General features: G+C 33.1%; 1 long non-coding RNA gene across 1 annotated transcript; it reads right to left on the reverse strand.

Moving 5' to 3' along the window:
- Window positions 1-34,471: 34,471 nt before the first annotated feature.
- On the reverse strand, window positions 34,472-57,415 carry LOC142322969 (uncharacterized). Its single transcript, XR_012755981.1, has 5 exons — window positions 57,237-57,415; window positions 44,675-44,800; window positions 40,009-40,099; window positions 39,116-39,206; window positions 34,472-34,865 (listed from the first exon to the last, which is right to left on the reverse strand). It is a non-coding gene; the product is annotated as an uncharacterized LOC142322969 (long non-coding RNA).
- Window positions 57,416-67,228: the final 9,813 nt, after the last annotated feature.

The raw sequence follows: 67,228 nt of genomic DNA on the forward strand, positions 1-67,228 counted from the left end.
AGAACGAATTTAATTTGTTACAAATTTACAAAGCCTGGAAACAATACAACCCTCAGATTACTCAGATTAAGGTTGTATTGTTTCAGGTCTGCAATTTAGTGTTAAAAGAAGCACAAAGCGTCGTCACACACAACATGGGTAGCGACGAAAACGCAATGGCCGCGATAGACCTCCAAAGCGGCGACACAAGCGTCGTCACACACAACGTGTGTTGCGAAGCACATGCAACGGCCGCGAAGGACCTCCAAAGCGGCGACACACGTCCTCGTCACATACAACATGTGTGGCGATGCAAACGCCGCGGCCATGGCCACCATCTCTGGTGTGGCTGTGATCACCACAATAGCGGCGGCCGCAGCGGTATTTGTTTTTTTTTGTTTTCATAGTCAATCTTAGCTTTTAGCATAATTCTCTAGTAGAAAAACAAAATAGAATTACCATGCAGATAACCAAAACAAAAAATTGCACTTCATATGAAATTCTCAACTGCACTGATTGTATAATATTCTAGAACGGAAAAACCAAGATGTGCTGCTATAAACAAGATATACATCAAACATCATGAAATCATCAAATTGTTTAATTTTATGTGTAAGTTAGTGTTAAATGGAAATATATATACTGTAAAATTGTGTAATTCGGCTAAATAGCTGACTCCTGCCAATTAAGATTTAATTAGTAAAAAATATATTCCAAAAAGGGATTTAAAGGAATCCCTTTTCTAAGGCTAACAGGCCCGTTAAAGAATTGATCTTGGTAATATTTCTCCTAGCACGGTCAACAGTTGCTAATGACAAGAGTTGCTGGAGCCAGAAGTTCTGCAACACCACCAGCAAGGACCACCACAGCGACGAGGCAAACGAAACGGCCGCGAAGAAACACCAAATCGGGGACACAAGCGTCGTCACACACAACGTGTATAGCGACGCAAACGCAACGGCCACGAAGACCCACCAAAGCGGCGCCACAGGCATCGTCACACACAACGTGTTGCGACGCAAACTCAACGGCCGCGAAGAACCACCAAAGCGGGGACACAAGGCCACGTCACATACGTGTGTTGCGATGTAAACGCCGCGGCCATGGCCACCATCGCCGCTGTGGCTGTGGTCTCCGGACTGTTGGGTCGATGACACCGTGGACCGTGTCCTTTACATATGTCCCCGGTACGAAGCTGAACGTACCGGAGTTGCTAGGGAACTGGAGAGAGTAAACTCTATTTTGGATCTACGAGTCAACTGGAGGACTCGTAGAGAGTGGACAATAGTTGCTGGCTTCATTCGCTTCCTCGCCCTGAGCAGGGCTGCCGAAGGGATCTAGTAGGTGATAGGAACATGGGTGGCTAGGGACCGCCTGGGCAGTTGACTGGCCGAAGGTAAGCGCTTAAGGCAGCGGTGCCTCGGTTAGATTGTATTAGTGGTATATATTTAATCATGCTGTCGGCGGTGTTGCGGCCGTTGTCGGCGGGCGGTATTATTCTTGCCCGGTGGGTGCGGTCGCGCTCCGACGGGGGCACTAATGAGCTAATGACACTGTCGGCGGGTATTCTCTGGGTACTGCTTTGGTGGTATGCAAGGGAGTCTAATTACAATGCAGATAACTAAAACAAAAAATTGTATTTCTTTAATAAAAAAGAACGAATTTAATTAGTTACAAATTTACAAAGCCTGGAAACAATACAACCCTAAGATTAAAAACCAACTTATAATACCCAAATATGTTCGTAAAAGAAACAATACACTTGTAACATATAAACTCAACTGCTTTGATTGTATAACATTCTACAATAGAAAAACCAAGATGTGCTGCTATAAACAAGATAAACATCATGAAATCAATATAAAATTGTTTAATTTTATGTGTAATTTAGTGTTAAATGGAAATACCTCCAATTTTATAAGTTAAGAACATACAAATAAAATATTAAGTTATGTATGTATATATGTCGCAACGTGTTGCGACGCAAACGAAACGGCCGCGAAGGCCCAACAAAGTGGGGACACAATCGTCGTCACACACAACGTCTGTAGCGACGCAAACGTAACGGCCGCGAAGACCCAGCAAAGTGGGGACACAATCGTCGTCACACACAACGTCTGTAGCGACGCAAACGAAACGGCCGCGAAGGATCACCAAAGCTGCGACGCCAGCGCCTTTACACGCAACCTGTGTTGCGACGCAAACTCAACGGCCGCGAAGAACCACCAAAGCGGGGACACAAGGGACACAACCCGGAATCGAAACTGTACCCATAATAATAGGTGGAGTTCTTATGAAATCAGACTATAATACTTAAATGCCTTTAGTTGTCTAATGCTGTGAATGTTTCCTGAACCATTTCATTTTTTCACATATTCTGAATTTACTGGAATAAGTCAGAAAAATGTACATGTTTTTGTACCACATTTTAATGTTAAGAATTTTATGTAGTATGGGAGAGTCTTATATATTTCTTCACATAAAGGAAATAATGTTTACAACTGCTTTATGATATGTTTCAATGTTCATTAATGATTTCATTGATTATTCAGTAGATGTTCGTAAAACAAACAGTACACAAACTCAAAAATATAACGGATAACAATAGTAAAGTTTTTAAGTGTAATGATTCAACTTAACCTCTCTAAGAATGACGATAATAAATACTGTAAGAAGATTATGTAATGGAGCAAAATAACCGATTTCTGCCAATTAAGAAGAAAGTAGAATATATAATAACAGTTCAAAAAGAACTGTTAGCTGAACAGTTCTGTTTAAGAATGAGGAGTTACTAGACCAAGAAGTACTGCACCACCACTAGCAAGGACCACCACAGCTGCGACGCAATCGCAACGGCCGCGAAGGACCATCAAAGCGGCGAGAAGCGTCGTTACACACAACGTGTGTGGCGATGCAAACGCCGCGGCCATGGCCACCATCGCCATCGCCATCGCCATTGTCATCGTCACAAAATTTACGACCGCGGCCCTAATTTTTTTTTGTTTTCAAAGTTTATCTTAGCTTTTAGTAAAGTTCTCTAGTAGAAAATTATAATGAAATAGAATTAACATGCAGATAATCAAAACAAACAATTTACAAAAATTAACCTGCATAAAAAAGAACGAATTTAATTTGTTACAAATTTACAAAGCCTGGAAACAATACAACCCTCAGATTACTCAGATTAAGGTTGTATTGTTTCAGGTCTACAATTTAGTGTTAAAAGAAGCACAAAGCGTCGTCACACACAACATGGGTAGCGAAGAAAACGCATTGGCCGCGATAGACCTCCAAAGCGGCGACACAAGCGTCGTCACACACAACGTGTGTTGCGAGGCACATGCAACGGCCGCGAAGGACCTCCAAAGCGGCGACACACGCCTCGTCACATACAACATGTGTGGCGATGCAAACGCCGCGGCCATGGCCACCATCTCTGGTGTGGCTGTGATCACCACAATAGCGGCGGCCGCAGCCGTATTTGTTTTTTTTTGTTTTCATACTCAATCTTAGCTTTTAGCATAATTCTCTAGTAGAAAAACAAAATAGAATTACCATGCAGATAACCAAAACAAAAAATTGCACTTCATATGAAATTCTCAACTGCACTGATTGTACAATATTCTAGAACGGAAAAACCAAGATGTGCTGCTATAAACAAGATATACATCAAACATCATGAAATCATTATCAAATTGTTTAATTTTATGTGTAAGTTAGTGTTAAATGGAAATATATATACTGTAAAATTGTGTAATTCGGCTAAATAGCTGACTCCTGCCAATTAAGATTTAATTAGTAAAAAATATATTCCAAAAGGGGATTTAAAGGAATCCCTTTTCTAAGGCTAACAGGCCCGTTAAAGAATTGATCTTGGTAATATTTCTCCTAGCACGGTCAACAGTTGCTAATGACAAGAGCTGCTGGACCCAGAAGTTCTGCACCACCACTAGCAAGGACCACCACAGCGGCGAGGCAAACGAAACGGCCGCGAAGAAACACCAAAGCGGGGACACAAGCGTCGTCACACACAACGTGTATAGCGACGCAAACGCAACGGCCACGAAGACCCACCAAAGCGGCGCCACAGGCATCGTCACACACAACGTGTTGCGACGCAAACTCAACGGCCGCGAAGAACCACCAAAGCGGGGACACAAGGCCACGTCACATACGTGTGTTGCGATGTAAACGCCGCGGCCATGGCCACCATCGCCGCTGTGGCTGTGGTCTCCGGACTGTTGGGTCGATGACACCGTGGACCGTTTCCTTTACATATGTCCCCGGTACGAAGCTGAACGTACCGGAGTTGCTAGGGAACTGGAGAGAGTAAACTCTATTTTGGATCTACGAGTCAACTGGGGGACTCGTAGAGAGTGGACAATAGTTGCTGGCTTCATTCGCTTCCTCGCCCTGAGCAGGGCCGCCGAAGGGATCTAGTGGGTGATAGGAACATGGGTGGCTAGGGACCGCCTGGGCAGTTGACTGGCCGAAGGTAGGCGCTTAAGGCAGCGGTGCCTCGGTTAGATTGTATTAGTGGTATATATTTAATCATGCTGTCGGCGGAGTTGCGGCCGTTGTCGGCGGGCGGTATTATTCTTGCCCGGTGGGTGCGGTCGCGCTCCGACGGGGGCACTAATGAGCTAATTACACTGTCTGCGGGTATTCTCTGGGTACTGCTTTGGTGGTATGCAAGAGAGTCTAATTACAATGCAGATAACTAAAACAAAAAATTGTATTTCTTTAATAAAAAAAAACGAATTTAATTAGTTACAAATTTACAAAGCCTGGAAACAATACAACCCTAAGATTAAAAACCAACTTATAATACCCAAATATGTTCGTAAAAGAAACAATACACTTGTAACATATAAACTCAACTGCTTTGATTGTATAACATTCTACAATAGAAAAACCAATATGCGCTGCTACTAAACAAGATAAACATCATGAAATCAATATAAAATTGTTTAATTTTATGTGTAATTTAGTGTTAAATGGAAATACCTCCAATTTTATAAGTTAAGAACATACAAATAAAATATTAAGTTATGTATGTATATATGTCGCAACGTGTTGCGACGCAAACGAAACGGCCGCGAAGGCCCAACAAAGTGGGGACACAATCGTCGTCACACACAACGTCTGTAGCGACGCAAACGTAACGGCCGCGAAGACCCAGCAAAGCGGCGACACAGGCATCGTCACACACAACTTGTTGCGACGCAAACGAAACGGCCGCGAAGGATCACCAAAGCAGCGACGCCAGCACCTTTACACGCAACCTGTGTTGCGACGCAAACTCAACGGCCGCGAAGAACCAACAAAGCGGGGACACAAGGGACACAACCCGGAGTCGAAACTGTACCCATAATAATAGGTGGAGTTCTTATTAAATCAGACTATAATACTTAAATGCCTTTAGTTGTCTAATGCTGTGAATGTTTCCTGAACCATTTCATTTTTTCACGTATTCTGAATGTATTGGGATAAGTCAGAAAAATGTACATGTCTTTGTGCCACATTTTAATATTAAGAATTTTATGTAGTATGGGAGTCTTATATATTTCTTCACATAAAGGAAATAATGTTTACAACTGCTTTATGATATGTTTCAATGTTCATTAATGATTTCATTGATTATTCAGTAGATGTTCGTAAAACAAACAGTACACAAACTCAAAAATATAACAGATAACAATAGTAAAGTTTTTAAGTGTAATGATTCAACTTAACCTCTCTAAGAATGACGATAATAAATACTGTAAGAAGATTATGTAATGGAGCAAAATAACAGATTTCTGCCAATTAAGAAGAAAGTAGAATATATAATAACAGTTCAAAAAGAACTGTTAGCTGAACAGTTCTGTTTAAGAATGAGGAGTTACTAGACCAAGAAGTACTGCACCACCACTAGCAAGGACCACCACAGCTGCGACGCAATCGCAACGGCCGCGAAGGACCATCAAAGCGGCGAGAAGCGTCGTTACACACAACGTGTGTGGCGATGCAAACGCCGCGGCCATGGCCACCATCGCCATCGCCATCGCCATTGTCATCGTCACAAAATTTACGACCGCGGCCCTAATTTTTTTTTGTTTTCAAAGTTTATCTTAGCTTTTAGTAAAGTTCTCTAGTAGAAAATTATAATGAAATAGAATTAACATGCAGATAATCAAAACAAACAATTTACAAAAATTAACCTGCATAAAAAAGAACGAATTTAATTTGTTACAAATTTACAAAGCCTGGAAACAATACAACCCTCAGATTACTCAGATTAAGGTTGTATTGTTTCAGGTCTGCAATTTAGTGTTAAAAGAAGCACAAAGCGTCGTCACACACAACATGGGTAGCGACGAAAACGCATTGGCCGCGATAGACCTCCAAAGCGGCGACAGAAGCGTCGTCACACACAACGTGTGTTGCGAGGCACATGCAACGGCCGCGAAGGACCTCCAAAGCGGCGACACACGTCCTCGTCACATACAACATACAAATAAAATATTAAGTTATGTATGTATATATGTCGCAACGTGTTGCGACGCAAACGAAACGGCCGCGAAGGCCCAACAAAGTGGGGACACAATCGTCGTCACACACAACGTCTGTAGCGACGCAAACGTAACGGCCGCGAAGACCCAGCAAAGCGGCGACACAGGCATCGTCACACACAACTTGTTGCGACGCAAACGAAACGGCCGCGAAGAACCAACAAAGCGGGGACACAAGGGACACAACCCGGAATCGAAACTGTACCCATAATAATAGGTGGAGTTCTTATGAAATCAGACTATAATACTTAAATGCCTTTAGTACACAAACAACGTCTGTAGCGACGCAAACGTAACGGTCGCGAAGACCCACCAACGCGGCGACACAGGCATCGTCACACACAACGTGTTTCGACGCAAACGAAACGGCCGCGAAGGATCACCAAAGCGGCGACGCCAGCGTCTTTACACGCAACCTGTGTTGCGACGCAAACTCAACGGCCGCGAAGAATTACCAAAGCGGGGACACAAGGGACACACCCCGAAATCGAAACTGTACCCATTATAATAGGTGGAGTTCTTATGAAATCAGACTATAATACTTAAATGCCTTTAGTTGTCTAATGTTGTGAATGTTTCCTGAACTATTTCATTTTTTCACATATCATACTGCAATGAATGCTCACGAAAGAGACCTTACCGAAATTTACAAAGAATTGCAGAGGATTAACGATGAGACTCCTGAAACAAACAACATAGGGACACAGACCGATGGACATTACCGGGAAGAGATGTCTGACATCTTGGACACAGATCTGACGGACGAGCAGCTGTTGGACAGCTGCTCGCAGAAATCCCGTGGTGGACTAGGAGTAGGGGAGAATTATCAAGTAATCTCACTCAGAGACGCATCTGGGATACAAAGAATGCCACAGTAATAACCACCTGTGTAATAAAACTAGTAGCTGCAAGACTTAAGAGTAGGCTGGGTAAATTGCAGAACCTATATCAGAACCGAAAATGAAAGATGCTACAGATGCTGGGGGACTGGACATGGCAGAAGGGACTGTAGGGACTGTAGAGGCCCTGATAGATCCAACCTACCTATGTTTCAACTGTGGGGGAAAGGACACACGATTAGAGACTGTCGTGAGGCTTCGAAGTGCTTAGACTGCAGAAGCCAGGAAGTCAAAGCTGTAAACAAGACATGATTAAGACGCTGCTATTAACAATAGGAGCGTGCACCTATTTGTTGTAATTAATATTCAAATGCAGTACTATTTAAACAAATAATGCATCTTTCCTATTTTTTAGCAAACTAATTTATCAGAATACAATTTTAGATAAATCTCATTTTTCAATTTATATGTACAATTGTATCTTACTGTATTTCTTTACCATAATTTTTTAATTCCTTTATTTTCTTCAAAATAATACTTAGTCCTTATCTGTAATTTCTTCGTATTTTACATATCAATTTAAATTATTTCTTAGATTGATATTATTTATTTGATTAAAATATTGTATATACTCCCGCGGTGAGTAAATAATATTTTAAACATTATTTTATACATTAAATATCAAACATTTAACATTATTTTTCAGATTTTTTTATTTCTAGTTAATGCTAAATTAGGTACTGAAAATTTTATATATATATATATATATATATATATATATATATATATATATATATATATATATATATATATATATATATATATATGTTACAAATTTTTTACAAAATTTTCATCAGGTATTAAAACACTTTAAATATATAATTTTTTAGTTTATTTTATCTCTCATTTTTAATTTTATTTCATTTCTATTCCTAATACTCTCAATAGTGGTAGCAATAACAAAAATGTTAATTAAAAAAGTTTTAGATAGTCCTTATCCTTAATTTCTTCATATTTTATATATCAATTTAAATTTTTTCTTCGATTGATATTTATTGGATTTAAATATTCCTGAAATGTATTTGAATAAATACATATATTTTATTATTTTGATTCAACAAAGGAAAATATTACAAAGTTTCTTTTTTTTATTTGTTTGTTGTAATTAAATGCAGAGCTAATTAAATAATTTATTTTTCCTATTTTTTAGCAAATTGATTTATCAGAATAAAATTTTAGTACAACTGAATAGCAGTTACTTAGTAACTGAATAGTGTAAACTAAAATCACAAAGATAAATTAAAATAAAATTTTAATAACCTTGTAACTTTGTTCAGTAGCCAACTGTAATTTTTCAGCAATCCAATTTTCCATTTCATCAGCATCTCGACTAAACTGTTGTAGAGTTTGTGATTCCCCGAGACGAGAATGTTTTTCAATGAGAGCTTCTTTGAGATGGCACCAACAGTCTAATACCTGTCGTTTGTCATCTGTTGTGATGCATAATGTTCAGTTGCATTATGCATTCTTCTCTTCCTAAAAATAAAATATATAACTTTTATAATTGGAAATTTCTTTCTTATTAACATTGCAATTGAATAATACATATTTTCAAAACTTGCTAGAACAAAAAACCAATAAAGTTGAAATTAGAAGTAATGTTTAGCAAGGAAAGACAACTTGAAATTGTTTCTTCTAATTAACATGATGAATATGATAATCACAGACAGCTTATGAGAAAGTTTTATTTAAATTACTGTATTATTTACAAACATTACATTCATAAAAAAATTAAAGGAAAGACCACAGGCTTTAAACTGAAATTTTACTTAACAAAAAAGAAGGCTGGCATCATATCTATTTCAAAAAATCAATTGAATCATTCCAAAGAATAGTTCTATCACTCTATACAGACTGCAAACCACTAGCGAGCCAGTGAATTATATGGTTTCTGTGTGGTGGTTTTTCATTACTATTCTATTCACCACATCGTAATAGCTAAATATAATAGTAAATAGATAAGATGAGAATACAAAAAAAATCCTTTCACGAGTGCCTTAGTTATCACATGTTTTATTAATGCTAAAAAAGTAAAACCTTGACAAATTTAATAAAGAATTATAAGTGAATATGGATGAGTGAAAAATTTACTGTCTAATAAGAAATCAATTTTAAGGTTGAGCAGCATGGGAACAAAAACTGGTAAATATAAAAAACTGGTCTTCCTGGGCAACTATAAATCACAATGCTAAGCAATTAATATAATATTTATCCTTCTGTGCTAAAAAATATAATACTTAATATATATTAGGTACAAATATTTACTAAATTGTATTCAAGGGTTATATTATATACTGCACAACCCTGAATATATATTATATTAATGCTATACTATAAAAATATAAGGATTCCTAACTTTCTCTACCCCTTCACAGTTAATGGAATTACCTAATACAAACTAAAGGCAAAGTAAAGGAAATAAGTTTAATAAATTTTTTTTATGCAAACAAGCTTAGAATATCATATTAAATAATAAAATGTATAAGGTAATAAGAGAAAATAGAACAGTTCACAAATTAATTAACAGTAATTCTGTTACTCAGATTTTAAAATGAAAAACCTTGTGAGCGTTAACAAAAGATATATTTACATAAAAAATACAAAGGTGCTATTTTTGTTATTTCTTTTATAGATAAAAGATGCTCCATATCAGATGATACATTGTCACTCATGTACTTTTTTATTTCTGAATATTTCAAGAAACCTTTATACTGCTGATCCAGACTGTTCATCATGTTCTCTTTCAACTTTCAGTTAAATTACTGTTTTCATAAACAAAATAATTTGTATATCTAAGAATAATATTAAATGTATGAAGTATTAATAATTTTACATTATTATAACTAAGCAGATACCTAATTAAAGTTTTTTGGGAGGGAGATGACACAAGTAAGATAAGGTTAACTAAGACATTCACATTATTAGCAACAGGAAAATCCATTTAATTAAAAATCTGTTCTCAAACAAGCCCTACCCCAATAAAGTATAGGTTTAAACCATCTCATTCTCATCAGATGGTTTCTCCATTGTACTAGTTTTCTTTTTCACAATTACCACTTTCTTACATCTCCAAAGTGCTAAATCATAAACAGCACAAATGCTAATAACTTGAGTGATAATTATACACATCAACTTAAAGAAAACAGAGTATGTTATTTAATAAACTTAATACTAATATTTTATACTCCCAGTTTTCAACTAATAAACATATTGACTACAATATCTACCTGAATACATCTTCACAAATGTGATAACATAATTTAATTAATGACATATTTAATTAATCAGAAGAAAATTAATGTAAAAAAAATATATATTTACATGGGGGCATTGATAGTTTTATCAAAATCTTTGAGCTTCATTATCTCCCTTTGAATCAACTAGTTCAGCTGCTAAGAAAGCTTCGAGCTGACATCCAGTTCTCAGCTTCTTCACAATCTCTGTAGAATAATTGAAGTTGAAGACGATCTAATTGCATTCGTTGAGCAATCCATGCTAATCAATTAGCTTATATGAACTTGAATTTCTCAGCTATATTCAACAAAACAATAAAAAAAGTATAACAATGGTGAAGTTAACATTTAAAAAATCTTGAACAGTAGTACAGTAAACATTTCTTCCATGATGATTTGATACTCATGGTCATATCTATGGCAGAATTATATATTTAAAGCTTTTAAGTACCTCATTCCTTGTGAGTGTATCAAACATACTAATAGCTAATAACATTCTCGGATTGTTAGGCCAGGATTTAATTAAACAAATCCAGAAAGATGATCACAAAAGTATAGAGGGATCTATGTTACAAAATATAACCAAAGTAGCCAGGCCTCAAACTGTTTGCATAACGTTCTTTAATCTATTTTTATTTTTTTTATTTAATGTAAGCATTAAATTTATTATTTTTCATTAGTTTTATATTTTGAGGTATGTATATTGGTCTCATTTCCTTTATTTTTCTTCTAATATATATAAATCATTTTCTTTTGGTTTTTAAATTTTATTATGCATTACTAATAGTTTTATGACTGTAAATCTTGATTTCTATGAGTCTGTACAGACTCAGCAGCATAATAAACCAATTAATTGATCTACTGCCTGTATTGTAAGGCAACTGCAAACACTCCATGACACTGACAGACAATATATTTCCATTAAAATTAAGGTAATTTATTTCATTAAAAAGTTCTATAACAGTTAACACTTCTATCAATTAATTAAATCATAAATATAGATTGATTTAAAATAAAACTTACTTTTCAAGTTCTTGATGAGCTTCAGTCATACTTTCCAAGATTTTCCTGAATTTAACTGTTGTAACTGAAGTAATTTTATTTGACTGAAGTAACTGTTGTCCAAACAATTCAAAAGCTTGAAATGTTCCAGATCTAGCATAGATTTCGGTTCTGTGTTCCTGATAAGGATAAATAAATATTTACATTTAGTACATGAGCATTATATTAGTTTCCAATTCTGTAAAAAATCCTGAGTTGTATGGTAAGATGATAAGTTTAATTTTATAGCATTAAATGGCAATAAAATTTTATATACTATAGAATAATGACACTATACATGCTCTTGTTAATTTGTAGTACATATAAATAAATATATACACACGTGATCAAGGTCCAAGCATTAACATAATCAGGCTTAGCCTTTTGTGAGGCATATAATCCTAAAATAAAATAAAATTATGCTACTTCCAAATAAACTAATATTTAACAGTAAATAATGAATAAGCTTAATATTTTTTTATTTTTTCCTTTTGTTTTCAATAAAGTCTTCTCTTCATCATAACTTCATCCCGTTTGCCTCTATAACAATGTTTCATCTGCAATATATATTGGTGGAACCTTTCTCCCAGTTCATTGCTGATGCCACCAGACTTTAAAGGGAAAAAGTCCCAATGAGAATGAAAAAAATAAATTTTCAATGACATTCTACAGCCTAAATTTTTGTAGTTCACTAAGAGTTCATTGATAAACCAATTGTTTTCAGCTTTTTGTTTCTAAGAAAACCAGTAATGATATCTTTCAAAAACTTACGTGCTGCTAGTTCTTTAAGTTTCAGTTTGCTTCAAATAAATTTTCACGAAATAATTTTCTTATTTGTGGCTCAATGAATATTCAGTCTTAATTTGGCTTCACTTAATCGTGAAAAAAATATCAGCTAAATATTTAAAGCAGTCTCCATCTTTAATGCTTTTACAAAATATTTCATCAGGCCTAATTTAATGTGTAGAAGTGGTAAAATAATATTAACATTTTCCTTTCCTGGAGGTAAACAGATTTCTATTTGGCCAGTCTAACTGCATAATGTTTATTTGTAGCCCGGTCTACCCCACAAACACGAAGAAATATATTTTGTAAAGCCGCTCTGGAGATCAAGAAGCCCTATTTTGTTTTCATATCAGTGATGTTTCACCATAAGTGTTAATCAGCTTAAAATTTTTGACACTTTCATATTCTATTTCACTCCACAGCATGTGCTATCAGTAAAGGCAGTGTTGTTGCCTTTCTTAAAGGCAACAACACTGCCTTTAAGAGCTTCTTTTTGATTTTAAACGCCATCATGAAAAACATCTAAAGTCCAGTTCAGAAGTAACATCATCGCAGGAACAAATTAAACCATCTCTTCTAGCATTTCAGTAAATTTTCATTTAGATTTCTATACATTGAAATTTACAAGTTCTGTCTGCTTTGACCAATACAAGTCATGAATTAGGTCACTCAGTTCTGCTTGTAGGATGAGGTGAGGTTTAATATTTGATTATTATGAAATTTAATATTTATTGAAAAATTGAGGATTCATCGATTGTGCCTTCTGGGGAATCAGATTTTGTGATCAGAATCAGTAAATTAACACCATGAAGTACCGGTCTCACAGCTGAATGAACATTTGGGTATGCGATACCTTTTATTGTTTGAATTGAAACTTAACATATGTTAAGCAAAAATAGCAGTCATGATAATGGGTAGTAGGTTCTTTCCAAATCATAGGTACGCCAAAAGGCAAATGCTCTTTTTTCTTTTTAGCCAATCAGTTAGTTAATTTAACTGAGGCATTTGATCATGCTACATATGGAGCCCAGGATTTATCTCAGTCTCCCAAGGAACAGTCAAAATAATATTTGTAACTTGTTTTCAGAGATTCAATACTAGTTTTTGTTGACTTAACAAAAAATATTTGGAGAACTTTTACAAGACAGATTTTTATTTATTGCAAAATTCAGTATGTTTTAATTAATGAAATTAATGATATGCTTTAATATTACAGAAATAATTATAAGGATAATTAAGTTATACTTAAGTTTATACTTATTACTCAAATATTTCATTGTTTCACCATGGAGTGCAATAAAAACAGAGAGAGAAACACACACACACACACACACACACACACACACACACACACACACACACACACACACACACACACACACACACACACACACACACACACACACACACACACATACACACACACATACACACACACATACACACATACACACACATACACACATACACACATACACACATACACACACACACACATACACACACACACACATACACACACATACACACATACACACACACACACACATACATACACACACACACACACACACACACACACACACACACACACACACACACACACAGACACACAGACACAGACACACACACACACACACACACACACACACACACACACACACACACACACACACACACACACACACACACACACACACACATTAAATTTTCAGATATGTTTCATCAAATCCATTACATATACACGTGTAAATAATGCCTGTAAATATACAATTACATACACATATTTTTATAAGTACATAAAATTTTATTTCACTAATTTATGAATCACAGGTGAATTATTAATAAATCAATATATTTAAATTTAAAAAAGAGATGAAGTCCAAATCGATGTGCCTTCCTTTGTAGATCCAAATATTTCATTTAAACTTTTATTTGGCTGTAACTGTGGAACCAATGAAAATAAGTACCACGTATGATATATCACTGAAAAGCACTCAATGAGGACTTATTACTGCAGTTAAGAAAGTCAAAAATCCAAATTTTTTGAATTTTTAGCTGTTTTGGACCCTTTTGTTTCAATCGACTGCAATCAAAGGAAAAGATGCAGAACTGATGTTACAACAGTCCTAAATCCAAAATTTAAACATCCTACGGTTAATCGTTTTTGAGTTATGCAAGATACTTACATACAAACGTCACGCCGAAACTCAAAATGGATTCAGGAATGGTCAAAATGGGCATTTCCGTTGAAATCTGATAACCGAAATTTTTCGCGATCACAATACTTCCTTTACTTCGTACAAGGAAGTAAAAATGAATTAATATATTTTCACAGATTCAAGTTTAATTAATTTACTCCAATTGCCAAACCTGTTTATATATTTCCCTTATAACTTACAGTTTTTAAAAAATGAACCTGAAATGTTCACCAGTCATTTTTTAAACGATTACTTTTCTTTCTTAATCTTAATTAAATATTAAAAAAAATAAATACCTTTAAAATACATGCAATCCAGGAACAACCATATTTTTTTAATCTAGATAACGGACGAATTAGAGCAATATTTCTATTCTTTATCGCCATTGCCAGAGAAATTAAAAAACCATGAATGCGTGAAACCAGTCAGAACTAAAAAATACTCCCATCATCAATTTCTTAACATCATAACACATATATTCTATCGGTGAATTCAGAATTTTTTCTTTTTCGCCATTAAACAACAACAGTAAGAACTGTCTATATTACTTTTAAAATGTGTGCACAATTTAAATTTTGGCTATTCGAGTCATCAGAAATCATTATATTAAAAAAAAGAATAATATATATGCGTGTATTATTTACAAATAAAGAAGAAAATTTCATAAAAATAAAAAAAAAATAATATAAACACATTTAAACTTAATTGTTAAAAGAATATTTATTTTTAATGTCAATAACAAATAAGAAAAAAATTATAAAAACAATTTCTTCTTATTTTTCTTTTTGAAAAATTGAAAATATTTATTTAAAAGTATTTTATTTTTATGTATAATTTTTTGGAAAGTTTATAAACATAATAAAAATTTAATACAAATTGTATTAGAATAATAGGATCTTATAAAAAAAAATTTCATTAATTTTATTACTGTATAACTAACATCTCAAAACAAATATTAAAAACAACGCACAAAATTAACAAAAAAAGTAAACTCAATTAGAAAAAAGTAGTGACATATGGCATATATTTACACAAAAAAGGTTAATTTGGTATTGTACCTCATAACTTATCGGGATGTTCTAGTGTTGAGCGCGTCTACCGAAAACAGCTGATTTAGAAATCGAGAGTTCCAGGGTTTAAGTCTTAGCGTTTTATTAATTACCTTCTCTTTATATTATAATTCTGTTATATCATAGAGTGACGTAGGTGTTTTAATAAGCAACTCGCTTTCACTGAAATTACATTTATTCTTTCCATTAATTGCTAAAATTACTTCTTTATTTTGTAATAGGTAGGCTAAAAATCCATTCTGTATATCACTTGAGTCCTCTAAAAAAGGACTCTGATTCCTTATAAAAATTAAGGATTCATAGGTAAATGCATATTATAAATGGAAGGAGGAAGGAAATATAATTTGAGGACTGATTTCACAGCTTCAAATAAGGGAAAATGTTGTTACTAAATTAACGTAGTGGTTTCTAAATCAGCCGATCAAAGGTTTAATCCTTGACAAGGGTTCGATATTTTTTCACCAGTAATTTTAAACATATTATCTTACTTACTAAAATATATGTCGCCAATTTGTGGCTGAATTATAAAAACTATAATTAAAACTAAACTTTATAAAACTAAATTATAAAAATTGTGGCTGAATAATAAAAATAATAAAAATAATAATAAAATATTATTATTATTTTCATGTTAGGCTTGTCACCCATTGACAAACAGCATGAAACCAGTTCCTGACAAGCTGTTGCTTCCCATTGGGCGATAGCGCGGCAGATAAAAAGCCGCAGTTCGTCGTATTGGTGATACCTTGTCGTCGAAAAATAATCACCTGTATTGCGGCTTTCTAAATATCACTCGTCACCCGCTGGCAACCAACAGCTTGTCAAAAACTGGAAACATGCTGCTTGTCACCCAATGGCGTCCTCGTCTAAGAGAGCCGAGGATAATGAGCCCAGTGTCTCAACTGGTGCCCAGCCACCCAACGGCGTGCCATGGTTCCATGGCACAACCACCCAGTGACAAGCCTCGAGGATGTAGTATCTGCCTTTTCAGACGAGTAAAGTAAATATGAATTTGATTTTAGTTACGCATTGCTATGAAACAGTATTTATAATAATTTATTGTAACTTTAATTTAAATTTTATGTACTTGGAATTATTATTTTTATTATATTTATATATACAGAGTGTTTCGAAAATGGTGGGCTGGCTATAATTTTTTGAATTCTACTTGTAAAACTAAACAAAAACCATCGTTAGAAAAAAATGGCAATTTCTCCTTCTTTTACCCCTGGCCACCATTTTGTTATTTTTATATAAAAAATTATATCTCACGTCCGCATTAAGGAATGACATTAATATTTTGTAAGCCTCTTGGTAATAAGGTTTTAAAATTACTAAATAATCAGGAATTAAATATCTTCGCATATTATAAGATAGCGGCCATTTTTATTTTTCATTCCGTTATATCTCCATAAATATTATTTTTATCTTGGATAAAATATTAAGCATTTTATTTTGAACTAAATGACAATTCAGTTTTAAAAATCGGTTAACAAATAGTGGAGTTATGAGAGAAAAATTATGTAATTTTGTATCTGTTTTCATTTCCTCCACTTTACGTTCAATTCGATGAAATATTAATGGTTTTTATTTATTGTTAATTCTAGTATGTGTCAAATTAACATTTGACATTTTTTTTTATACATTTATTATATTTTCTATGTTTTTACAATAATAAATTTTATTTATAATAAGTTATTGCATTTGTTAATGTCTGAATATCCTTGTCGAACCTCGAACTCGCGCCATGATTTACTCGCAATAACAGTGGGATCTACTCTACTATTCAGTTCGGGCTACATCTTTTCCGATTAGTTTATAACTTTTTTACAAAAAAACATGGTGCTCACTAGTTTCGACGTGTCGTCTGTGTGTACTTATCTCACATAATTCAAAAACGATTAGCCGTAGGATGTTGATATTTTGGATTTAGGACTGACCAAAAAAAGCCAAAAATTCAAAAAATTAGGATTTTGGACTTTTTCGTAACTGCAGTAATAAGCCCTTGTTGAGACTTTTCAAGAAACTATATTATAAATGGCACTGATTTTCAATGCTTCCAGAGTTATAGCCAAATAAAATTGTAATTAATGAAATAATTGTATCTTACAATGGTAATTCAAAGTGATACGCATCAGTCTTCATCTTCTTTTTTTTTAAATTTAAATATATTGATTTAATAATAATTATTATTAACCTCTGATTGTAAAACAAAATATACTCAACACGACAATGGTTGCATATTTAACCATATTTAGATAGAGAGAGAGAGAGAGAGAGATTAATCGAGAGAGAGTGATAGAGGGGGTGAGTGAGAGGGAGAGGGAGAGAGGGAGACATACATAGAGTGAGAGAGAGATATAAAGATATAGAGAGAGAGATTGATCGAGACAAAGAGAGAGTGCGTTAGGGAGGGGCAGTGACAGAGATAGACATAGATAGGGAGAGAGAGAAAGAGATAGAGGGAGAGGGAGACACACATAAGAGAGAGAGATATAGAGATAGATAGAGAGAGATTGATCGAGACAAAAAGAAAGTGTGATATAGGGGGAGAGAGCAATAGACTTAGATAGATAGAGAGAGAGAGAGAGAAAGAGATAGATAGCGAGATTGATCGAGAGAAAGAGAAAGTGTGATATAGAGGGAGAGAGCAATAGACATAGATAGAGAGAGAGAAAGAGATAGATAGAGAGATTGATCGAGAGAAAGAGAGAAATTGATTGAGAAGGGGAGTAAGAGAGATAGACATAGGTAGAGAGGGAGAGAGTGATAAAGAGATGGATAGAGAGAGAGAGAGAGTGAGAGAGAGAGTGATAAAGAGGGGGTGTGAGAGAGGAAGCGGGAGATAGACATACATAAAGAGAGAGGTTGAGAGAGAAAGAGATAGAGGGAGAGAGAGAGAAAGATAATGATAGAGAGAGATTGATCGAGACTAAGAGAAAGTGTGATATAGAGGGAGGGAGCGATAGACATAGATAGAGAGAGATTGATGGTGAGAGAGAGAGAGAGAGAGGGAGTCATACATAGAGAGAGAGTTATAGAGGCAGATAGAGAGAGATTGATCGAGAGAAAGAGAGAGAGTGATAGAGAGGGAGTGAGAGATGGACATAGATAGAAAGAGAAGGGAGAGTGAGAGATAAGCCCAATCTTTTTATAATTACCTAAAAGTTTTAGTAAATGTTTTAAGAACTAACGACCACTTTAAACCAATTCGATACTTTACCTATTAAGGAAAGTATAATTTTTTTTTTGTCTTTGAAACCCTATTTTTCCATCCCCTGTGCCAATAATTGATGATATTAAAAGATATTACTTAGATAAGTTTAGGCTGTTATCAAAAGAATAGAAGAAATTCTAAACGAATTCGTTATTTTACTTAATTAAAAATTTATAGCGATATTTTTTTTCGTAAACCCCACCCCATTTTCACCTCCATGGTCCGATTTTTCCATTAACGAAATGAACCAAGTTTTTGGGTCGTTATATTTTATGTATCAATTTGAAAGTGACTGGCACAAAATTCCGGTAGTTATCGTGTCCACAAGAAAGTGAAATATATAAACTTTTGAACTGACGGTGGTTTTGGTATCTGCGGGATGTGAAACGAGAAGATATGCAGAAATTTTCCGAAAGAAGAATCACGCACGGTACCCAATACAATAGGTAGTTTTCTTATGAAATCTACCTAACACTTTTCTTGTTTTTACGGATTTCTTTCATAAAAAGCTTAAAAATAATCTTAAAAAATATTTCCGTAAAAAATGAAAATTTTCTGTAATAGCTTATAGGGAGTTTAATTGTGATTTATTTTATACCACACAGTTGTGGCTTCTGACAGACATTTCGTGGTGAAGTGTATTTAAATATAAGTACAACAGGTGATTGATATTTCCCCTTTAAAGTGCATACTATGTATGTTGTTTCCAGTCAGAAGTGTACATTATTAATGTGTATAGAATTTACCGATAAATTATATTATTGCTTGTAACTCAGGAGCACTGTCTCAGTAAACTTTGTAAGCTAAGACAGCAGTTTAGTATAAAAATAATGTACATGACGTACTTAAAAAAATTTTGTAATTTCTTGAAAAAAATTTATTATATGTATATTAATTAATTTTTTTTTTTTAATTTATTAACATTTCTTGAGTTTTTTAAGATTTATTCAGATGAGTTGGTAGCTCAAATGTTGATGGTAGACGAAAAAACTGGGTGGGGCTGTGACGAAGCGAAAGACCGTTTGTTTAACCCGCAATGTTACAGACCTTGATGAAGTTACTCCAAGCAACAGACCGACGAATAGGAGAGCCACCATCGTATTTTTTTTTTATCAAAACTGAACGTCTATAATGGAAAATTTTAGTTTTTTCATTTGGTCAACTGTACAGATAAATTCGTCGGTCTGTATATCAGTGTGTATCGAATCGAAATAAAATCGAAACGCGTACTAAATTTAATTTTAACATAAAGCAGACACTAAATGGTGCATGATATTTATTTCGACTAATATTAGACGACAATTCTGTTCAACATCGGTCTGTGATATGAGAAGTAATAGACATAAGGCATAATAAGCAGAGGTAGAGGTGATCGCGCCGTCGGCACCGTTCACTGAGCGCACAGTGGCAGCTTTGAGACGCTTCCGAAACAGTCTAGCTCGCTCGGCACCGGACATCGAGGTACCTGTGCATAGCTGATAACCTCGCCTTTCCAAGGATATGTGAAATTTAAATTTCCGGCTGGCATTTACGCGGGCTCAGGGTGACATATTCAATTTTTATACTTTTTTACATGTTTACTTTAAGTTTTTACACATAAATATTGTCCAAAATACATATATTATTACTTAAATCCATCTATCTCGAAAAACTGTAAACAGAAACACACGTATCCCTAAGGAATCACGTCTAAGTCGTAAGCTACATGAATGGAAATGAGCGAGAGCAACAGTTTTGGCAGATCAGCCCTGTGTCTTCTCCTCGCCAATCAGCTCACCAGTGACGAAAACACAAAGTCGTATTGGCGAGCTGACGATGTAAGTTATAAAATAACACCGTACTTATATCTCGGAGACAAAAGTTAGAGGTTTATTAAGGCAGGAATTTTCACCAGAACATGTTGTCTTCCGCTGTTCCAGGTCAATATAAGAAAGGCACGAATATGAAGGGCGAGTTAAAGCCACAGTGTTTCAGCGAGAGCGTGAATTTCAGACGATTAAAAAATACATTGTCACTATTATGCAAAGGAAGGATCAGGAAGCTAGTGGGAGAAGGAGACCCTCTCGTGGAGCCGTCGTTCGTCTGTGCTTGCTTGGTTAAGCAATGGCAAGTCGAAGTGGATGGACTCTGGATCCCCTGAGCTACTAAGGACCGATAAAAAGGAGTAGAATAAGCGACAAAAAATAAGAAAAGACCCGAAACCGGTGAGTGAAACCGGCAATGGTATATCCCCATTTAAATGTGCATTAAAAATAAAGATCCGACCTCTCATGCAGGACGTACAGCCGATAGCCGGGAAGGGGGAGGGCACTTCCTTGTGTCTAGTTATATATAATGTAGGTCCGGCACAGGGGAAATGGGGACAAAAAGAAAAACAAAATATCCCTGAAATGCTAATAGTATTCAGTGGAACAAGGTAAACATTCCCTCTTTGTAACATTGAGGAGTCACAGAACGAAAATTATTACAATAATTATGCAAGACAAATAACGAGTAAGAAGTTGACCAGTTTCGTTTACACCTTTTCAGGTTGTATTACATGCACTATTATAAATATCCATATTATTAATCGACTGTTTATTAATCGATTTTCAAAAATACAATGTCATTTTGTTCAAATTAAAAGGCTTAATATTTTAGAAATAACATACATTTTAATAAAACATATATTTATGAAGATATAGCAGATTGAAAAATGAGCATGCCCACCATTTTGTAATTTAAATGCTGATTTTAAAAATTTATCAAGTGGTCTACGAAATAATAATATGATTAGTTAATCCGAAATTGCAGATAAAGATTTTTATACAGAGCGTTTCATAATGTTCTTCGGAGTTTCGAAAATGCATTTACAAAAAACTATTTCACTCATAACAATAAAACAAGTACTGTACGAAAGAGCACTTCAAATAGTTTTTTCCCACATATACTAGGCAGTAAGTAAACCATTTGCTCGCTAGGCGTCGACAGTAGAGAAAATGGCTGCCACGGGAAGCGAGAAGTCGTTTTGTGTGTTAGAATTTCACTCGTCAAAGCCAGTAATTTCTGTGCAACGTGCGTTTCGGTTGAAATTTCATAAGGAGCCACCGAGTGACAAGTCAAATCGTGCACGGTATAAACAATTCAGTGAAACCGGTCGCTTGTGCAAGCGAAAATCAACCCGTCGTCCATCATCCTCAGAAGTCAATGTCGAACGTGTACGTGCAAGTTTCATTCGCAGCCCGTCAAAATCGACTGCGGCTGCAGGCAGAGCATTAGGAATTCCGAAAACAACAGTGTGGAGAGTTCTCCGTAAACGTTTATTATGCAAACCGTACCGTCTTCAATTAATCCAGCGTCTTTTTGATGGAGATAAATCACGTAGGCTCGATTTTTCTTTACGGTTACAGGAAAAGATGTTGTTAGATGAAGGTTTTCTAAACAAGATAATTTTTAGCGATGAAGCTACTTTCCATGTTAGCGGCAAAGTAAACCGTCATAACGTGCGAGTTTGGGGAACTGAAAACCCAGACGATTATGCGGAACACATTCGGGATTCTTCGAAAGTAAACGATTTTTGTGCAATCTCTCGTGATGAAGTGTACGGGCAGTTCTTTTTTACGGAAACGACAGTAACTGGCATGATATACCTGAATATGTTACAATTATGGCTTACGCCTCGGCTACTCAACGACTTCATTTTCCAGCAAGACTGTTGTCCTGCCCGTTTTCATAACGAGGTTCGACAGTACTTTAACACAACATTACCTCGACGCTGGATAGGACGTGCGTTTGAAGAAGACCAACACATTATGCTGTGGCCACCAAGATCACACCAGACCTCACGCCATGTGATTTCATTCTCTGGGGTTACGTGAAAGATAACGTGTTTAACCCACCGATGCCGCACGATATCGCTGAGCTAAAGCATCGCATAATCGATGCGATCAACTCTATCGAAAATGACATGTTAGAACGAGTTTGGCAAGAGCTAGACTTTCGTGTTGGTGTGCCGTGTCACCAGAGGAGCACATATTGAACATTTACAGATTTTAACAAAAACTGTTCCAGTCCCTGCATCACCTCGTACAACTTTCATTTAGGTAAGTGAAATACTTTTTTTGTACTGAATTTTTGTAACTCCTAATAACACTAAGAAAAGCTCTGTATAAAAATAACAAAATGGTGGACAGGGGGTGAACAAAGGAGAAATTGTAATTTTTCCTAAGGAAAAATTTTTTGTTTAGTTTTATAAGTAGAAACCGAAAAATTATATCCAGCCCACCATTTTAGAAACACGCTGTATATATTTTAAATTTAAATAAATTAAGACATTTTATTAGAGTTTTTTATGAGGTATGAAATTGTTAGTTATAAAGAAACAGTAAAATTTACCTAAAATCTTAGATTAAATTTCTTTAATAATAAACAAATAATAGATTCAATCCTTTTTCGACATCTGATAGCGTGAAATCTGCAGTGGTCTCAATAGAAAGAAATACAACGGGAGGCTCAATTTTGTTTTCTATTATATTATCCAATTCCTAAATAATTGGTTCAACAGTATCCGTTACATGTTTTATCCAGTTTTTCCATTCCTGCTGGATGTCTTTTAAAAATTAATTTTTTACATCAGATATTTTAAAAACAGTATTTTCTGATTATATGTAACATTTGATTTGTCCCCAAATTAAATCGATAGGGGTTGAGTTTACAATGACACGGAGGTAATCGAAGTTCGGTTTTACCAGTGGATATTGTTAACCGATCAGTTTTATACACCTTAAAATTACTTGCGCTATTAGTCCGTCTATCACAACCGTAATGATCCTGTAACTTTGAAAATACTTCTAAGTTAAGGGATCGTTAACGTGTTTTACGTAGTAAAAATATTAACATTATTACTTATAAAAAGCATTTGTCTGTGTGTCTCCCTTTGCTTAGCAACGGATTACTAGCGGAAAATGCCGATTCGTTAGTACATGTCTCGTGGTGGTCAGTTTATAATATTATACATCGATATATCGCAAATATATCGATATAATGCGAAATATACAGAATGATTCAAAGAAACGGGAAATTTTGAAAGTTGTGTTGGTAGCCGTGGGCCATTGGTACCACTTGATAAGTGGCGCCAGCCTCTCTAACCTAACCTGCCATTTAGTTGTCATGGATCCTTGGAGTGGTGTGCAACGTGCATTTGCTATCAAAGCGTTTTACAAAAACAATGACAGTGTGGAGGGAGCGCGTAGAGAATTTCGCCGTCATTTTAATCTGGGACGGCACGACCGTGTTCCATCAGCACATGCAATTAAAACATGGATATCTAATTTTGAGGAAACTGGTTCGGCAATGAAAAAGAAACCTCCAGGCCGTGAACGAACCGTCCGTACACCACAGAATGTTTCTAGCTTTACAAGATGCTGTCACTCGAAGTCCACATCGGTCAATCCGTCGTCTCTCAGCATCTTTACAATTGCATAGTTCAAGTGTTCAAAGAATGTTAGTGAAGGACTTTCAATACCATCCATACAAGTTGCAGATCGTCCAGGAACTGAAACCGAACGATGCAGTTGTGCGAGCACAATTCTGTAATGTAATGCTTCAGAAGATAAACGATAACGAAGAGTTTGTTCACGAACTGTGGGTGTCAGACGAAGCGCATTTCCACCTCAGTGGATTTGTTAACAAGCAAAATTTCAGATACTGGGCACAAGAAAATCCTACGCAGCTACACCAGTGCCCGTTGCACAGCTAGAAAGTGACCGTGTGGTGTGCTAGTCATCTTACGGTGTTATAGGCCCTTAATTTTTTGAGGATGACAACGGTCTTGCGATTACAGTGATGTCGGCTCGTTACGTAGCCGTGCTTGAAACCTTTGTTGTGGAGCAACAAAAGAGATTTCCACCAATTCTTAACACAGCCTGGTTTCAACAAGACGGAGCAACGTCACATACTGCACGAATATCGATGGCAGCTGTACGCCGATTGTTTGGACAACGTGTAATTTCACGAAATGGTAACGTTAGATGGCCTCCCAGATCGCCTGATCTCTCAGCTTGCGATTACTTTTTGTAGGGTCACCTTAAAAGCAAAGTGTTCCACAGTAGACCTGCTACAACGGAAGAACTGAAGGCAAGATCCGAGAAGCAATCGCGGAAATTCAAGTTGAGATGTTACGTCAAACCATGAACAATTTAACGAAGAGACTTTGTGAGTGTTTACGTAGAAGAGGAGGTCACCTGCAAGATGTCATCTTTAAAAAATAAACTAAAATGTATGTATCCTAAAATGGCAACATTTGTACAATTACATGAAATAAAATTCATTTTCTAAAAAAAAATTTTCATTAACGTTATTTAATTTTTTTAATTTCTCGTTTCTTTGAATCACCTGTATATTAATAATATATTTTAAGGAAGATTTCGTAAGAAAGCTACCTATTGTAACGGGTACCAAGGTTCGAATTAGTGAAAAGTTTTACATATCTTCTCGTTTCACATCCCACACACCTCAAAACCGCCGTCAGTTTAAAGGTTTTTATATACATATATAAATATATATTTTTTGCAAATCACTTTCAAATTGATACATAAAATATAACGACCCAAATTTCGGTCGAGTTCGTTTGTCGGAAAAATCGGCCAAGAGGGGTGGAGGAGAAATGGGGGACTATAACAAAAATATATCGCTATAACTCCATTATTAACGAAAATATCGAACTCGTTTAAAGTTCGTACTATTTTTTGGATAAGGGCTTATTTCAGTAAAGTTTTTTGACATCATCATCCACTAGATCAGGGGGAGGGAAAAGGTGCTTTAAAAATAAATAAATATCATACCTCCCTTAATAGGCACAGCATCGAGTCGGCTTAAAGTGGGCGGTAGTCCTCTAAAACATAGTCTAAAACGTAGGTCTGAAACAATTTTTGATATGATCAACCCTTACGGCAAGGGATGAATAAATTTTAAGAAGATGGGGCTTGTCGTATGCTAAACATGCAACCATTGTCGTATCGAGTAAATTGAAAGTTTTTCTTAACTTCAAGGTGGAAATCTTTTTTATACCCTACTTAGCACCGGTGAAATCTACTTCCGCCAACCGGCGTGGCGAAAGTGATTTTTTTATTTATGCGGCTGTTTTTCTTCATAAAATGTAAAACTACAGCCAAAACGTAGTCACCGGAATGTACCGATCGCTAGCGGAAAATCTCGATTCGTTTGTATCAATTTCTAATTTAACTTTCGTTATATCGATTTTCATCATTCAAAAAAAGAAGATTTTTACGCAGAAATAATCGATTTTGGACACCTAATAATCCCGTTTCTCTCCGGAAGACGTGCCTATGGCAGGACTGTACAGATAATTATGAATATAAATTAACAAAACTCAACCTACGTTTGCTTCACTCGCTAACCCTGACATATTAACAGTAATGTTTTAATTATTTGCAAGAATTACAGAATTTATTATTTAAATAATGAAAACATTACTGATTAGTCAAAGATAACGAGCGAAGCGAGGGTAGATTAAGTCTGGTTAAATTATATTTATAAAATAAATAAATATAAATGGTTATATCGGGGGGTGTTAACAATAACTGAAATGTTTCCAATTTATTGGTCGACAGGTTAATAATACGCAAGGGCCAGTTAATTTTAATTCAGAACCAGTTGAGAGATATAGACTGTAATTTGAAGAAAATAGTATAACACAAAATTGATAAGGCAGTGGATTGTTTTTTATTATCGTCCACTACTATGTTTCTGGGTAGTTTGTTGTCGATATGCTTATTCGATAATTAATATTTAATCGCAAGGATAATTACTTATTTCATCTCATTAATTTCTTTTCAATTTATACATGTATAATTTTTTTGTAAAAAAATTAGAATTACGTTACATATGGTTTTATTGCTCCTCTCTCATTTTAATATGAAATCGTTTCCACTTGCATATCTAGTATTACACCGCGATGAAATAATCCAACGTTTCTATAACGCAACATTCGATTCGATACTGAAAACAATCGAGATAATAATAAAATAACGAATCATATTAATATTTGATAAGCGCCTTTGTAATAAAGTTTTAAATTAGCAAAACATCACGACTGTGGACTTTGAATCTCTATCACAGTGTAAGCTGAGTTTGAATTGAACGATTCGAATCAATAATATTACAAAAATAAAAAAATTAAATTTATTTTATACAATAAATTTAAAAAAATTGAGGACTGTATGAGAATAATCAGCGGTGTCGTATGGCAGCACCTCGTGGAAGGTTATAACGATCATCATCATCAAAAAAACGTGTTGTACCCGAGCCGCTGTTTTGGAAGGTACAATGCGGTGCTCTAATAATATCTATGCAAAAAATAGTCCGATTTTTAAAATTCAAACGGGATATTTTTTAGTTGGTTGAAGGCTAACTTTTTCACGAATTAGGTAAAATCTCGATTTAAGAGATCACGGTTTTTCGGAAATGTTTTATATATATATATATAAAATTTGTCTGTCTGTTTGTTATCGCATCACGCGTGAACCGCCGGCTCGATTAATTTCCTGTCATGCTGGACTTACAGCCGGTAGCCGGGAAGGGTCGTTATTGTTAAGGATATTTCTTTGCGCCTTATACCTCCCGCTTTATATTACACTCAAGTGTAGGTTTAGAGCAGGGGTGATGGGCAAAAAGAAAAGAAAGGTTCTCCTGAAATACTAATATTATTCGGTGGAACAAGTTAAACATTCTCTGTTTGTAACATGAGAAGTCATAAAACGAAAATTATTACAACAATAATTACGTAAAAGACAAATATCGAGTGAGAAATTGACTACTATCGTTTATACCTCTTCAGGGTCAGGTGTTCTTCGTTTCGGAACACACGTAAAGGAGGGACGTGAAAAAACCGATAGAACAAGTTAGTCACTGCCCTTCTCCCTCTCTCCCGCAGACAGAAGAAGATGGACACGCACAAGGAGGAGGAGATGGAGAACAAGTGGCAAGAACGGTGGGACGGCAGCACAAAAGACAGATGGACACACCGGCAGCTGAGAGATGTAAGGCGCTGGCGAGCCTCATGGCTCGCTGGATTACTGCCTTACCCAGTTTATGGCGGGCCGTGGGGGGGTACAGAGCATACCTTCACAAGTACGGCCTCGACGATGAACACAACTGCCCTGTATGCGAGGAGGTAAGTATAAGGGGTATGTATGTGCACCTGGTTAGTTTATGATGTAAGTTTGCTGTCCTGATATGTTTTTTTTTTTTTTTTTTGTTACGTATATATTTGTGTTTTGCTTTTAGTGTGTATATTATGTCTTTATGATCTTGGCTAATTCCCTGTTTCCCGGGGCCTTACGTAGTATGTAGTATTTTGTATTTACTGCATTCCGTGAGGATTAACTGTTTGGCTGCAGATTTATACTGCTGTCCGATGTATCCATTTTTAGTGTTGTGTTGCACTGATCGTGTAATATTAATGAATGTCTCTTTTCAGGCGTATTTTTAAGTTCTTGCTGTATCGGTTATAATACATTTTTTTATATGGTGTTTATATTGTTGTGAAACTTGTTTTCTTCTCTTGTATTTGTATATATTGTGACATTTTTCTTAGTATGTAGTTTCATAATCTGTTCTGTATCTTGATGTACGGTGATATCCAGGAATGGTGGTAGCCATGAGTGGTGGTTTAGTCGGTAGTGCGCAGGTTTACATAGGCATATTAATAACATTATGCGGCACCCGTTAGCGATCCCGACACTGCTTAGGCGTCCGTAAATGGGATTCCCCACCTCTTTAACAAAAAAAAGGTTCAGTTTGTTTATCGGCACCACACTTGCTAAGAGACTAGGATAAATTAAATAAACAGCAATTTGGAGCGCTTCTATTTGTTGAACTACAATACACACGCGAGTGCGCATACAAAAACACACAAAAAACATATATAAATACTGTGATACAAAGTGCCTTTTAAATCTGAGGCCAAACTCTAGGAAGTCATTCTACTTAAAATACTGAAGAATAAATGTCCAGTGAACATGGGCCTAAACACGCATATTTTTCTGTCTGTCCGCCGTTGTTTTTTGTTTTTTTTTAAGAAAAAAAAAATATTTTTCAAGAACGGTTGAAGAAGACGCAATAAAATTTTGTTCTTTATTTTAAACTAACATTTTTTAATAGGAAAAAAATAAGGACACTCTTCGTTGACAAAATTGAAAACGGCGGTCGTTTCAATTTTTATATTTTAAATATCTTAGGAATTATTAGATTTATCAAATCGTGTTGTATTATAAACATTATGAACCATTTTTTGAACAAAACATCTTAGTCGTAAAAATTCGACGACACATTACAGAGTTATTGCAAAAATTCAGCCTATACAGAAATAGCGGCCGTCTTGTTTTTTTTTATTACAGTGACTCACTTGATAACTAAATCAAATATTCTGATTAGAGTTGCTAATTTTTAGCAATATTAATCAGAAACAACGGTAATAAAAAAATAAGATGGCCGCGATATCGGTTTAGGTGTACTTTTTGCAATAACTCTGTGGGTTGTCGTCGGATTTTTACGACTAAGGTGGCGTTTTGTTCACCGAAAAATGAAGACGATTTTGTTGAGTGTTAGCTTCCTGTGAATAAACCAATTTCTAAAATTTTTTAATTCGTCCTTTTTGAAAGGTGATGAAGAAAGGTACAAATTGAAAAATGATTGCAAATTTTTCCATCCCAGAATATACTAAATATATATATATTTTATATATTATATTTTATATCTTTGCAATTAAAATAAATAAATAGAGAAATCTTCGGCTTTTACCTTTTTTATCTAAGTTATGTATCAGAAGAAATCCATATCTCACGTTATATCAGCTGCTTGTTTATTGATAATTTGGTTCTTTTTGGCAGCCATTTTTTTTTTCAATGTTTTCTTTCAGGTCATTGGGTATTTGCAGAGAAATTAAAAATATAATCTACCCAAACTAAATCTACGCTCCCTAATCTATTTTTTTATTTCCAATCGTTGATTTCCAAATGTACCCGAGAGAGGTGCAATATATGCTTATAAATATAAATACAGAGTGTTTTTAAAACGGTGGGCTGGCTATACTTTTTCGGATTCTACGTGTAAAATTAAACAAAAAAATTATTTTAAGAAAAATGTGGATTTCTCCTCCGTTCTCCCACTGTACACCATTTTGTTATTTTTATATAAAAATTTATATCACAAGTTTGGATAAACGAAACACATTGTTATTTGATAAGCGTTTTTATAATAAAATTTTTAAATTAGCAAAAATTCACAACTGTGGGTTATGAGTCTCTATCAAAGTGTAAGCCGGGTTTGACCTAAATGATTCGAACGAATAATATGACAAACATAATAGAATTAAATTTATGTTATATAAAATAAATTTAAAACCTTTCTATTTACAAATAATGAGCTTCGCTTGGGAATGCGTGTGAAGATACAACGGAGTCCTCGTGGAAGGATATAACAATCATCACCATCAAACTAATGTAGTGTCCCTCAGCCTCGTTTTGGGAGGTGCAATGCGGTGCTCTAATAATATCTCTGCCAAAAATAATCAGATTTTTCAAAATTCAAACGGGATATTTGTTAGTAATCTGAAGGCTAACTTTTGCACGAATTTGGTACAATGTCGATTTAAGAGATCACGGTTATTCGGAATGTGTATATATATATATATATATATATAAAATTTGTCTGTTTGTTATCGAATCACGCGTGAACCGCCCGACTAATTGTTTTGAGATTTGAAGTATACATTTGTGATATTGCAGGGAAGATTTTAAGTCATCGACCGAAAACGAAGCTCCCTGAAGTGTGTATTAAAAGTATTCATTTTTCTTCGTCACCAAGGAGAGTGAAGTTGTAAATTAAGGATATTCATTAACGAAAAATTAAATTATTAGTTTTACCTAGTTATTATATTTTTGCCATGTGGCAAAGATAAAAGTTATGAATTTTTCTTCGTTAAAGGTGCGTGTACTTTAGTTACCATGGTTACTATTATTCTATCTTTCGTAATTTATTCTCATTTTTAGGTTTCTATACAGCCTCAATTTTATAATTATTATTATTCTCACAACTACGAGAATAAGGTGTTATGCAGGAATCGAAGGGGTGGAGCCCTCTGGTTGGGAGCAGCGATAATTTCCAGATGAGGATAACGACTAATGCAAACTGTGCGAGTAACCAACCCGGTTAGTATAGTGGTGAACTTGTCGTTTAAAATCCGTTAATTTTCAAAGTCGAGAGTTCTAAGATTCAAATTCTAGTAAAGGCGGTAACTTTTATACGGATTTGAACACTAGATCGCGGATACCGTTGTTCATTGGTGGTTGGGGTTCAATTAACTACACATCTTAGGAATGGTCGACCTGAGACTGTACAAGACTAAAATTCATTTACATTTATACATATCATTCTCTGAAGTAATACCTTACGGTGGTTCCAGAGGCTAAACAGATAAACGAGGAAACTTGTGTTGGTGTCCAGGACGACAGTTTCCCTGGCCGATTGGGAATGCTGAACGAAGCAATTTCTGCGGCCCTGAGCCTCGAGGGTCCAGGTTCTGGCTAGACGTTCGGCTATTTTATATATATATCATTTAGCAAACAAAAAAATATTTATATGCCGTTTTATTCTTTATTATAACCTGGGTAATTATTTTTCATTGTTAAAAATAATACTATTTATTTATAACTACATCAGATGATCAGGTTATATATATTGTAATAGGTATATCTATATTAGTTATATTAAAATCCCGCTTATAGCCAACTGCTCTACTCATACTGAATCGAGTCAAAACCAAATGCATCGATAGCTACCTATTATCGATTCAGTTTCTTTCCTCGAGATATTCCCATTGTAGTATAAATATATATATTCTTTATAAATATATAAAATTAGTAATGAAATTTTGTATTCTCACACAACTTACATCGCTGTGTAAAATGTGAACGTCGTATGACAAGGGAAAATAGTTTAATTAAGGTTGCAATGTTTGAGGACACAGTAGAACTATTTTAAGTTTAAGAAATGCATTTAAGTTTTCTTTACCCATTTATTTATCGAAAAGTATTTTTAATATTTCCAATATTTTAATTTTGAGATCTGCAAAAACGAGCCGGGAACACCGTAAATTATATATATAAACACGGAAAATTTAATGTATAATTTTTATATATTAATTTATAACAACCTCCTCTTTTGATTGCAACTGACTGAACCAAAAGTGTCTAAAAAAAGGCCGAAACCTAATGTGTTTTATGGATTTTCGAATTTTCTTAACTGCAGTAATAAGCCCTAATTGAGTGAGAACTCTTCAAAGATATATCATAAGTGGTACTTATTTTCATTGGTTCCAGAGTTATAGCCAAATGAAATTTTAATTAATGAAATATTTGGAACTCACAAAGGGAAGGCACATCAGTTTGATCCTACATCAAATATTTTTTTTTTTTCATTTAAATATATTGATTTATTAACTTCTGATTGTAAAAAAGTTTTACAATAAATAATAATTCACTAATAACAAAAAAAAAAGTATGAAAAAAACAGAAATTATAAATGAAATAAAATTTTATGTACTTTTCATTTTAAAATAAGTGTAAATGTAATATAATAGGTGTACAAGGAAGTCATGTGGTGTCCACATCCCGTATTTTGTGTATGAGAAAAGTACATCAACAAGGCTTCGTGGAGGAAAATTTAAAGTTTTTAATCGAAGGAGTACTGTAACTTATAAGAATACAAGAAAACTAATTTGAAGTTGGGGCAAGCTCGACGTAAATAATACAGGCTTTTTCTTTTCCTTCTGTTCACTAAGGATCAGATTTGCAAAGTTTTTATTTCTTTTCCTTTTCCAAATGTCACATTTATTTGGTCCATCTATTCAGGTTTATACCCTTCTTTTTCTTTTACACTGGAAACTTAGATTTTCAAATTAGTTTTCTAAATTTACCTCTTTCTTTACACAGATCATTAGAAATGTTAGTATTTTTAGATCTGTTTCTATTCCTTTGGAGCGGGTGGTGTTTGAGGCTCTGTTTATGTAGATATTAAATAGGGTTTAATCAATCTTTGCTTACAGTGTCAGCTTGTAGCTAATATAAGTGGGGGTTCTGCCCCAAAAACCTTTTTACTGGGCTTTTTCAAAGCCGGGGATAAAGTTTTCTGTAAAATATTAGAACTGAAAAAAAATGAATAGAATACCTGGAAGCCAGATAATAATCTAATTCTACACTTTATCACATTCAAGAATACAGTACGCGGTTTTTTAAGCACATTATGTTTAAAAACCGTATTCCGTTTAACCAAATAAATAATAAAATGTCAATACAGATAATACTTTTCAATATTATTAGATAACTTAACAAAATCTCCCCTTAAAAACACTATAGTCCAACAGAGTATAAATTTCTATGTACACAGAAATAAATACATAATTAGTTTTTCCTAATTACCTTCTCTTTATATTATAATTTCGTTATTTCATAGAATGACGTAACTGTTTTAATAAGAACTCGCTTTCACTGAAATTACATTTATTCTTTCCGTTAATTCATAGAATTAATTCTATTTTGTAGTAGACTAAAAATACATCCTGTATCAGTCGAGTCCTCTAAAAAGGACTGTGATTCCTTATCAAAAGTGTTGATTCATGGGCAAATGCATTTACGCAAAACTGTCATGAAATATTTGAAGAAATTATTCAGTGAATATTATTTACATAAAATAATTTTTGTGTGTTTGTATATCTATATTTATACATCTTATATATATAGAATGATTCAGGAGAAAGGAAAAATGATTGAGGACTGATTCTACAGCTTGAAACAAGGAAAAATGTTCATGCAAATTTAATGTAGTGGTTTCTAAATCAGCCGATCATAGGTTTAATCTCTGACGAGGGTTCGATACTTTTTTACTTATCATTCTAAACATTATACATAGTAAATAAAATATATGTTGCCAATCGGTAAGCCACGGCTTAGCCAAAAGTTATTTTTATTATTTTCATCTTATGCTTGTCACCCATTGACAAACAGCATGATACCAGTTCCTAACAAGCTGTTGCTTCCCAGCGGGTGATAGTGAGGAAGATAAAAAGGCTGCAGTTCGTCGTTGTATTGATGATATGTTGTTGTCGAAAAATAATCACCTGTATTGCGGCTTTCTAAATATCACTCGTCACCCGCTGGCAACCAACAGCTTGTCAAAAACTGGTAACATGCTGCTTGTCACCCATTGGCGTCCTCGTCTCAGGGAGCCAAGGATCAATGAGCCCAGTATATCAACCGGTGCCCAGCCACCCAATGGCGTGCCACAGTTCCATGGCACAACCACCCAGTGACAAGCCTTCCGGATGTAGTATCTGCTTTTTCAGACTAGTAAAGTAAATATGAATTTTATTTTAGGTACGCACTTTTAACTGTTGTTATGAAACGGTATTTATAATAATTTTATTATTACTTTAATTTTATATACTTAACACTTCTGACAAAAGTTACAAATATAATTTTTCTCTTCATTATGCGTAATAAGGTGGGATTTTAAATCATCATCTTGAATAAGGGAAGAGACTTTTGACAAAAGTTATTTTTTCTTTTTACCATGAAAGTTAATGCATCTCTAAAATTTACATTGAATATTTCATCACAATATTTTCACAAACCAATTTCTTTCCTTTCTGCATAGGTAACTTGTTTTCACTACTTATATTCTCGACTAAATTTTCTTCTGTTGGTACATCACCATATGCATACTTACATTCACTCATTTTTTTTTTTATAATTCCATCATGTACAGAATTATTTATCCATCAATACAATTTTTGGTAATTCCCTTGACGGTTCCTTTATCAATAGTAACCTGTAAAATTAAAAATAACTAATAATTACGATTGCAATAGAAAGGGACACAACAAAAAAGTCAATGTCCAATAATGACAGAACAAAAATGGCATCATCAGTTTGTTTTATTCATTGAGTCCACTGTTACAAGGTACACGTACCTTGACGTGCTTGAAAACTATGCTGTTTCTCAGATTTTTGTAGGATACAGTTTCCAACAAGACGGTGCTCCACCACACTTTTATTAACATGTTCCTGAAAAATGCTTCGGGATTTTGAAACAGATGAGAGGTCCAACCGCACAGCAACCTAGATCTCTCAGATATCGCTCACTCTTTTGGATTTTTTTGTTTGGGGTTTTATTAGAAGTTGTAACGCAAGAAAAGTTTGAGATCTGGATGATTTTTAAAAAAAATAAAAATGATCTAATAATGCTGCAGATGCTCCTAAACACCTACGAAATTCCTAAGTTAGATTATCGTCTAGATGTCTGCCAAGCTACAAAAGGTGCATAACATTGGAGTTGAATAACCTACACTAAAATATGGAGAGTTGCTGTTTATTTTAAAAAAAAATTATTAAATTATATAACCTGGTTCTCTTAATATAAAATGTCGTACACTTTCATACTGTACAATTACTTACTCTTAGACCAGATACCGTATAGATATAATTTAGTATATATATATATATATATATTAAAAATGTTTTTAAATTATAAAAATATGACGTCAAGGCATAAAGTCATATTAAAATAATTTTTAGTAAAGTAATTATGTATGTTGCCCATTTAAGTGAACTTACTTTACTACATACTGATTGAAATATATTAACTTTTTTTTTTTGGGGCGGACCGACTTGGTGGTATTGCACCGCCCAGGGGAGTGTCTTTTAACTCTAATAGGCCTCCCCACCTGCCGGCTACATACCGGCATGGCAGGTCGGCCTACCGGTGTAGCTCTTTTGAGAGAGTAATGATTGATTTTTGCCCAAGTTTAGACACCACACCATACCTCGTGTGTCATGGTGTGGTGCCAGGTCTTTTCCTAAATCACTTATTTTCCTTAACCCTATCTCATACCCTTGGAGTCCCCAGCGGCTCATCGGGACCGACACACCTCGGCAGTTCCCCACACAGTACATGCACCCAGGATCTTCTCTTCTCCCAACCTTGTGCAAATAGTTGTTAAAACATCCGTGCCCTGTGAGGAACTGGGTCAAATAATATTCCACCTCGCTGTGGTTTCTCATGAGCCAGGGTTTAACCATTGGTATAAGAGTCTTGGTCCAACGGGCAACTTCATCCTCCGCCCACCTCTCCTGCCAGGCTTCAATGACTGCACCTCTGATCTCCTGTTCCGTCCTTCGCCTTATCAATGCGTTGCTTGGCTATCAATTCTATTGGAGGTACTTCTGCTAGGACGCATAAGGCATCATAAGATACTGTTCTGTAGGCCACTGCAACACCTAGAAGCACCCTTCTATGTGTCCTCGCCAGCTTCTCTCTATTTCTCCTAATGGAGAAGGCGCTCCACCAGGCCGGTACAGCATATAGCAGCGAGGACACTGCTGTTGATGCTAACAGTCTTCTTTTAGAAGCCCTAGGGGCCCTCTGTGATGTCATCAGTACGTTCAAACTTTTAATCATACCCTCAACCTTTTGGCATACTCCATCAATGTGCTCAGAGTATTTGCAATTTTGTAAAGTAACTCCTACATATTTCAGGGAGTTAACTTCTTCAATGACCCTGTTATTAATTCTTACTTCCATTCGATCCAAAATTCTTCTGCCGGTGAAGGTAATGCACCGACATTTTTCTATTGCCAATTCCAGACCCCTAGAGCATAACCATTGATGTATTATGTCTGCAGTAGCGTTTACCCTGTTCCGTACCTCCATAACTGTCTTTCCCTCTACCAAGACTGTGAGATCATCGGCATATGCAATAACTTCTACGCCTACCGGGAATTCACTGTTTAATAGCCCGTCAAAGACTATAATCCATAACAAAGAGCCCAGGACCAACCCCTGCGGGACACCACTATTCATTAGGAACTCTATGGCCTCCTCCTGAGCTTCGACTGTAAATCTCCTGTCATTCAAGTATCCCTTGACCTGTCTACAAAGATATGGACTTATTAACTTATACATCACTATCAAAATAGACCAGTGGTGCCATCTACTGCAGCTTTCAAAATACTGTCATCCTCATATTCTGCTTGAAGGTTGATGATATTAAATTTATTTTTATGATACTATATATAGATACAGTATCTTTCTAAAATGTTAAATCCCTTACTATTTGTATTTATATTATATTTAATTTCTAGTATTTTTAAATTTGTCCTAATATCAGATATTGTATGTTTATTGCTAATAAGCTACATTAGAGAAACCCAGTTTACATTTTTTATTTTCTAAAATATTCCAAGAATCTAGTTTTAAATGATCTAGTATTTCATGTATAAATATGGCCACAACGATTACATTAAAACAATTACTTATTAGGTGTTTATTTGTCTGGCACACATGTTTAAATTTATCATTATCATAAACATCTGTGATATTTTATCAGTATATACATATTTTAAATTTATATTGTCAACTTTTTGTGTGCTTTTTAATATTATTAAATGCACATTACTTTTAATTTTTGAGATTGTTTATTATATATATTATCTGCTAAAGAATTATCATAACCATTACATAAGGCAATTTGTTTTATAATACCTATTTCTTTGTTTAATTTACTTTTATTTTCATTATACTTTGTATAATTAATTGCTCTATTCACCATGTTTGTGTGACCGTGGGTGATTTGAAGATCTATGTATAGTAGTTTTGTTAGATGTGGATTTCCTATATACTGAAGTTAAACATTGATTATTTTCATTATTAACTTCAATATTAAAATCTAAATAATTTATTTTTTTTGTTATTATTGATTTCAAAGGTAAATTTCAATCCACAATAATAGGAATTTAATTTGTTCAATACGAATAAATGCTCGTTACATATAACTGGATTATAGACCACAAAAATATCGTCAACATATCTAGTCCGAAATAAAATATCGCGCATATGAGTTATCCTGTAAACATTCTTACTTTCAAACGCCAGTAAAATAAACCTCAGATAAAATAGATGACAAAGGAAAACCCATCGGTAGAGTGTTTTACTGGGTGTAATATTTGTCATCAAATTCAAAATAATTCTGTTTCCATATATTTCTTATAATAAGAATAATATTTTCAAAAAATAAGGGATCCTCATGATTTTGTATTAATTTATTTTTTATTATGCTAATAGTCTTTTCTACAGGTATACTAGGATACATACTGCAAATATCATAGCTGACCGTCTTAGTTTTATCACTAATTTTTAAGTTTTATTAATTTATTTACTAATTCGTATCCATTTTTTATATTATATTCACAACCTATATTTATTTGGTTTCTAAGTATTCTATTGATTATTTCTGAGATGATGTAAGGAGAGGTTTTGAAGTTAATTAAAGGTCGCATAGGTATACCTGGTTTGTGTATTTTCCGTAGCCCGGTTAATATAGGTGCACATGGTTCGTAAGGGTACAACTTAGTGTGATATGTTAAATTATTTTTAAATTTGAAAATGTTACGTGCAGTATTATTTTATTATTAAACTTTTCTTAAAAATTTTTTAGTAGGGTCCTTTTTTACTTTCTTTTTTCTGTTTCGCCTCCGGTAATTACCTTTCAGATAATACTTCAGAGGATAAATGATAATGAAATGTATGAGTGTAGTCTTGTACAGTCTCAGTTTGACCGTTCCTGAGATGTGTGATTAATTGAAATCCAACCGCTAAAGAACACTGGTGTCCACGATCTGGTATTCAAATCCGTGTAAATATAACTGACTTTACTAGGACCTGAATGCTGGAACTTTCGACTTTCAAATCGGCTGATTTGAGAAGACGCGTTCACCAGTAGATCGACCCGGTGGGTTTTATTTCCTTGAAATCATTCTCCATTAAATATTGTTCTATCAAATTTTTATGTTTATGAGAATACATGGTGATTGGCGTATTAGTTTTATCTGATTTCAAAATGATATCATTATTGTTAATTTATCATACTTTTAATTTAATTTAACTGAATAAAAGTTTAAAATGAAATAAAATAAATAAATGCATGATGTTAATATATTTTATTATTTTATACATAAAATATATTATATTACATTATATTTTACAAAGTTTGCAATATAATTTGAAATGAATATATAATGTACCTGATGATGCGAGTAAATCATGAAAGCGCTCCTGAATATATAGTGGAATAAACTAAGTCATCTTACTTTATTTATTCTGCACTTTGGTGACCTAATAAAATAAATAAATTTCAAAAAAATAATAGTAAATAAATAAATATATATATACTATGACGAAACTAAGAAAATATTACTTATAATAAATAATAATATAATTTTTCTCCCTAAATGAATCATGAGACCTTGCCAACGGTGAGGGGGCTTAAGTGCTCAGTGATACAGAGTAGCTGCACCAACGGTGCAACCATATTGGCGAGGTATCTGTTGAGAGCAGACAAAAGAATGATTCCTGAAAGAGGGTAGCAGCTCTTACAGTAGTTGTTAAGGGCATAGGTCAGAAGAACTTAAACGGCCATATCAACATCACTCAATCTTCTAAGTACTGTGCAGCTGAATGCGATGAAAAGCTGTTTTTTTTCTAAGAAAATGTAATTCTCTGCATTTTCATGTAACAAAGACGAAGGAGGTGCCTTCCTAGGTAAAATATTTCAGAGGTAAACTAGTCCCCTGCTTGGATCACCGGGTGGGGACTACGAAGGAAGGAGTCACCAGAAAATTAAAAAATAACATTCTAAGAGTCGGTGTGTGAAATGTTAGAAGTCTAAAAAAGGTTGTTAGGTTAGAAAATTTAAAGAGAGAATAGGATATGTACAACTACATTTAAGATGTAGTAGGAATTAGCAAGGTTCAATGAGAAGAGGAAAACGACTTTTGGTCAAGTGATTTTAGAATAATTAACTCGGCTTCAAATAAAGGGCAGGCAGGAGTAGATTTTGTAATATACATAAAATATATTATATTACATTATATTTTACAAAGTTTGCAATATAATTTGAAATGAATATATAATGTACCTGATGATGCGAGTAAATCATGAAAGCGCTCCTGAATATATAGTGGAATAAACTAAGTCATCTTACTTTATTTATTCTGCACTTTGGTGACCTAATAAAATAAATAAATTTCAAAAAAATAATAGTAAATAAATAAATATATATATACTATGACGAAACTAGGAAAATATTACTTATAATAAATAATAATATAATTTTTCTCCCTAAATGAATCATGAGACCTTGCCAACGGTGAGGGGGCTTAAGTGCTCAGTGATACAGAGTAGCTGCACCAACGGTGCAACCATATTGGCGAGGTATCTGTTGAGAGCAGACAAAAGAATGATTCCTGAAAGAGGGTAGCAGCTCTTACAGTAGTTGTTAAGGGCATAGGTCAGAAGAACTTAAACGGCCATATCAACATCACTCAATCTTCTAAGTACTGTGCAGCTGAATGCGATGAAAAGCTGTTTTTTTTTCTAAGAAAATGTAATTCTCTGCATTTTCATGTAACAAAGACGGAGGAGGTGCCTTCCTAGGTAAAATATTTCAGAGGTAAACTAGTCCCCTGCTTGGATCACCGGGTGGGGACTACGAAGGAAGGAGTCACCAGAAAATTAAAAAATAACATTCTAAGAGTCGATGTGTGAAATGTTAGAAGTCTAAAAAAGGTTGTTAGGTTAGAAAATTTAAAGAGAGAATAGGATAAGTACATCTACATTTAAGATGTAGTAGGAATTAGCAAGGTTCAATGAGAAGAGGAAAACGACTTTTGGTCAAGTGATTTTAGAATAATTAACTCGGCTTCAAATAAAGGGCAGGCAGGAGTAGATTTTGTAATGAACAAGAAGATAAGGAAGAGAGTAGAGTAATTCGTAATGCATAGCGATAGAATCATTGGATAAATCAAGGATAAAATCAAAACCTAAGCCGATTATTGTTAACGTCTACATGCCTACAAGCACCCATGATGATGATGAGATACAGTATGTATACAAAGATATTGACGAAGCAATTAAACATATAAAAGAGGATGAAGATTTAATAATAGTCGGAGATTGGAATGCAAGCATCGGAAAAGGCAAGGATGGTAATATTGTGGGTGAATACGGGCCGGGCAAAAGGAATGAAAAAGGGGACCGACTTATAGAGTTTTGCACGAAGCATAATTTAGTAATTGCCAACACCCAGTTTAAAAATCATAATAGAAGAATATACACACGGAAAAAAGGCCAGGTGATACTGCAAGGTATCAGACAGATTATATCACGGTTAAGCAAAGATTTAGAAATCAAGTTGTTGATTGCAAAGCTTATCCTGTAGCAGATCGATACCAATCATAGTTCAGCGATAATATAATGTAGACTGGGGTTTAAAACCTGAAGAAAAGGTACCAGATGAATAGGTGGGATTTAGAGAAGCTTGAGGAAGAGGAGGTAAAGAAGATTTTTGAGGAGGACGTCACAAGAGGTCTGAGTAAAAAGATAAGGTAGAACATAAAGAAGAACGGGAGAATGTTAAAAAGGAAATTCTTAAATCAGCAGAAGCAAACTTAGGCGGAACAATGAGAACCGGTAGAAAACCTTGGATATCAGAGGATATATTGCAGCTGATGGATGAACGTAGAAAATATAAGAACGTTAGCAATGAAGAAAGTAAAAGGAACTATCGACAATTAAGAATTGTCGATAGTTCATTTATAGACATTTCTATAAACAGGAACCGCTTTAAAGAAAAGCATTCAGAATCGGAAAGAGAAATGATCATCGGTAAAATAGATGGAGCATATAGGAAAGTTAAGGAAACTTTTACGATACATAAAAACTAAAGAGTGGATACCAGTGTACTTTGGTTGTTGGGATTCAGTCAACCACATGTCTCAGGAACGGTTGATCTGAGCCTGTACAAGAGTAGCCTTTGTTTACGTATTATCGTCATCTAATTGAGCGATGGTGAACTAAGTTTCTATGATGATAACTGAAGGATGTAAATATGCATTTATATATATTTTTTTCTCACAATAAAAAAACATAAAAAAATGTTTGCAGAAGATACGTGTATTTCTGCTAAACTAATAAATCTTATTTCTGCTACATTTATACGAGATACATTTATTACTCGTATATAGCAGAGTGAACAAAAAACTCCTTAATAAAATATATGAGTGGATAATGACAAATAATGTAAATGATTTACTATTCTAAACATGTTTTTTTCATCCTGTGTAAAGTACACATAATTAGTTATTTATTTCTAATCCAATCTTAATGAACGATTACAGGTTTTATTATATTTAATTATTTTGTCATTTTTCTAAGTATAAATTTTAATTGATCTCAGTCTTTAACGATTAATTTTTATTTGTTTTTAAGAACTTTCATTTATTTATGTGGAAATATTTAGTTACTGCTATTTATTTAAAAATAATTTTGATTTTTATATTCCCTTTGTAGGAATATTATTATGAAGTGTTTCATACCTGCGCATGTTATTCTTTGCATAATACGTTTCCTAATTATAATTCTTTTTTTTATTTTACATTTTGTACAAGGGAAATAAAGGTTTACTCATTCGTTCATATAAGATACAAATAAACGCTTTACCCTAAAAATCACTAACAGATTATTTTTATGAAAATAGTTTATACGTATTTATGAATTTCGGCGATTGGATCAAGATCACAAAATAACAACATACATTCCTATTTGCCGACTCACAGAGATGTTACTATATTTCAATTTAAAACTAGTTATAAATAATTATTTTTATATATGAATTTTAAAGTTTTTGAAACATGAAAATTTTTAAGGAAGTATTTTGAATTTCTTATTAGTGTGGAAATTTTGAAAAGAAGGGACGGCACAAAGACCAAAATCACATTCATAGCGACAATATTGCACAATTCCTTTCCTATGTATTATACAAACATCTTGTTTTGTGTAGGTTTTTCTGTATCTGGTATGCGACTGGAAATATCATTACATATTATGATCTGGAGGATCATCTTCTACAGACGGCCTACCTTTTTTTGGGAATGACTTTAAATTCAACAATTTACTTTCTGAATTGAAGAGCACTGTACTTGACACCGCTTCTCTTATGAAAAAAATGAACGTTGAATATAGTATATTTAAAAATCAGCAGAACTGCTTTTATATCACTCTTTTTGTCTTTTTCTTTTGAGAAGGTATGCGTTCAGCATTTAATCCGCCTGATCAACTCTGTCCATAAAAATATGATCATCAACAACATTTGGAACATCGCTTTCTTTCCTATCTATACTATTTCTACACAATCTATTTTTCTTCAACATAATTTTACCCTCTTTATCATACACCGCATGAATTTCATTTTTATTTAATTTTTGCTTTATATCCTTTGGAATACCATGTCTGTACTTTTTGACAGTATCTACTAATTCAATATTTTGCTCACCCAAAGCCAGAGCAAGTTCAGGAGCAATATATATATATATATATATATATATATATATATATATATATATATACTACTGTCTGGTTCAATTTAGATGGATACTGTTATTGAACTTCAGAAATAGATGTTAAACAGCTAATTTGCTATGAGTTAACCACTAGACCAGCCTGGTGGGCAAAACATATATATATATATATATATATATATATATATACATACATATACATATATATATGGACATATATGTATATATGTATGTATGTAAAAAATAACCACCAAATACAGTAACAGAAACCTAAAAAACTAATACTAAAAGTCGAATTGTCATGGGATACTCCATCATCAGTCAATATAAAATTCCAAAAAAAATAAATAAATAAAAACAAAAATTTAGAAAACATAAACCCTAATAACGACAAAACTTGAACATAACTTAATGCCGACTGGAATGATTTTTTGTTTTTTGTAATTTTGGAATTTTGAATTGACTTATGATGCAGGATCCCGTGATACATCGACTTTAGTATTAGTTTTTTAGGTTTCTGTTACTGTGTTTAATGATTATTTTTTTGTTGCTATTTGACACAGCGGTCAGTATGTAGATGATTAATTAAAATAATAACAATAACGATGAAAATAATAATAATAATGAAAATTATTGATAAAAAAAGTAATAATAATGAAAATTTAGGGCTAAATAACCGTAGCTGTCGATGACTAAATATATCAGCGGGACACCAATTTTCCAGATGTCCGCTTAAATCCAGACGAGGCAAGTTAACAAAAAATCTAATACATTATCTGAAAATTTTAAACACTATTCAAATAAATCTTCGCTTCAATAAGAATTTTTTTTATAGATCTTAATTTTACTGGGTTTTTTAATTTTTTTTTTCAATTCATTTAGCAATAACATATGTATTTTGTAGTCTTTGTAAAACTTTTTATAAATGCAAATGTCTGCATACTGTTTTTTTTTAACCGTATTACTGAATTTCTTTTTTCTTACATTTTAAATACAAGTATGTTCCAAATTTCTTTTTAATTTTACTAAAATGCATTCATTTCTTTATATATATATATATATATATATATATACATATTTTACTTACTATCTTACTTACTAAATATAGAATGATATGTGCATTACATATGATAAACCTCTTTTAAATTAGCCTTTTCAAATATCCGTATTTGGCCTTGTAAGGTCCATCTGGATAATTATAATGTATGCAAAATCTAACATTCTTACCGCTTCATTTTCGACTTGTAAATTTTCTGATTTAACAAAGTCGACCTCTTCAACTGCTAAGGGATCTTTTTCGTTATCACCATTCATGTCAAGCGGTTCCTCTTTCAGTCGTACAAAATCTATTTGCTGTAAAGAAAAACAATAATTTAATTCTATAAAGTAAATATGTTTATGATTTTTTGTATAATTTATAAAATTAAAATAAATTGTATCTCTAATTCGCTTACCGCAGTTAAATTATACTATTATTATTAGGCGACTTTAATATGCCAGGTTTTGTTAAATGTTATCAAAAAATGCTGCTACTCACCTCACCTTACAGATTTTTCTACAAATTGTAATCTTTTACAATTAAATAATTTGTTAAAACTCTTGCGGTAATTCTCATGATTTTGATTTTCTAATCTTATGACATTAGTGTTAATAATGCTAGAATTCTAATCTTATTTCACATAAATATTTTTACACAAAAGGTAATCAATTTTGGACACCTAATTAATGCCATTCCAAGACGCTGCCCGCACAGGCAAACTGCCTGGAGGTAGAGGTCCTAGCTCCCTCGAAGGTTAAGATATTAAAAATATTTGTTATTTCTTCGCCCCCAAGGCGGGTGAAGTTGTGAATTAAAAATATTTATTATGGAAAAAATAGATTAATCCTTATAATTTATTATTATATTTCTGCCACCGCTGCAAATAAATAACTTATGAATTTTTCATGGTCAAAGGTGTACTTTAGTTACCGTAGTTCCTATTATTCTATCTTTTATAATTAATTTCTTTTTCAGGTTTCTATAAAACCTGAATACTATATTTATTACATATCAGTATTATTATTCTCACAACCATGAGGATAACATACATTGCGGGGATCCAGTCCAGGAGGTGGAGCCCTCTGGATAGATGGGAATAGCAACTGAAGTGAAATCTGTGATTGTCCAGAGCACACCAATCTCCCTGCCAAATTGGGAATGGTGAGCAATCGGGGTTGGATAACCTGAACCCCAAAGGGTCTAGGTTCTGGTTAGACAGATAGTATTTTATAAGAGACCTAACATACACTTAATAACTAGAGCAACCGAGTTACCGGGGTTTTTACACAGAATTAAAAAAATGTATAAATTACTATTTTTGAATATACAGTTTTAATAACATTATAATACTGCACAAACATAAAACCCTCTACACCACTATCATACTTTTGACATTGTACTATTGATAACTGCAGGCAACAACATTCTGCATCAGGTGATTCTGAGTATGATTAACACTGCTGCATCAGCTCCGCAGGATGCTAACGTCAAATATATTTTGTAAAAATATGGTAAAAACTTTAAATACAGAATTAAATTTTAAGTTATTTTCATTTCATTAATAAAATTATAAGTCACAATCGTGTTTAATCTGTATCAAGTCAAGTTTTAATTACTAACCTGATAAATATTTAAATATGACAAGTAAATACTATTAACAACTGATCACCCAGAGCTTATTAAAATTAGAGCTCTATCAGCAAGTTAAAATATTTCAAACAATTTGAAGCAGGACATCTATTATGTTGTTTGGCTCTAGCGGGTCTGTTACTGCCATACACCTCGCATGCTAATCAGCTGATATGATGTTATATCATTAGGTGGTTTACCTGATAAATGTACTGTCAGATAAAATAATACTACAATATAAAACGTATCTCCTATTAAAAGACTTAGCTGTATGTTTTGATAGTAAGTTATATTTCAATGAACAACTTGTTATATTGTATCTAAGTCACTAAAGATGGTAAATTTTATTAAGAGTTTCTCTTCAAATTTTAGAAATATTAACTGCGCAGAATTTTAGTTCATGGATTTATATAGTACTAAATTATGGCTCTGTTGTCTGGCGACCTTTTGCTGATTTGCAATTAAAATTACTAGAAATACCACAAAGAATCTTTCTTAGATATGCTGCCTATAAAATCTGTGATCCGATCGTAAAATTCATAATTTAAATTTGTTAAAAATACCAAGAATGAATCATCTCTGATTAGGAATTTTCTACTAAAATTTTTGGTAGTTATTTTGACTATTCTAATTTATTGCAGCTTTTTGACTTACATATATTAACAACTAGATTGCTTATTGAAAAAAATTTTCAATATTTCCATGGTTCAATTGTTTCTAATAGATTACATATTACTAGCCTACATTTACTATGTAAGTTACACTTAATAGCTTATCAAAAGCTATTCTAACTTATGAATCATAATTTTGTTAAGTACTTATGTTTTTTTATTTATTTATTTTTTTTTTAATATGATTTTGTATTCATGGGTTTAATGCGAGTCTGTTTCGATTAAATAAATACGGTTTAAAATTAACACTTACCAAAATTTAAAAACTTACTAAATACCGATCGCCCAGCCTTTGCTTTAGGGTAAAAATAGAAAATTAGGCCATAGCAACAAAGATAATTGCGAAATTCTAGCAAGTACTTTGAAAAATTATTAAACTACCAAGAACATAAGATTTCAATCCCAAAATCTAGCGACTTGAAATGAAAAATCCAAACAACATAATTAAATGAAAATAGACAAAATCAGCCAGAAATTAAATGACAAGATGACACGTAATAGCTTGACTGCAGCAAAATTACAGAAAGAATTGTGAAAGCAACAAAGAAAAAACTAGAAGAGATATGGAAAACTGGAAAAATCCCACAAGATTCGAAAAATGCATTAATACTACACAAATAAGATGAAACAAAAGTAAATGACGACAAAGGGATTTCCCCCTTACCTTTGAGAATATGAAGGATTCAGAAAAGTAAAATCATGTGCAGAACAAATCTCAAACCTTAAAATGTTAATAAGGAGAAAAATGACAAGGCGTAAAAACTAATTGTCTTTGTAGATTTCAAAAAGCCATACAATTCAATCTATAGCACTTCCTTTTTAACATCCTAGAAGAATTTGGTGTGGATCCCTACACAATTAACATTACTAAACCGGTCTCTTCCAAACACAAAATCAGAAGTAAAATTCATATGAGAAATGTCAGAAGAATTAGAAATTAAAACAGAAGTAGGACAAAGGAGTGGTTTAGCATCGATTGTTTTTATCTGTGTCCTAGAGAAAGTAATAAAAGAATTGGAAAAGAAAGTGAAAAGGTTGGAACACACTGCTAAATAAAATTGGTTCTGACACTGAAAGGAATTGAAATTAACTACTTAGCCTTTGCTGACAATATTACAATTTTATTGGAAAACCTCGAAAAGGCAGCATAACAAGTAAACCACCTGAAATAATTTGCAGGGTAAATAAGTCTTTTGAAGGGTAATTTCTTTGAAAATGGTAGAATGACCGACCAAGATTCCCCCAAGTAAAAACAAAATATGGAAAAATCAAATCAAATTTAAATATATGACAGAAATAATCCAAATTAATGATTTAGATAAAAAAATCAAATACGAACGAGAAAAATAAAATTTGCCAACCGACTAACAAAAGATATTTTCAACAAAAAAAACATCTCAGTAGATGACAAAATCAGGCACTAAAATACAGTAATCAAACCAGAGGATCTGTTTGCATCAGATGCATCTGAAATTTGAAATCTAATAAAATAAATTCAACAGAAAATACAAAGTAAAAACTAGAACGATTCTAGAACCAGTAATAATACAACAAAATGGATGCAGATTAAAAAGTAATAAAGGCATTTACAAATAAATACAATAAAATCAAGAAAATGTCAATTCCATCAGAAAAAGAAGAGCCAAATCTTTTTTCAGTCTTATAAAACAGATTAACAACCGCATTTACAGAAAAAAGAATGTAAATCAACAGATTTCAGTGGTTGTAAATGAAATGAAAATATTTGAAGCAGATAGTATATTATAGAACAATGTTCAGAAAACCGGTACAGATTTCAACGAAACATAGAAAAAAGATTTGGTCAGAAGGGAAAAGGCAAAACTAAAGCAAAAGAATGAAGAACTGTTGAAAAACTAGGAAAGAAAATACACAGAAGAAAGAGAAATTAATAAAATATTGCTTCATTTTCCAAAGCTGATCAAACACAAAAAAAAATTAAAAAAGCTTACATGCTCATGCGATTGTTTCAGTCATGTGATGTGGTAAAGAAAAGTATATCATTTTTGCTACATTATCCTATTCAATCTCTAATTTAATATTTTTAATAAGAGCCAGAGCTTCATAAAAGTAATACAGGCCCATTCTTTATCTATAAAAAAAAAATTAAAATAAATATCCATAATAAAAACAAAAATGTAAATATAAAAATACTGTCTTTTACACCTCTCACAAACAGCTCTCTTATATTTCCTTAATGATTGTTCTTTATTTACGTTTTGTGGTCGCTTGAATGAGGTTATATTTGATATTGATGCAAGCAAGTATTCTCAATGGAAAAGATAAGAACAGGCGAATAATATCAACTCATGACTCCATATTATGTGGCTCACATTAAATCTGTGAGGCTATGTGACATGGCCCTTGGTTCACTGATTCTTTGATTCATAGTAATGTATGTGATTTTTTTTTAATTCCTTGTATGAAGTAAAGGAAGAATTGTGATTGCAAAAAATTTCTGTTTTCAGATTTCCACAGAAATATCCATTTTGACCATCCCTGAATCCATTTTGACTAGTTTCAGCATGACATCTGTACATATGTGTCTGACATAACTCAAAAACGATTAGCTGTAGAATGTTGAAATTTTTGATTTAGGACTGTTGTAAAATCTAGTTGTGCAGTCCCCTTTTGATTGCAATCGACTAGACCACGTGTCTAAAAAAGCCCAAAATCCAAAAAAATTAGATTTAGGACTTTTTCTTTACTGCCGTAATAAGCCCTCATTGAGAGCTTTTCAACAATATATCATAAGAGTGGTACTTATTATCATTGGTTCAAGAGTTATAGCCCAATAAAATTTTAATTAAATATCTGGATCTTACAAGGGGAAGGCACATCAGTTTGAATCAGACTTCATTTCAGATTATTTTTTTAAAATTTAAATATATTGCTTAATTAATAATTATTAACCTCTGATTATAAAAAAAATGTTACAATAAATAATAATTCAATAATAGCAATAAAAAAATAAGAAAATATGTATCAGAAGTTGTTAGTGAAATAGAATTTTATGTACTTTTAAAAATGTGTATATGTAATTTAATAGGCGTACAAGGAAGTCATGCGGTGCCCCCATCAGACATGGTGAGATATCTGATTATTTAATACTAATTGAATATTATAATTTAAATCATATCATTTTTATTTATCCATTTGTTTCAGTCTACTTGATAATAAATATCGCTATAAAATTTAGCAACCTTCTCCTGTTTCGTTTTTGTTTTAATTTTGTTGATGGGTACATCATAATAATTTAAAAAACATAGTATTAGATACATATCGGACTTATAGTATAGATAGATACATATATATACATATCATATACAGATCAAAATTTTGCAAACAAGTTATAAATGACAAGACAAAAAATTACAGGTTTATAGAGTGATTTGGAGGAAAGTTATTAAAGAACTATGAATCTGTCTGATTCTGTCAGTATTTCAGCTGACTAACGGAGTAGCAGCATATTCAGATTACTTGTATTCACAGTCAAACTGTGAATATCTTGGAGTGTGCCATCGGAGCCTCCAGTGCACTATACAATGATAACGATAATGAATCTAATCTAACTGCAGTTAATAACTTAGATATAAAAGATATTTTATGAGGACCTGCTAGTGAAAATCCAGTTATTTTTCCCAATGCCTTTTTACTATTAGTTAATGATGAAATAACAGTAAAGGTACAGACACCAACACCCAAGAAGTGTATTATGAATGCACTTTTGATCGATCATGCCATTTTCAATTTTTTATTCAACGAGACAAATCATTATGTAAAACAAAAGATTGAATTTGAAAAGAGAAAGAGACCAACTGAGAATTATAAAAAAGGGTACTTACATATTAACGCCACCGCAGCTACAGCTTTATTTTAAAAACAAAGTAGTCAATCGGATTTCGGTGGAAAATGAACAGTCTCTTTATTAATTTTAATAAATGGTTATTTATATTTATTTATTTTATAAATATAATTTAACCAAACTTAACCTACGCTCGCTAACCTTGACTAATTAACATCGTAATTTTTTTGAGTATTTATTTAATAAATTCAGTAATTATTGCAATTATTTATTACTTAAATACTCAAAAAATTACGGTGTTAATTAGTCAAGGTTAGCGAGCGTAGGTTAAGTTTGGTTAAATTATATTTATAAAATAAATAACTATAAATAACCATTTATTCAAATTAATAAAGAGACTGTTTTGAATCTATGTTAAACTTTGAGTATTAATACCGAAATCTGATTGACTACTTTGTTTTTAAATAAAGCTGTAGCTGCGGTGGCGTTAATACGTAAGTACCTAAAAAAGCTCTAGATTGAAGAAATGGAATACATCTGATGTAAATGAAATGAAAATATTCTATGGGACAATTTTGTGGATGAGCCTTGGTAAAATGCCAAGTATGTAGCAAGTCTGTTGTATTCTAACCAGGTTAGTAAAATAAATTATTGTAACATATTTGAGATTCTTCTGAGAATGTTCCACGCTTCAAATAATGAAAATGCACCACACGATGATACTGCACAAAATTCAACTTCTTCCAAAGTTTCAAGACGTAATGAATTCTCAGGAAGAGATGTGAATCGATGAAAAATAATTCTTTTCAGGAGACAACTTGTCTTTCATCAATACTGTTAAAAAAAAAGGCATCAGCACAGGGTGAAAATTTTCAATTATACCTCGTCTGGGGCTACACATGGAATCTCATTAAATATGCCGGAAAAGAGGCAATCTCAGGCAAAAGGGTTCCAGAAAAATATGCATTAGACTAGACCTTGGTGGACCATTAATTGATGCTGGATGAACACTTATCATGAAAATCAGTATACAAGTCTATCGTTGGCTTCTCAGTTACTTGATTGTTATACACATCTTGTTGGTAAATTAAAGGCTAATCAAAAAGGAAATATAAAACAATTAACAGAAACCAAACTGAAAAAAGGTGAAGTAGTTACAGCCCAATGTTCATATACAATACTACAAAAACTGTCATTTATCTCATCCTCTGAAGCAATACCTAACGGTGGGTTCTAGAGATTAAAAGAAAAAAAAAGAAATGTTCATGTACAAAAAAAAAATGCAAAAATAACAGGAATGTGTTAATGATTGGGATATGATAAGAAAACACAAAAACAAAACGGTAACAAAACAGAAGAGAGGGAAGGGTATTATGAAACCCAATATGGTAACAGACTATAACAGTGCAAAAGCATTTATAGATTTGTCTGACCAAATGAGCTCATATTCCACCAGCCTTTGACAATCAATCAAGCGGTATCAAAAAATCATTTTTGAAATACTGTTTTGAACTTCATTAATGGTTTTTGTACAACCTTGTTATCAAAGGGCAGAAACTTCCACCAATGAAAACCCTAATATTCATGGAAGAATTGACTAACACATTTTCTATAGACGTTTGACAATGATGTGCAAACTGAAGTCAGTCAAGATGGATCTACAAAAGAGACTGCAACAGTACATAGGCTGATGGTAAGCAGCAATACAGTGGCTGCTACAAAATGAAGAGGGAAGCAGAAGATACAGAAACCTCAGAAAAAACTATCAAAAGGGTGACAACAAAATATTCTGTATGTGATGCCTTCTTTTGTCTTTATTGCTTCAGCTGTTGACTGATTTTGTTATCTCATAAAACCTTTGATACAAACCTTGTTGATCATGATTTTATGTAAAAATGTTCTGATTGAATTATTTATAACAAAATTGATAATTAAATGATAGGCCGAATTGATGTAATGTTATTATTGTTTTCTAACTTAAGTATTTTTTTTTGTAATATAGTATGATGTAACTAATAATAACAGCAGTTAACACATGAAAATAGGTAGTTTCCTTAAGAGTTATAAATATAGTTTGTTTTTTTTTTTTTATACAAGAATACATTGTAAATAATATCAAAATTTATCATCATGTGATCTCTCTAAGGCTCACATGAACCTCACATCAAAAATTGAAGAATATCAGGAGGCTGTGTAGAGCCGCATGTGGCTCAAACCAGTTTTTGTATAAATGTGCTTTGTACAATACACCTTTTAATAAATATTACTAAAATGACTTGTTAAAAAAGATAAGTCTCATGGCCCTGATGTCAGTTTTGGCATATGCCTGACCCTTACCACGACTAAGCGAAGATCCTTGTATAGATTTATACAGGATCTGGGGGATGGTATAACTCGAATTCATTTTTAAGGGCAGCGGGTGCCCAAGTGCTCACCATCCATGTGGATTTGAAGCAATATCTGTTTCGGTTTCACCTAGCGGCTGATGAGTTGTGTGTCTGCGGGGAGGTACAGTCGAATGAGCATATGATGTTCGATTGACCTGCTCTTGGGGGGGGGGGGCAGAGACCAGGCCACCCTGGAACTTAGAGGTCAGGGGGAAAACTGGTCGCTCATAAACGGCGAGTCAGTGTGGCGAGAGCCGCATTGTCAGACCATGTGGGAGTTCCTCGATGAAGTTGCGAAGTTCAACTGTCATCGGTAGAGTTTTTTTAATTAATCTGGGTTATACCGATTCCTATAGCGCCACTGTCAGAAGTTTTTCCTGAGATAATGGCTGGCCACCAGCCAGACACAAGCTCCAAATGCTTTAAATGGTGAACGGGCACTAGCTGGCATACAGCGACCGACCCGTGACAGCCTAAATAGCTGTCTTTTATTTTATTAACTTTAATGACTTTTAGTAATTAGTAACAAGGGATGCGCCTCCCCGATCTAGATTTAGTTTGACAAGTGAGCGGTTGGGACACATAAGCGGGTGGTGAATAGCACCCTGCTTAATCTGCTCACGCTGATAGGTAGCTCACTAGGAGCTTTTAGGTAACGAGGTCGCTAAACTGGTTTAGAGGCACACTAGCCGTATCTTGGCACTGACATTTGGTCTATGCTCTAGGGCGACCGAATGGGGTGGTGGTGGTGGGAGAAATGCCAGTTAACCAAATATGCCTGATGCTTAACAGATCACAGCAACAAATAACTATAGGCAGTCATGTAAATTACTGATTTATTCAATTCATAATCATTACTAACAACAAATTTTATATTACATATTAAAAGTTAATAAACATGAACTAATTATAAAGGAGTATTTTATATACAACATTTACATGTTTTATATATCTGTTTCAAATATTATTTACAATTCTAATTTTTGTGCTTTGCTATTTAATTTCAGAGCCTTTCTAATAGAATCTATAGTTTGCAACATTATTAAGTAGCCATATGTATTTATTTAGTTATGAAAATGTTTTTATTGCCTTTATGTTTTTTGTTCCTTTGTTGAGTGTCAAAACAAATAGTTTTTTGTAACTGATCTCAGTTTATATTAGTGAATTTTACCAGACATAGTAGGTGAGCAGGCGGTTTTCGGTTAATAACAAACCAGATGGAAAATAGATATTTGGGTTTTTCCTTTATATTGGTGGAAATACAAGTATATGGTTATCAAGCGATGTGGTGTTTTTTTTCTATTTCTAGTTGGCAATCTCTTGAATATTTACTGAGGTCGGAAGAAAACAAAATTGAAAAACTTAAAGGCATATTATTGTACAGACATGTTTAGAGCGAGATAATTTTTTTTCCACTTGTTAATGAAACCTTTATAAATCCTGAAACTAGAAGTGTTGATTATCAGAAGAAACTGGGAAATGGAACACGACAAATGGAGAGGCAAAGAAAAGAATTATTCTTTCTCTAAACAAATTTTTTTAGGGTAGCTAGTTGCATCACTGCCCACAAAGTACGGTTGAAATTAAAAGAAATCTGACATTCCTCTTGCCGTACAATGAACTTCAAATGAAATGGCACTCTTAGGTAAAACAATATATGAGGATGTTGTGTGCAGGCTTTTACAAATATTGCCTCAAGAATTTTACCCCGTTTATATCACACGGCATGACTTGCCAACATAAGATAAGACACGGTCTAAACTGCAGGAACGACTTTTAAACTACGAACTGAGGTTAAAAGGACATGAAACATCTTAAACTCAAGGTCCATTCTCAACCCAGGAAGCGTACTTCTAGATCTAATTCTACAAAGGGAAGTCATGCTAAAGCTAATCACAATGACAAGAAATGTATTTCTTGTGAAAAATTAGGCCACCTCTCTAAAAACCTTTAAGCGGGAACTTATTTGTCATAAATATAAGTTAAATAAATTAAATGAATGTCCATCTAATAGCAAACACTGTGCTGCAGTTGAATCGGGCGTGGAAAAACTAATGGAAGCATTAACATTTTACGATGGTATCTTATACTCCACAAAAATCTGGAATAGCTGAGAGAAAAATCATAATTGTTTGTGAGGTGGCAATATCATGGTTGCATTCTGCACTCCACTTACCCAAATCGCTTAGGGGTCAAGTATGAAGCAGTCCTTTCTGCTACATATACGTTAAATAGAACAGCCGACGAAATAGAAATACCGACGAAAGGAAAGGCCTCTGTTGAGTTGTTTCTAAAAAGGGAAGTGAATATCAATCACAGAATTTTTGGAACTGAATGTTTTGCTTGGATTCTGAACAACAAAAGAAGAAAATTTGATGCAAAATTATTAAAGGTTGGATATGCAGACTGCAGTTATAAATTTTATTTTCCAGACAAGTAAAAGGTTATCTGCAGGGATCTTAAATTTAGACTGGAAACATTGCAAGAATCTAAAATTCATAATTTTTCTTACACGCCTTACTGATATACCAGAAGCCGAGTTGATTCCTTTAGAGAAATCAACAGATGAAAATTTTATTCCTAATCCATAAGCAACAGATAACATTTAATTAACCGGGTATCAAGAAGAGCAATATTTTTTTCTTCTCCATCTAACATTTTCAAATTATCAAGAGACCATGGACAGCGACAGAGCTTCTGAATGGAAGAAAGTGAAAGATGAAAAATAAATTATCAGCAGAATCAAATGCGGCAGCTAGAGAAGAAGCCTCCAGATTGTGGAGGGGTGGATAACCAATGGATATGTAATGTCAAGACCGATTCGAATGACATCATACTTTATAAAGCAAGACTAGCTGCTAAGGGCTGTAGTCAAAATCCAGAGATTATTTTGACAATTTTATCCCTGTTTCCCACTTAGACAGTCAGGGAAATTTTAGCTTGCTCATGATGTGAAGACCGCTTTCCTCAATGGACAACTTAACAAGAATGTGTTCATGTAATAACCTCACGGAAACGAGATGGAACACAAAAAGGGTATAAATTATTAAAAAGTTTATACAACCTTAAACTAAGTTTATAAGTGTTTGTATAAACGCTTAACACACTTCTTATCGCAGCGTGGTCTAAAAGAAGGCAAGGCAGATCTTTGCATGTACCACAGTAAAGAAATTGTGGTGTTTTTTCATGTTGATGACTTATTTCATCTTCAGCTGATTATATTAGTGACAAAGTCACTCGAAGACTGACTAATGAAACTCTCCTTAAACACTGTGGTAGATCGATTGTGAGAAAAATTAAATTGCAGAAATTTCTATGGAAGCTGCATATGTTGCTACAATAAAGGCAACCAAACGGTTGGTTTGCCCTGACATCTAATTAAAGGAAGTTGGTACACTTGACGTCACTTCAAAACCAACTCTCTTAATAGATAACCAGAGTGCCAATTAACTTAAAAATAAACCGATGTTCCACAATAAATCAAAACTAGATGCCATTATGCGAGGAAGATTGTGAAAAGCAATGAAATATTCAATTTCAAAAACAGGCAACAGATACATTTACAAAAGGTCTATCATCTGCTTAACGGAGTGAAAACTCTGTTGCCTATGAAAATTCAATATTTAAATCTGAGAGCTTAAATAAGGTTAAGGAGTACAATATTTTCGTACAATGTTCATATGTTTTATTTGTTTCATAAATTATTTATAATTATTATTTTTGTGAGATGTTAATTTCTGAGATTTTTTAATAGAATCGATAGTTTGCGAGATCATTAAGAAGGTATATATGTACTTAGTTGTGAAGATTGTTTTCTTCCTTTGTTCAGTCACAATAGTTCTTTGTAACCTGTCTCCGTTTATTTTAACAAGGGCTTTACATGACACTAATAAAACGACTGACATTTGCTAGGAATTATCATGAAACAGATCTCTCTTCCATTAATTGTAACATAATTGAAAGCTTCAACAGTCTACAAAACTGTCAACTATCGACTGTTTTTCTTAATTAGTATCGGAAAATAACGGATAAGAAAATAAGTATTACAATTTTCAATAAATAGAAAGAAAATTACTAATTAAAAACAATAATACGCTCACGACATACGAATTTTTTAACATGTTGCTTAAATAACCGATTTTACAACGAACTCAACTGAATTTACATCACAGGTTAAAGCCCACACTACAACAATCTATACAAAAAAACTGAAACTTAAATACGGTATAAAATTACTTACTCGGATAAACAAAAATGAACACCAATAAATTAGTAATATTGAAATTACAATGTAGATCACTCTCCTTAACAACGGTTTCACACAAATCACACATTTGGCATTACTAATCAATGATGCCAATAAATGTAATTGTAAACTTCAGTACATACATCGTCAAAACCATGATGAAAGTAACAAGGTGTCGCATGGCGCACAGCATTCGACGCGCATGCGTATACGCTCGTCCCAAAATCTCATTTTCTACCGGGTTATTTGAACATATAAGTAAGGGATTTTGGGACAAAAGTTTTTAGTTATACAAAAATTTTACAAAATTTTAAATACATAATAATGATTTAAAACAGTGTTTTTTTTTACACAAATTTATTCTGATTTTTTTTTTTTTGTCTTCAGTCATTTGACTGGTTTGATGCAGCTCTCCAAGATTCCCTATCTAGTGCTAGTCGTTTCATTTCAGTATACCCTCTACAACCTACATCCCTAACAATTTGTTTTACATATTCCAAACGTGGCCTGCCAACACAATTTTTCCCTTCTACCTGTCCTTCCAATATTAAAGCGACTATTCCAGGATGCCTTAGTATGTGGCCTATAAGTCTGTCTCTTCTTTTAACTATATTTTTCCAAATGCTTCTTTCTTCATCTATTTGCCGCAATACCTCTTCATTTGTCACTTTATCCACCCATCTGATTTTTAACATTCTCCTATAGCACCACATTTCAAAAGCTTCTAATCTTTTCTTCTCAGATACTCCGATTGTCCAAGTTTCACTTCCATATAAAGCGACACCCCAAACATACACTTTCAAAAATCTTTTCCTGACATTTAAATTAATTTTTGATGTAAACAAATTATATTTCTTACTGAAGGCTCGTTTAGCTTGTGCTATTCGGCATTTTATATCGCTCCTGCTTCATCCATCTTTAGTAATTCTACTTCCCAAATAACAAAATTCTTCTACCTCCATAATCTTTTCTCCTCCTATTTTCACATTCAGTGGTCCATCTTTGTTATTTCTACTACATTTCATTACTTTTGTTTTGTTCTTGTTTATTTTCATGCGATAGTTCTTGCGTAGGACTTCATCTATGCCGTTCATTGTTTCTTCTAAATCCTTTTTACTCTCGGCTAGAATTACTTTATCATCAGCAAATCGTAGCATCTTTATCTTTTCACCTTGTACTGTTACTCCGAATCTAAATTGTTCTTTAACATCATTAACTGCTAGTTCCATGTAAAGATTAAAAAGTAACGGAGATAGGGAACATCCTTGTCGGACTCCCTTTATTATTACGGCTTCTTTCTTATGTTCTTCAATTGTTACTGTTGCTCTTTGGTTCCTGTACATGTTAGCAATTGTTCTTCTATCTCTGTATTTGAACCCTAATTTTTTAAAAATGCTGAACATTTTATTCCAGTCTACGTTATCGAATGCCTTTTCTAGGTCTATAAACGCCAACTATGTTGGTTTGTTTTTCTTTATTCTGATACAAATGTAAATATGCCGTCGTGTTATTTCCCCAATTGTTTGAGCAGAACTGATTCGCCAGCGAAAAAGAATGTGAAATATTTTCCGTTCCCGGAGAATGAAGCATTAGAAAGAGTGTGGCTACAAAAATGCGGAAAATCATGTGATAATATAAAAATTGAACATGGTAAGTTCAAAAGTGTGTTTTTTATCTGAATTTAAATTTTGATGAAATAAATATGATTAAATTTAGAATTCAAATGCCTGTATGGGAAAAATGAAAAGAATATATTACTGGCTAATCGATCAATGGAATGAAATTTTCTCTGAACTTATTGACTTCATCTTCAATTATTATTAAATTTTAAGTTCTAAAATTAATTAATCTAAAAAATTATATGATTTATACAAATTAAATGTTTGCATAGATGAATTGTCCCATCAGCCTTCAATATAAAGTTAGATTGATTTTTCTAATACATGTTTGGTAAATCCTTTCATATGCACATGTATGTACTGAAATAATAAAGTTACGAAATTTGTGAAATATGTATGAAAAATTTTCTATTAATGGGTGTGTTATAAAGAGACAAATATGACTCATTTGGCTGTTTATTAGTTGAAACTAATGCGCATAGAAACTCCGTATGAATTATTAAGAATATTATAAAATAAGTTACTTGGATATTATGAAATATGATAATCTTTAACTTTACTAATTGATTTATTCAAGAAATTCGTCATTAATTACTCTCAACTGCGGATACTTTCCCAAGTAAAAATTTATATAGGGCTCCATATACGGATCATATATGAATGCCATGTATTGGTCATATATGTCAACATATATGAGCCATATAAAAGACTTATATGGTAACTTATATGGCACATATATGATCACATATGGTCATATGACGCATATAGTGTTATATATGAGCCATATATGGGCCATTTACGTCCCATATAAATGTTCTTATATGGTCCATATATGCACATACTTGTAGCCATATATGTGCTATATATGTGCCATATATGTTGCTATATATGGGGATAATTTAAAACAAATTTATGTATGTCCATTTATGCAACTTATATGGATCCTTATATGCGCCATATATACATTTTTACTTGGGTTGTGCACGTTTTTTAGCGGTTTTTTATTTTGTGTCAAAAAAATCTTAAAATCCATGTAAAAAATAATGTTTGTTAAAAACAATTTTCTATACAGGTATAGAAGATCGATTTATCACCAATAAAAATCTTTCAGGTATTAAATCAACAATTACTGTGAACAATTTTTTCCATCTACAATATCGAAAATAAATGTATAGAAAAATAATTACTGAGAACTAAAATTATCATGTTTTTATGAAAGTTTTCAGGCTTAGTTTTGAACTATTTTTTCAAACTTACAAAATAACAATACTAATAATATTAACTAACATTTTTTTCTGTTCAAATCATTTCCTTATTCGATGTTAATAGTATGTACACATTAATAATACTTGTATGATTTGTTTGTAGCCAGAATCTGTGAGGAGCATTTCAGTGCTGACTGTTTTGAAATTAAATATACAAAGCCAAAACGCGGTAGTGGAAAAGTCAGCAAACCTACAAAAAAATTAATTCCTGGCTCTATCCCTACATCATCCATCAATCGGATAAATAAAGAGAACATTCTTCCAATCAGCAGGTATATCTTGAATTAACAAATTTAAATAATTCTAGCTTCTACTCATTACGATATGACATCTCATTTACTTTTTTCATGCTATTCAATCTTCTTCTCAACTACAAATATTATATAATTGTAAAGTTAAATTTGATTTTAAAATATTTGTATTTGTATTTCAGAGATATAAATGATGCACCTTCAATTGCTGAGCCTCAAATCAATGGGCCTAGAGCAGTTCAGGTGTTTCCATCCACAGTTATTGCTGCAAAACGTAAAGGTGAAGAAATTATCCAACGGGCAAAAAAAATGAGAACTGACTCCGTCTTGACAGTCATTAATAAAAATCAAAAAGATTGCAGAAATTATGAACTTATTGCAACTGATATGGCTGAAGTATCTGAAGACAGTGTAGCTCTTATTTCACCTTCTTATTCAAATATGGATATTGATCCTCAGCAGTCTGTGGTGGGACTTACTGGAACAGAAAACGCAACTGACATTTTGAAGTTAAAAATTAAATTACTAAACGTGGAAGATGAAAAAATAAATTTAGAACGACAATTGGAGCTCATGCGAGAACAGATTTTGAATCAAAAGAAGCAGCTAGAGAATTTTGAAAAAACAAAAAACAAAGAAGTACGAGAAGAAGTGGAACTTTATTTAAGCAAAATTTTCACGCCTGGACAAATAAAAAAATTATTAGACCCAAATCATAAACGTGTTCGGTGGGGAGCGGAAGACATTTCTTCAGCAATTGAAATGCATTGTGTGGGCCCACGACTGTACAAGCTAATGCGTGATAAAAAGAAGTACCCTTTACCCTCTGATTCCACTTTGTGAAATCACTGTTCAAAGTTTGAAGTCGAGCCAGGTACTTTAACAGAAGTTTTAAAAATCATGGAGAAGAAAGGAGCTAACCTTCAACCAATTGAGAAACTGGCAATTATGTCCTTCGATGAAATACACATTTCAAATAAAATGGACATCGACAGAAAAAATCAAAAGATCTATGGGCCTAATAAAACATGCCAATTCGTTATGGTTCGCGGTCTTTTTGCAAAGTGGAAGCAACCGATTTTTTTTTACTTCGATCGAAAAATGACGAAAGATATCCTTTTTCAGATTTTAACTTCTTTGTTCAACATTGGATACACCGTCGTAGGAGTAACATCAGACATGGGTCCCAACAACGTTGCCCTGTGGAAAAGTTTGGGAATTGGTATTCAGAAACGAAACTCTACGCACGTGAATATTGACATTTATTGCAGATCCTGCTCTGCGAGTTTTCTTTTTTTGCCGACGTTTCTCACCTGTTGAAATCAGCAAGAAATAATTTTTTGGATCATGGATTCAACTGTAATGGGGTTCAAGTAAAAAAGGAAGCACTGTATGAGTTGTTGAAGCTGAACGAAAGCGATTTGAAAATTGCATTCAAATTGAGCAGTACGCATCTTGAGTGCCAAGGCAGTCAGTGACAAAAGGTGAAATTGGCGGCTCAATTATTTTCAGCGACGAATGCTAAGGCTATTGAATTTTGTCAACAAAACTTATTAAAAAATATCGACGAAGTGGTACGGAAAGAAGTTGCAGCTATTTTGCTGCTTTTCAACGATTGGTATGATTTGCAGAACATTTCCTCAAAATTCATGCAAAATGGAACCAAGGGATATGGTGTTGAGCTATCAGAGCAAAACTGCCTTCTTGAAAAAATGAATAATTTCATTTCAAAATTGAGAGTTGGCACTAAAACATCATTGATGCCATTTCAAAAAGGCATATTATTGTCCAACAAATCTCTCGTTCAGTTGCACACCTACCTGAAAACCCATTACTCTATCAATGATACTGATACGTTGTATATACTTACAAGGCTACTAAATCAGGGTATTTTGGAGAATTTCTTTTCATATCTGACAGCCATGGGTGCTGCCTACGAAAAATCGACTAAAATGGTATATTCTGGGAAAGTATTCCGGCCATGCGATTTCAAACGGAGCAAATACAGAAGGAGATAAAACAGTGACCTCATTGATCAGTATTGAAAATGTAGAAAGTGTCGATGGGAAAGAGCTGAAAGTTTAGAGAACATCAGGTTATTATGTGAGGAAATCGGTGAGGATCATGAAATTTCTGAATTACATCTCCTTCCTGAAGAGTACGTCCCTTCTAAAGAAGAGCTGAAGTTGCTCTTCGCTTTTGAAAAAGATTCGGACCAGAAACTTGTTGCAGAACAAGGTTTGGAATACATAGCTGGTTACGTTGCCTACAGGTTCAAGGATAAGTACAAGTTGAGTGAACACACAAAAAATCTGAGGAAAGTTGACGATTCGTGGATATTTTTTATATCAAAAGGATATTACATGTATCCTTCAGCAAAAAGTTCTTGAACGCAGCAAAAATCATGGACGAAGAGTTTGCCAGATTTCACGTAGAGCTATTTTCAAAAGAAGAGTTTGTTTTCAATAAATTGACAAAGATCGTCATGAATAAGACAAAAATGAATTTCCTGAAGAAGCAATACATTGCTTAGTAAGAACGCGAACTTACATTACATTGAAACATGCAAATAAACAAATTCAGGAGAATAACACAGCAAAAAAACGAGAGAAGAAACTCTCGAAAACTACCAAGTGAAAAAACACAAGTTATATGATAGTTAATAAGTGAGAAGTTAAAGAACACGATGAAAGTTTATTTTTATCTTGTAATTCGTAGTCCGTCGTATTTTGATGTTTCATTTTTAATATAGGTTTTAGTCGAAGTACTAATTTATTTAAGTTTGCCTAAGAATTTTTTCTAAGAGTTCTTACTTTATCTGTTATGTGTATTACAGCATGTGAAAATATACGAAGTGTTATCATAGAATTTCATTTAATTGACTAATTTTTTAAATAACGTACTCCAACTTCTATTTAATGTTCTTATAATACCTCATGAATAATTTTATGTCAAGGAAAAAATATTGATATTTAAATGCAAAAAAAAAATTGACAATAAGACATGTAGTTGTATTATTTTGCATACTTTCGAATTCTTTCGAACTCTACTCGGTTTTGTCCTCTTTGTTAACATTTTTCTTTTTCTTTATATTTGCAAAAGGGTCGGTTTTGGGTTTTATGTTAATGAAAACTATTTTATTTTCTTATTCCGTATCCTTAATACGGAATAAGAAAATAAAATAGTTTTCATTAACATAAAATAAAAATTTTATTTTCTATTTCATATAAAATGTTTCCATTATATTTTCATTTTGAATTAGAATAATTAAAGTTAATTATTTTCTGAACCGCTCTGTATCTAATAGTACATTAATAATTAATTCAAGGTAAATTGTTTATTAAGAAAAATTATTAGAAATTATTATATTGTTAAGAAATAAACGAAATTAATCATTCAGATATAATTCTCGACTCCACATACAGTCAATTAAATTTTATATAAAATAAATAAAAAAACCTACACTCCATATTTATTTGGAAGTGCGTGTACACGCACACGTGAGTACGGCACTTCCTATTTATAAATATTAGAGTAAAAATCCACATTTCGACGCCAATTTTCATATACGTCAATAAATGTTATTCTTTTATGTTTCAAAAGTTTGTTTATTTTTTATAATTCTGCCTTTAATCACATTGATGTCTTCATTCTGTTTGTGCGCCAACCGCATAAACGAATTTAAACATCATGGTGGGAAAAGGATTTTGGGACGAGCCACTGCGCAAAGCTGGGCGTGCGACACCTTGTTACTTTCATCATGGTCAAAACTTCAATATATATCGATATATCGTTAAAAAATATATATATATACTTACATACAATATTGTTCAACAGACTAATTAAATAATTTTTCATTCACGTAACAGTTAAACTGGTTTAATATAAAAATTACTGAGATATTCATAGATTGTTATTTATTAAAATAAATTAATAATAAGCCGGCATTTAATAATAATAATTCTTTTGTTAAACTTAAAAGTAACGTAATACACAAACGTAGTAGTTACACATAAAAATTCAAATAACATTTTCGTTAATAAATTAAACAACCAGTAATCATTTTTAATTACTTATAGATTTTTGCCCGTGACTGTCGGAAATGATATTAATTTAAAAATACATACTTCTGTAACGACAAACCGAACCAAATATATATATATATATATATATATATATATATATATATATATATATTTTAAACATACTTCAAATATTTTATAAGAATTTAGTTGTCTAGGAGGAGTTCACCATTAAACTACCTGTCTCTCTCTTTTTTTTCTGTTTAGCCTCCGGAACCATAGTAAGGTATTACTTTAGAGGATGAATTAGGATGATATGTATGAATGAAGTGTTGTCTCATACACTATCAGGTCGACCGTTCCTGAGATGTGTAGTTAATTGAAACCCAACTGCCAAATAACACCGGTATCCACGATCTAGTATTCAAATTCATATAAAAGTAACTAACTACCTTTACTAGGATTTGAATCTTAGAACTGTAGATTTCAAAATCAGCTGATTTGTGATGACTAGTTAACTAACAGCCCAGCCCGGTGGGCTAATCTTTTTCTGGTCTAGCCAAACCTAACTGACGCAGATGGACGCCAACTACTCAGCAGTAGTAGGTGTTATTATACTCCAGCAGGCTGGCCAGCAGGCCAGCAGGCCAGCCTGCTGCAGTATACAAATAATACCGAATTTTTCAAATTCGGTATTATTTTTTAATCGTTAAGAAATGCGCCTAAGAGAGTTACTAATGAAGTACAGATTGCAATGAAGGATATTTTACAGTACGTTTAAATTTTTTAGAAATTCCAGACACACTTGTTAAACAAAAGTAACAATCGGTTATATGATCCTTTGGTTCACGCCAAACCGTAGGTACATTGTCATAATACGTGACTACGATATGATTTATTTCTTTGTCTAGTATTGTTGATTTTATAGCTTACAAATTACGTTAACAAAGTTAAACGATAAAAAATGAGCTAACAAAGTACACTATAGGAGGAGCTTAAAATGCTTACTATACGTTGTAAGATGAAAAAATCCTTTAAATAAAATTTAAAAAAATTTCAAAAATGGTGGGTGATAAAAAGATTCTGAGTTTATATTCATTTTCAGCATTAAAAACAGATTAAATTCATGTATCATGTTATTATATATATATACTCAAAATCAATAAACTATATATATATATATACTCAAAATCAATAAACTATATATATATATATATATATATATATATATATATATTTCATGTTATTTGTTTTATCCTTTGTTCGTATTATTCAAATAAAATACGGCTAAATTAAACAATCTTTTTAACAAGAAATTCTTTCGTAAAAAGGTTATAATTACTGAAGAGAAACGTACCGTAAATGTACTTAAAGCTAACTTAAATAAAATTTCAGACACTCAAGATTTTATTAAGTGCGATATTACACCCAAAAACCGTACACACAATAAATAAACTACATGTCATTCTATTTACTAAATTAGTGTCTACTCAAATATTCCATTTTTAAAATATTTATTAGATGAAAAATGTTAGAATCCAGTTTACACTCGTTTATTTAAAAAAAAATTATCGACTCCAAAATAGCTTACCGTTTTATTCACCGATCTCATTTGTGTCTTTAAATATTCATAAATGTAAGGAAATATACTCAGAAATAACAAGAAAGATTTGAAAAAACTAATTTTTACTAGCAAAGACAGCAACAAATAAACGTTTTAATAAATTTGTAAAAATAGTTTTATAAATTTAATAGCTGTAGTTTTTATTTAACATATATATTTAATAAAAAAATAATTGTAATAGAGGAAAAGAATCGGTAGTGAGTTTGTAGAAGAGCAACCGATAGTTTATAATTTACGTAAGGTTCAGAGTTCGACTCCCGGTAAGGGCTCGGTATCATCATATATCATCTTAATAATTATGCATACATAATATATAAAGCAGAAATTATTGTAAACAGTACGATGAGATTTATACAACAAATAATTCATTATGAGTTTCCATATTAAATTTATCTGTTTTTAAGTTAAATTAAAAAAAAAGTCATAAAATTGTTGAAAATGTATAGTAGATCATTTTTTTTACAGAAAAATGATTTTTAAGAAATATTTAAGGACCTTAGATCGATCGGTTGGTAAATTAACCGACTGGATATACCGATAATCCTGGATTCGAATCCCAGCATCATTCGGCATTCATTATCAGACACAGTTAATCTCATTAACTACACATAAGTAAAAATGTAAACAGAAATTTCTCGTAAATTACACGAAGATTAATTTTTCCTTGAAAATATTCGGAACGAGCGTTAAAATGTTTTAAATTCTATTCGTAAAATTTAAAAAAATATTTACTGATAATTGTTTTAATTGAATTTTCCTTTTAAAGTGTATTATAAGGCACAAAAAATCGGTTCAGTAGGTCGACTGGATCAAACAACCTGCTAACATGTCGAAGGTTCTGGTTTGATTCCAGGCACGGGTTCAGCGATTCTTATCAGCCGTGATTCATCTAATTAATTGTACGTGTAAGAAGGAATTATACATCACAAATATATAAGAAAAAACTGTTTTTCATTTTGAGACATTCCGAGCGGACTATTAGATTTTGTAGAAAAACTAGCAAACAATAGTAATTTAAGGGGAATAGGTAGTGTGACGAAATTATCATTGGTCTTTCACTCAGGAAGACATTTTTAAATTGTGATGGATTCTGTGAGATCGGCCCATTAGATCTTGAGATTATCCAGGATAAACTAATTGTGTCTTCATATAACTTACATAATGTGTAAATTAAATGTAAATCCAACAATTAATATGTAGACTGA

This window comes from Lycorma delicatula, chromosome 4 (genome assembly GCF_047948215.1).
Source record: "Lycorma delicatula isolate Av1 chromosome 4, ASM4794821v1, whole genome shotgun sequence".
Taxonomy (NCBI): Eukaryota; Metazoa; Arthropoda; class Insecta; order Hemiptera; family Fulgoridae; genus Lycorma; species Lycorma delicatula.